Source organism: Apium graveolens, chromosome 2 (assembly GCF_009905375.1).
Source record: "Apium graveolens cultivar Ventura chromosome 2, ASM990537v1, whole genome shotgun sequence".
Lineage (NCBI taxonomy): Eukaryota > Viridiplantae > Streptophyta > Magnoliopsida > Apiales > Apiaceae > Apium > Apium graveolens.
This window is the reverse complement of record NC_133648.1, coordinates 27,075,890-27,147,978: the sequence shown is the minus strand read 5'-3', so window position 1 is coordinate 27,147,978 and position 72,089 is coordinate 27,075,890. Positions and strand designations below refer to the sequence as shown.

Below are 72,089 nucleotides of genomic sequence, written 5' to 3'. Positions count from 1 at the left end.
CCTGTTGTGTTAATATCCTCAAGTAAAGCTTTTAAAAGCCATTATGTGATATCGTTGTTACAGTGATGGAGAACCATTGCATGAGTTTAAACACACCGCACCTTAATAGGCAACGAAAAATTTCTCTTTCAGACAACAGTTGCAAACTTTTGCCTGATTCAATAATCCTTCTAGTGATAACTCTGTAAAATATATAAGTAGCCATCAATAATGTAGAAGGCCATCCCAGGAACCGTGGCTATAGGACCCGTCACGTATGCTACAGTGTCGTGGACATCCAACATGTAAATACTTTTATATCTTTACATCGAGACTCGTATTCACTCATACTATATACAATAACTTAAGTTCAGATTATTTACAGTGATTTAGAGTGCTGATGAACTTGGAGAGTTATCACATTGTTCATTAATATTTTGATGTGCTATGTGAGTAAAAAAGTAATTGTTGGTGAGACTACGTAGCTATATGAATAATTACGTGATAACTCAACACAATAACAACACTAGAACATGACAAGTTTATAATACTACGACTATACAAGAAATCAAAAGGAATGAAGACAAGGCAAATACAAATAATCAAAAGATTAGAAGAAAGCTTGGAGTCTGTTTATAGGTCACTGAAAGAAGTTCATTAATATGTTCATGTCTCAGTGAAGAATAAAGGTTAAAGACTTTCAGGCTTTCAGAAATGATGAAGATTCAGTGTACAAGTGTCACCGAAAGATTTCAGTGTATTGGCATTGATAGAAGATAGACAGTGTTCGAAGCATAGAATCTGAAGAATTGAAAACAGGATAAAAGACAGAGGTTAAAGAAGACAGTTGCAGTCTTGAAGTTATACTCACCAACATAAGTTCACTCTATGTTCAAGCGTCGGTGAAGAACAGTAAATGAAGTATTCAAGATTGTAGTAGAAATAAAGACGTTGTCTACAGTACGAGAAATGATTCTAGTGAAAACACATTTGTTTGTTGACAGTTAGTGTTCGAAGCAATAAAGTTGTTGTAAGCTTAACAATGTAATCAAGGCTATAATACGAAGACCTGAATCGGAGTTAGTCGTCTGTGAACCAGACCAGTTGCACTAGGCGTCAACGTTTCATGAAAGAAATCTGAGTATTATCATTAAGAAGATTGTTAAGTGAGGATGCGTATTCAGGAATATAAGTCATAAAGTTTCTAAGGCAAGAAACTTACCTTGTGGTCGCCAGTCACAAGTCAGAAAAGTTTCTAAGGCAAGAAACTTACCTTGTGGTCGCCAGTCACAAGTCAGAAAAGTTCTAAGGCAAGAAACTTACCTTGTGATCGCCAGTCACATGTTAGAAAAGTTTCTAAGGCAAGAAACTTACCTTATGGTCGTCAGTCACAAGTCATGAAATTTTCTAAGGCAAGTGATTTCCCTAGTGGTCGTCACTCATGATTCAAGAAATATTCTAAGGCAAGTAATTTTCCTAGTGGTCGCCACTCATGATTCAAGAAAGTTTCTAAGACATGGAAATTCACTAGTGGTCACCAGTCATGCAACAGAAAAGTTTCTAAGGCATGGAAGTTCACTAGTGGTCACCAATCATGAACTTAAAATTAATTCTAAGTGCCAAAAGCTCCATGTGGTCGCCTGTCACTCCTCAACAACAATTTATAGTACAATCAATTAATTATGTGATTCATTCTAAGCCACATATTTGAATTGATATAAAGCCTACACTACAGCAACAAATCATTCAACAATTCGGAATTGTATTATTTTGTTCATCTTCTGTCCCAAAGAGCTGAAGAACTGAAGCAAAGAGATACAGAGGATATATACACACAAATCTATATAAGCTATTCTTCTCACCGGAGTAACATTATAATGCCCGATTTAATTCTTGTATATTCATAGGGGCATTATAATCGTTACCCGATAATTAAATCCTTAGACAAACAAAAGCTAGATCATTGTATAGGATTTGATTTGTAAATCTTTGTATAAGCTAGGAATTTTGTTGTTCTTAGATTATAGTCAGTTAATTTATTTACCGGAGTGTAGCAACACCCCTCGAGGATTTATATATGAATATATACTTCCGCGAATATCTTGTGTTCCTCGTTTTATATTCCCAAACACTATTCACCTCAAGAACACAGAACCACTAACCGAGCACTAAATTTCATATCCGCAAAAGATTCGAAAGAATTTTTCAATTTAGTGATTTTCGTATTCAACCCCCCTTCTACGATAATTCGGGACCTAATAATTGGTATCAGAGCTGACTGATTGATACACAAATCAGGATCCTTAAAATAATTTATTTTATTAATTTTTCATTTACATAAATTTATTTTATAAATTTGATTTAAAAAAATTATTTTATAAATTTAATTTAAATAAGTTTATTGTATGAACTTAATTTAAATAAATTTATTTTATAAATTTAACTAAATTAATTTACTACTTAAATTTTAGTAAATAAAAGTTTTTAATTTAAATTTATATTCTTTTCCGATTTATGGCTGCCAGTTTTGATTTGCCGCCATTGTTTTTTTTCCTCGGCTTTGTAGGCTGCCATATTTTTTGTTTACTTGTATTTATTCAGTTGACATAATTGGATGACACGCGAGGAGATTAATCAACAAAAAAAGGAGATTTATAAGTGGTGTACACGCGCGACAACAATTAAACAAAAGAACCATTGCATTGCACGCGCGGGGAAATTAGACAGGCAAAAGTAGTACAACTTATATTCGCATGTCAGTTTTATTTCTCTCTCAAAAACTAAGTGCATACAGGGAGTACTAGTACAGTTAAACCTCGATTAAGTAATATCCGATAAAGTAATAACCTCGCTTAAGTAATAATTTTCATCGGTCCCAACTTGGGCCAATGTTGTAAAGTAATATTCTCGCTAAAAGCATAAGATAATAAAAAATTCGAAAGTCATTAAGGGCCCAAGTAATATGTAAAGTAATAATTCCATAATTATATATATATATATACTGTATAATGTATATGATTACAAAATTTAATTCTTATTAAAATATGAATCTATTGTAGCTTGTTTCTTCTTTCCACCAAAGCCAAAATTAATCTCGTCCTTGACTTTATGTAAAGCAAAAATAACTCCTGGTATGTTTTGCTCGTGTTGTAACAAGTAATTGTTCAAAGTGGTGAGTGCTTGAAATGCTTTCTTTGATGACACGCTTGGGATGACATTGCTATCGTCGGGTTCAGGATCAGTCCCTTCATCAGTGCTCATTACCGACTCAATGATTTCTTCATCCGTAGGTGATTCCATAACCGCATCATTCTCGTTTGGATAGTTTAAGAGATGCTCGACATCCATCACATTCCTATATCGTAAATTAGAGATAACTTCATTTAATCCTTCGACACCTTCATTTATTTCTCCAAGTTCTTGTTCATCATTTTCTTCTGAACGAATCTTGCAATGCCGAAAACAATTTGCAATTGTGGTTGTTTTCACATCAATATTCCAAGCCATGTTAGCAAAACTAATAGCATTCAAGATATTAACTTTTTCAGGATTTGTTGCATTAACTTCAAGACTTTGCAACATGCTAGAATATAGACGACGCCGATAGTGAACTTTAAATGCTCGAATAATTCCAGCATCGCATGGTTGAATCTTAGATGTTGTGTTAGGAGGTAGAAAGAACAACTCTGTATTTCTCAAGCCTTCAACTATTTTTGGATGAGCAGGACAATTGTCAACAATCAAAAGTACCTTCCTGCCATTCATTTTACTATCAAACCAAGTAACAAATTCTTGAAAAAGCAAGCCAGTCATCCAAGCCTTCTTGTTAAAATGATACACACAATTAAGATTGTTTATATTCATATTTTTAAAGCACCTAGGATTGGCGTACTTACCAATGATCCAAAGTGGAACTTTGTCAGACCCATCACCGTTGCAACACACAACTACAGTGATTCTCTCTTTATCTTTTTTGCGGCCCTCTAGCTGTTTGGTAGCTAGTGAATGGTCAGCTTCAAGTCGATAGAATAATCCCGTTTCATCCATGTTATAAATATCTTTCAACTGAAATTGATCCAATTTTGATCGGATGCCTGGCAATGCATTTTCAATGTTCTCCATCATCACTGAACCACTTTCACCAAAACGCCGATAAGATTTGATTCCATATCTTGCCTTGAAACGTTCTAACCATCCACTGGAAAAGCTAAAATCGGAATTACTTTCCCCATACATTTTCTTCATTAGCTCCTTTCCTTTTTCTTGAATGATTTCTCCAGACATATTAACTTTATCTTGCCTTTGAAGAAACCACTCAAACAAAACTTTCTCTAACTCTGGATATTTTGCTGATTTGTGTTTTTTGACATCACTTTGTTTCCTCTCGTCGGACAAGTATTCCGAGGCTCTCTTGAGTGTGTTTGATATAGTTGATTGACTGATATCTAAGTCATATTTTTGATGTACCCATGCTTGTAAATCTTTCTGGCTTACACCTGGATTCTCCTTTTTATATTCACAAATAGCACTCCTTATCTTATCTGTGATTGCTGATTTTTTCACTCCTTTTAGATGATGCGAAGACATTGGTGTATACTGTAAAACAAAGTTGATATTGTATGTGTCTGTAGTGTACCATTCTATCATTTTATATAGTTAATCACAAAGTCTTATCATTAATATTATGGTGTCTCTTCATGTATTTTTATTTAAGAATTACAATAAATATTAGATGGTTGAGTTTCAATACAACGTACACAACACATGTTACCTTTATGTACTGATCTGGTGCAATTTTAATATGCATGCATCTAGTTTTTGGATATAAGTAATCATAATAAAAGTAATTTTAGATCAAATATATTGCATGTGATTAATTCTAGTTTTTATACGTACATTATATATTATACTGTACCACGTAAACATAAAAATTCGGTAAAGTAATAAAATATTACTTTATCGATAAAGTAATAAAATATTATTATATCGATAAAGTAATAAATTCGGTAAAGTAATATTTTTTCCCGGTCCCAAGGGTATTACTTTAAAGAGGTTTAACTGTAGTCGCCAGTCACAAAAAAAAACTAAGGCAGATTCACTCCTCTACTCGGGTCGCATGTTAAGATGTATATAGAGGTCACAAGTCAGAAATTTATCAAGGGTGTAGCTGTAGTCGCCAGTACTACTTAACAAAATCTGTAACCCCAAAAATTATGTATTTCTGATTTATTTATTTTTCCATAAAATTTAAAATTCTTTAATTTAATTTTTTCTTAGATAATAATTTATGTTTTATTTAATTTTTAGGAAAATTCAAAATTCTTGAAAATTAGATTTTACGTAAATATTTATTTTTTAATAATTTATTTTCTAAGAAAATTAAAAATATTGGAAATTTAAGTTTCTCTTAAATATTAAATTAAGGGTACTGAAAGGATTGGTATACTCAAGATTCCTCTGGGCTTTTAAAGTGGATTTTAATATTTCGAAGAAAACGAAGACCATGTGCTATTCAAATGGAAAATTCCCGAACACGGAAATTGAAGATAATGGTTTTCTTATTCCAACAAAACTGATTTCAAGACCTACATAAGAAAATTGTGGAATTTCCTCAAAGGCTTACTCCATAGGATACCACTGGGTTTTCAGATGCAGGAAATGAATGAAATTTCTACGGGTACATTTTTTCTCGAACATTTTAAGACAACTCTAATGATTCCAGATTATACAGTCACACAGTGGTTTGTACCAATGCTACATTTATCCGGGAATCACATAGATCAGAAAGGCAGGAATTGTAGAGGTCAGAGAGAATAGTAGGGACATACAAATATCTCAGTTACAGATATTAAAGTTGGAACCTCATGACAGAATGTAAGAGTTACTGATAGTTCAATTAGAGGTAGCTCAGGTAGAAGCACTTGAGGGACCGGTCGTCAGGGTAGTGTTTCACTTGTCAGTGAAGTTTAGTCACATCAGATTCACAAGGAGTACATAAGCTATATCCAAGGATCAAGCCCATCTTCCGAAACAGAGATTCTTACAGATTCAGTTCAAGGGGTGATTACAAAACTGAGATTGAGACATTAACAAGATTTGATAGCTACAGTTATGACAAGATATATATGTCAAGTAACTATCATGGGTTTTGCTACAATAGAACAAGAAGCTTGACAAATAAGGATGAGTAGGGACTCAGTTGACGAGTTGAGACAAAGATGGAATGTTTTTATAGGAAAACAGCCAATCAAAACTTATAGTGCACGGAAAAGAGTTGGGATGGATCAGATGACGAGAATCATGAATATCTTGCTTTCATAGTAATCTTTGAAGATGGTCCAACTCACATATCTTAGGTTTCAAATTCTTGAACCACTACAATATTTTGTTTTCAATATTCAATGCATGATAAGATCTTAGTGCTTAAATGTTTAACATTCGCACAAGCATGATGGCATCACACATAGATAATGCTGAACTAGTTCACTAGATTATTTTTTTTGGTAACTAGGATTGATGTTTAACTTGTGCATGTTAATTTAGAAGATCTTAAATATGTGTCTGAATATTTGTTGAACATGATTAATTGCTTTAATGAGATCTATGTTTTTCAGCACTTAAGACCTTTACTTATGCTTATCTCCTGTATCCTATAAATTGTTTGTTAAGATGTATTAGTTTATATTTGGATTGAGACAGCTAAATGAGATACATTAACAGGATTGGACTAGATAGAATTAATAATTTATTTGTTAATTCTGTTTGTTCCATATCATGCCTGTCTTGCTTAATTCTTATGCGTAATATTTCTGAATGAATGCCATGTACTCCTATTTCAATGCTTGCTTATTTTTATGACATGAATTCATCTCTTAGTACTTGCATTAATTATAGAAGAAGCTTATTTAGGATTACAATAGGGCAAAGACTGCTAGTCCTCCTTATGTAAGGTTGAAACCATTTTCCCCTAGCCTAGAGACAAATCTGTCGGGGGTATAACATGGAAAAAATGGTCAGTCAAAGATAAGAATTAGCATGATAAGGTTGCAGCTGTTGTTATCTCTGTTTATAATAAAATCTCTAATCCAACTGGACCCAAACTGATAAGTTGGATACCAAGAACTGTTAATCCATTTGTGAGTGCATGACATAAAAGGTTAATTGATTCATATGTATTCTAGGTAATTCATACTCAAGGCATGTGATCAAAGAAAGAGTCTCACAATCAAATGTGATTGGCAAAAGCTATTTCATCAATAATCTTTGGAGATGACAACAAAGGTTTTCATTACAGGACAAAGCTATACAGAAAAAGGGATGTCATCATGGATTCAACAATTGCTATCATTGATAACAACTAATCATTGGAGTCACTGATAATAATTGAAGCATCTTTCTTGCTGAAGAATCAAGGCACAAATCCTCTTTTCAGACAGTTCTGCATCAAAGGACAAAATGTCAATTTAACGAAGAATATGTGTTTCATCTCAAGCAGGAAGGTTGAGAAGCTTGCTCTTTTTAGAGTAAGGAAATAATACACTCGTAGCTAAACTGGAAACTCAGGAAAGGTGAAGTCAATGGTTTTTACTGTAAAGCTTCATCTGACAAAAGTTTAGTTATGGCAATAGAAGCTCTCACCCTTGAACATCAACTCAAGGAACCGTTTTATAAAAAGGGATTAGTGAGAGGACTGCCTCATTTGGAATTCAGAAGGATGATAAACATGAGGCATGTCACAAGGAGCAGTCAAATATAACATCACATCAAAGTAAAGATATACTTTAATGGTGATTGATGACTACTCTTATTAAACAAAGTTGTTGTTCGTTCATTCTCAAGACAAGACATCACAGATGGTGATTGATCACATCAGAAGATCAAGCTGGAAGCAACAGTAAAAGAAATGACCTTGTGGTCAGATAATGAGACTGAATTCCAGAAGCAGTTCTGATTAATATCTATAACACCAAGAATATTTTGAGACATATTCAGCACTGGGAGCTCCGTGTCAAAGTGGAATGGTACAAGGGAAGAACTGAAACTTGATTAAAGCAACAAGGACAATGTCAAGGTAATGAAGACTTTCTAAATACCAAAGGGCTGAATCAGTCAATACAGTTTGCTACAAGTAAGATTAAGCCTTGATCAGGATGTATACATGAAGACCACTAATGAGTTAATGGCCAACAGAAGCAAACACTGAATTACCTGGAAGTGTTTGGAGAGAATGTTATACAGAAGCAAACAATGAAATGTTTTCAGTTGTTTGAAGATCTTGGCATTTGCAACTAAGACTGATTAGGGATATTTTCCATGGATATTCAGTGGAGTCTACAAACTTCAGGACATTTGTGGTTGATCAACAGAAGGTGATAGACAGTCTAAGTGCACATTTCAACAACTCCATGCTCCAAGCTGTTAAAGGAGAAATTAATGGTATTGATGATTCATATTCAAACAGTGGAATGGCAGTGTATAACACAACTCATTATTTCAATGAAGCCAGTCAACAAGGGTAAGGATTTTTAGGAAATCCCAGCAACAGCTTACGGGGAGCAAAAAGAAGGATCAACTAGTCAGACACAACACTTCATTGAAAATCAAGAGGACACTATAAGAACAAATCTGCTGAGACAAAGGGTTTGATGTCAATATTATTCCCAGAGTCTAGTTCCTAAGTGATCCTGATGGTGGAGTAATGATTAGCAGGGCTACTGAGTATAAATGATTATTTCTATAGTTTTCTATCTGAAGAAGAAACTGCGAAAGTTATAGAAGCTCTGATAGATCCGGATTGATTGAGTGATTGCAAAGCAAGATGAACTCAATCAGTCAGCTAGCAGATTGAAGGGAAGCTGGTATTCAAACTAAATGACAATTTTGTAATTGGTACAAGGATAACCAGAAGTCAAAACTGGATAACAATTGTATTGTAACGAGGGACAAGGCCAAACTGGATGCAAGGTTTTTATCAGGAAGCAGAATCTGACAGAAAGCACCAGTGACGAGACTTGAGGATATTACAACATATCAGGCACCTGATGCACATTTTACCTGGAATTGGACTCTGGTAAATGTGTACAAGTGCACTCCTGGTTGGTGAGTCAAAAGAAGAAGTCAATGCACCACAGTTCATAGACTTTGCAGTTGTAGATATATTGAACTATGTATATCTCTTCTTCACAATCTCACTTCAGGTTGGTATGAACTAGTATATTACTCAAGAAATCGTCAAGGACATGGTATGATACTTTAACTGAAGTTACAATTAAATATGAATTAGTAGAGTCGTCATATTAATAACTCTCTTTATCACTAGGCACAAACATATTAAGTTATATGTGCTATGATATAATGATAATGTTATATGTTGGTCTACTAACAAATACTTGTGCAAGATTATTTCCTAAGTAATTGCAGAGTAAGTATGGAGGAGCATGTTGGAAAGGTTGTAATTATTTTTGGAATTACTTCAAGCAAGCCATTATAATAATTCTTTTAGGAGCTCAAGCAAGTCAAAAGAACAATTCTTTCAGGAGCACAAGTAAACCAAAAGAATGATGGCAATACAAGTAAGTTAAGGATCTTTTGAAGATGCACAATTTGGAAGATTCTGAACATGCCAAGACTACTTACCAACAGAAACCACTAAAGCTTGATCAGTACAACTCAGGTAATTTTTACAAGCCAGAGAGGTATGACAAGCTCACTCTTTTACTCAAATGCTAATAGATAACATGTAATGTTCTCAATATGCCAGTATGCAAGGTTCCAAGTGGATCCTAGAGAATCCAATCTTATAGCTATCAACAAGATTTTAGATATCTTACGGGACTACCAACTCTTGGAGTATAGTACCCTAAAGATATAGTGCTTAACATGTTTGGCTATATAGATATAGATTACGCAGGTTGTAAGAAAGACAGGAGAAGCATCTCTGAAGCTGTCAACTAAAGTGACAAGAGACGCATCTCAGGAAGCTGTCAACTTCATGGAAGAAGATTGATTTCTTGTTATTATAAGAAACAACCTCAAATCTAACAACTATGTGGAACACTATATAACAAGGCACCTTCACACTAGGTATCATTTCTTTCGAGAGCATGACTTTTAGTCAAAGGGTCACTTGCAGAAATATTTATTAAATCACTTGATAAAGTTAATTTTTCAATACTGGTTTGAAGTGTGAGATATCATTCATTGCATATTAGATGAAAATCCCATCTGTAAGGAATTCTTTATATAAGTTCACAAGTATTAAATCTTCAATATCTAAAGGACTTGTGAATTTATCAGTAATCCAGTACCTCGTACTTAGTGCTATATCTTGATTATCATGATTACAATGTCATATACATTTATGGTAATTAAGTATTATAGCATTAAGTTTAATATTATTTTAATTGATTTAAAATAATATGCATCACAGTTATTTGTATCATATACGAGTAATTGTGATACTTTTAGTATTAGTGATATTATTTAGAATTTTTATTCTGAGTAATCAATGTTCGTTTCTAAAATCACTAATATTTGAATTTGAAGTATTTTCTAAGTAATGTGTATAAAACTCTCAATATTTTATATGCTTAGAAAGTATTTCTAAAATTACTAATTATCCTGAGAGTGATTGCCATTTATATAAGTCATATATCCTATTGCTGATTATTCGAGGATAATTATAAATATTTAAGTGCTAGTATCTAATTCATAGATATTTAGTATTTATTTATTTACTATTTATTTTAGGAAGTTTAAATTATGAAAATTGAAGCAATTCAATGATTTTATTTGCTCCATAATTCAAACTAACTTAAAATAAATAAGCAGCATGATCGATTATAACTAAATTTATCAACAATTGATATCTAGTATATTGATTGTAACTTATGTGTTATAAGTTAATTATGAGATTTTGGTTTTAGTGAATTTAGCAATGTTTACATCTCAAGAATTCACTGAAATCAGAATCATGATTGTAGCATGATTAGTTGTGTGCTAATTCTTGACTTATATTAGTTAATGATACTTAGTTAAAAGTTTAACTATGAACTAATTGTGAAGTATTTATATTTGTGACATTACTTAGAACTCCTCTAAGTAATTAATGCTTATCTTCAGTCACTTATACTAATATACAAAGTGTGGAAATTTTTCTTAAGTACAACTATGGTTAAAATGTTTGATTGCTTTATTAGAAGTAACCATACGTTGTCAAGTTAGAATAATTTTTATACTTACTTGCAAATTCCTAAATACTTTGATATAAATTCCATCCTCAATGAATCAAAGTATCTGGAACTTAGATATTTTTCTAAGATTGCAAACACAACAATATTGGTTAATGTTGCTTTATTTATCGAACCAGTATTGTTTGAGATATTACAGTTGTTAGGAGTTAATAATTGTATAATATATGAAATTGAGTGCTAATGTCTATTTGCTAGATAATTGGTATTTAATTCATTGATATCTTATTTTAATATATTTGAATTATGATGTTAGACGATTCCATGTCAAATCAGTTTCATGATTTAAATTATGTTAAAATAAGATGCAACATAATTATTAGTATCCAAAGTACTTGACAAGTATCAGTCAATGATATATTGTTAATATTTTGTTGCAGATAATTGTGAGATTTTAAGTTTTTGGTAAATTTATATGAGTTGCTATATTTGACAGATTCACTACAATTTGAAATTAGCAGCATAATCAGTCTTATTAAGGATATTTATCAATAAACAATTTTGTTGATTATAATCTTATAAAATGATTATGGAGCTTTTGACATGAATGAGAATTACTTAGACTTTACCCTAAGTGATCAATGCTTTTACAAAAACTCATTCATATTAAAAGACAAAATCATTCGTTCTCTGCTTGATACTGATAGGTCATGAGTCTGTGTCTTTTTCATCTTAAAAGACATGATTATTTATCTTTTTATGCATAAAAACAGACTTGTGCACTCAAACAATTTTAAGAGAAAAATCAAACTTCTTTCTACATTGGTGATTGCTTATTTCATTAAAATCTTTTTGAAATCACTACTGTACGTCATTTCTCTCAAAAGATTAAATGCATAATTTTCATTCATTATAGATCTTAAGTACATTTCATCTCTATATTGCCATATATTATGTGATGCAGACTCAATCTCCTATGACCTTCTTTCATTGATAGTCATGAGGTTGAAAACCCACAACTTCTATCCCAGAAAGTAAAGACAAACACAGGAACAGAACCAACTAACACTCTCTTACCACTAAAATGAAGTATGAATGAGCGTGAGGGAGAAAGTGCCTTAGTGCACCACATAAGGAAGGTTCTGAAATCAACCCAGCAGCTCTGTCTTCTACAAATTTGAGATATATTAAAACTGAGGCAACTGCTAGCCCCCGTAAATCTTCTCAAAAAGATGTACTGGCTGAAAAGGCACAAAAACAGTTACCATATTCATCCTCTCAACATGGTGCGTCTATTGAAATTCGCCTGTCGGCCAAGGTATCCGATGTAGCGTCACCACCTCAAACATAAACAATTCTTGATGCACAAGGATATGTTACACACACAAAGAAAGATTTGACGAAAACAAGAGTTTCGACCATTTTAAGGTCATATTCGATTGTTCAAGGTTCTTTAATGGACCAATTGCCTTTACATGTGTTAGGAGAGGATACTGATCCAATAGCCATATGTCAGTGGTGAGTGTCTACCTCCCCAGGCTTAAATCCCCTAGATGTATCGGCGGATAGTGGATTTGACATAGGTGCAGATCGGCAACTTGTTGACAATAATTCAGATTTACCTGATGAGACGCAAGGAAATGTCTTCACAGACATTAGAAGGAAACTGTGATCTTTATGCTAAATTCTTTGGATCATAGTTTACCTTCCCAGAGTTCAAATCTGAAACCCTCAAAGGGAAACTAGCAACTTGTAGATTATGACTTAGATTCATCTGACGAGTCTAACAAGGATGGGGATTTGCGAACTCCCATTGCACCACCTGTGACCTCCTTAAGGATGGCTAAGGTGATTTTCCTTGCAGGTACAACTGGATTTTGGAGCAATGAGAGGAGTGATACACTTGTGAGAATGAGTGTAAACACGAGTGGAGAGAAGAGTGAAACACTTGTGAGGTACACATAACAGAATCACACACTCATAATGAGGAAGAAAAATACCACATCCCATTCCTTATCCCTAAACATGATTCTTGACACTTCAGGACCCAACTAGGGATCCAACTTGACACTTCAGGACCTAACAATGGTTGGGGCCTAATAGTTATGATCTAGCAGTTGGGAGGTATAATGATGTTGGGAAGGTTAGTTAATAGGATGATCAACAGTGAAGTCATTCTTGCAGCACTTAAAGGGACATGGTTGATCAAACTATGACTTGTTATTTCTCTTCCAACCAAGTGAAATATGAGAGCTCCTTCAGACAACAACATACATTCCTTCTCTAAGGGGGAGATAAAAGTTTAAGTAACAGTTTGGAGGATTCCTCAACTAAGGGGGAGAATTAGCAGGAAGGTGGAAAAAGGTAAAACATATAACCACATAAGGGGAGAAGTTGTTTTCCAAAAGGGGAGTACCGTTGGTTTTTATCTGCGGATCCTATTGTACGGGAGAGGTGGTAAAAGAAGGTGATCTGCTTTATGCAGTTGATTCTCATAGGGGGAGGAGCAAGAGAGATATGTGCTTCTCAATAGGAAATATGGTTGTACAAAAGAAGCTGCTTATGATTACTTCAAGACTGAGAAGTGTTATCTGGCAGAGATTTGAATAACTAAGGAACTGAAGATGAGACTACTTGAAGAGCAGTTCAGTGCTAGAGGAACAAGTATCTTTATTTCAGTTACTCAAGAAATCTGGAAATGCAGTATTTGATCTAGAAAACCAGTAGCATTATTTACAAGTCCTGGTACTTTACTTTTTCTAGTTGTTAGTTGAGTTATCCTCTCTACTTAATTTGTTTGTTAGGTTTAACAATCAAATAGGGGTGGTGAGACTACATAGCTGTATGAACAGTTACGTGATAACTCAACACAATAACAACACTAGAAGATGACAGGTTTATAATACTACGATTACACAAGAAATCAGAAGGAATGAAGACAAGGAAAATACAAAGAATCAAAAGATTAGAAGAAAGCTTGAAGTCTGTATACAGGTCACTGAAAGAAGTTCATTAATATGTTCATGCCTCAGTGAAGAATAAAGGTTAAAGACTTTCAGGGTTTCAGAAATGATGAAGATTCAGTGTACAAGTGTCATCGGAAGATTTCATTGTGCATAGGAATCTGAAGAATTGAAGACAGGGTAAAAGGCAGAGATTAAAGAAGACAGTTACAGTCTTGAAGTTATACTCACCCGACAAGAGTTCATCTATATGTTCAAGTATCGGTGAAGAACAGTGAATGAAGTATTCAAGATTGTAGTAGCAACGAAGACGTTTTCTATAGTACGAGAAATGATTCCAGTGAAAGTACATTTGTTTGCTGACAGTCAGTGTTCGAAGCGATAAAGTTGTTGCAAGCTTAACAATGTAATCAAGGCTATAATACGAAGACCTGAATCGGAGTTAGTCATCTCTGAACCAGACCAGTTGCACTAGGCGTCAGCGTTTCGTGAAAGGAATCTGAGTATTATCATTAAGAAGATTGTTAAGTGAGGATGAGTATTCAGGAATATAAGTCAGTATAGTTTCTAAGGCAAGAAACTTACCTTGTGGTCTCCATTCACAAGTTAGAAAAGTTTCTAAGGAAAGAAACTTACCTTGGGGTCGCCAGTCACAAGTCAGAAAAGTTTCTAAGGCAAGAAACTTACCTTGTGATCGCCAGTCACAAGTTCGAAAAGTTTCTAAGGCAAGAAACTTACCTTGTGATCGTCAGTCACAAGTTAGGAAAGTTTCCAAGGCAAGTGATTTCCCTAGTGGTCGCCACTTATGATTCAAGAAATATTCTAAGGCAAGTAATTTCCCTAGTGGTTGCCACTCATGATTCAAGAAAGTTTCTAAGGCATGAAAATTCACTAATGGTCACCAATCATGCAACAGGAAAGTTTCTAAGGCATGGAAGTTCACTAGTGGTCACCAGTCATGAACTTAGAATTAATTCTAAGTGCCAAAAGCTCCCTGTGGTCGCCAGTCACTCCTCAGCAACAATTTATTGTACAATCAATTAATTATGTGGTTCATTCTAAGCCACATATTTGAATTGATATAAAGCTTACACTACAGCAACAGATCATTCAACAATTCAGAATTGTATTGTTCTGTTCATCTTCCCTCCCAAAGAGCTGAATAATTGAAGCAAAGAGATACAGAGGAGATACACACACAAATCTATATCGGCTATTCTTCTCACCGAAGTAACGTTATAATGTCCGATTTAATTCTTGTATATTCATAGGGGCATTATAATCGTTACCCGATAATTAAATCCTTAGATAAACAAAAGCTAGATCATTGTATAGGATTTGATTTGTAAATCTTTGTATAAGTTAGGAACTTTGTTGTTCTTAGTTTGTAGCCGGTTAATTTATTTACCGGAATGTAGCAACACCCCTCGAGGATTTATATATGAGTATATACTTTCCCGAATATCTTGTGTTCCTCGTTTTATATTCACAAACACTATTCACCTCAAGAACCCGAAACCACTAACCGAGCACTAAATTTCATATCCGCAATAGATTCGAAAAAATGTTTCAATTTAGTGATAATCGTATTCAACCCCCTTCTACGATAATTCGGGACCTAACAGTAATTATGAGATATTTTTAGGGTTTTTGAGATATACAAAATTTTTTAATATTTCTTACAAAATTATAATTTTAGTTTCAAAAAATACGACTTTTACTTTTTTTTTTGAAAAAAGTAAGTTTTTTGCAACAAAAAGCAGTAGGGTGCAACCAAGTATAACAAAAAAGCAACGAAAATCCACTTCAATTATTTTTCAGAATAAAATTTAAAAAAATTGCAAATATTAGCTCTTGGTTGCAAATTGTATTTTTGTAAAAAAAATTCAGAAAAAAGACTAAAAAAGTAATATTTTTGATAACTTATCTATTTTATGTAACTAAAAAAAAGAAAGTAAAAGTAATATTTGCAAAATTATAAATGTAACGAAAAGAAGGTACCAATATATACTTCAAAAAGTTGTATGCGCGCGCGCACCCCCCACACAGACATATATATATATACCGCGCTTTAATGAAAATTTCTTAAAATTAAAATCGTTAGAACTGCTAATTTCTGTAATTAAAACTGGTAATTTTTTTAAAAATTCAAGATTTCGAATTTGGTAAATTTGTGATTTTGTGCAAATCAAAAATTTTAAATTTTTTAAAATCACCATTTTTAACTACGAAAATCACAATTCTCACAATTCTTATTTGAGTAAAAGCATATATATATATATACCGATTTATTCAACATTTTTTGTTCATATTGATAAAATTTGGCCTAATAATTCAGAATGATTAGGTAAAATATGTCCAAACTAGTAATTTGTGACTTGGAATAAGCTAAAACAATATTGTCCATATTATCATTGTACAATTGACTTTTCTCATTCACACCATCCGATTGTATGATTATTGTTAGGAATTAAACCTGAATCTTGATGATAAGCAATTCACATGACATAATTATGTTAAGTCAAATTGTAGCCTTCAACAGCTAGTCATCCTAAGGGATAAACGTCGACGGTGTAGCGCATCAACTGATGAGATATTTGTAATATTTTTTATGAGGCTCTTATTAAAGATAACAATGCTGTTATTTATTCAGAAATCATGTTGACTCAATGGATAATCTAGAATATGGTGACTAATTGTAAATACTCGATGTCATGTATTTCGGATTAAGTACAGTGAGTTAGCAATTGTTAAGTGAAACTACAACATCAACGATTAACTACATCAACACATCAACGACTAATTCAGTGACTGTCAACGACTAAGGGAACTCACATAATTGGTAATAGCGACTTGACATCGGTCAAGTCCTGAGTTTGACACAACATATGGGCTGATGGGAATTTCAGTAAAGAAAATGGAAACCAAGACAAACTTTGCATGTGATCTTGGATTTCGAAGAAAAAGAAATTTCTATTTCCATGCATGACAACTTAGAGGGATATTCAAAGCATTATATCATAATAAAATTCTAGCCTTATTTGTCAAGGCTCGTGGGAAAATGGAGAAGCAATCTTGCTGAAACTCGAAGACTGTGTTATGTATTGTCTAGAAAACATTGTAACTTGGTGGTATAAGAACCAAGTTGTAGCAGATGTTTCACTTAGAAAATATGTTTACATTTGAGAGCCAAAGAGAGAGAGATCCTCATTTGAGTGAAACACTATAAACTGCAGTCGTGTTACTTTGTAATCGTAACGCATTATTTCTTCAATATAAACCTCGGGCGGAAAGTCAAAAATCAAACCACTTGATAATTTTGAATATCCGTGTTCAATTTTAATTTCCCAATTACGAATTACAGTGAAAATTTTAATTTGTATTTAACCCCATTCTACAAATTAACCAAAGTTGATTGTTAGTGAATAACACTTATATATGAGATGACCTATATATTTATATTTTCACGTATAATACTATTATATTATACTAAGTATAATGTAATAGATCTGGCTGTCAAACGAATAATTCGGATAAAGAACAACTTGTATCCATATTCCAATCCGAAAATTCATTTTCGTTTCCGAATTCGAAAATATCTAAAGGATAAAATTTGAATCCGGATGTGACGGATATTATTTATATTAGGATAATATTCGGATTCGAATCTGATTTCCAGTTAATTTTTTATTTGTATGTTAAAAATTCAAAAAAATTAGAAAATAAATAGTAAAAATTTAAATTAATTTTTAAAAATTGAGTTGAGAGTTAAGATGATCTAAGCCTATTTTAATATTTTTTTAAAATTAATTACTAATAGATTTGATTTGGGATTGGAAAATAAAATTCATGTTTCAAAATTTTCCAAAAAGATACGTGAAATAAATATTCCTTAAAAATATAAATTAAAGTGAAAACGAATGATATATATTAATAATTAAATTTTGGGTATATATTTTAAATATATGTCACTCATTTAATTTCGTTTTATATGATCCAAATGTTTGGTTCATGTATTTTTCTGTAAAAGTTTCAAATGTACAATTTACTTTTTAGTTCGAAATCAATTTTATAACATTGGTATAATGGCATTCTTTGTGAAAAACTATATAGAAAGGATTATTACATATAAACATGGCCGGTCGACAATTGAGGGGTTGGCGCAAAAACTTCTTGTAGGCCCTTTTACTAAAAAATATTAATGGTAATTCACTAGTTTAAACAAGGTTTAATTAAATTATTGTTAAATTAATGAACAAAAATTTCATTTTTAATGAACTTAGTGAATATTAAGAAATTGAGTTAAGAAGAAAGTTTAATAGAATATTAGGTAATTAATATTTTTCTATTAACTAATTCAAAACAATTGAAAAAAATTAAAAAAATGAATTGAGACAGATTCCACCAGCTACGACTCTCTTTTATATTGATTGGCTGCTGTTTGATTAATTGTTACCAGAAAATCTACATTAACTTTAGTTAAAGACAAATTTTTATAATTTTTAAAATTTATCAAATATCCTCGAAAGCAGAAGAATAGCAGAACAATTATGTAAAACCTAATAAGATCCGTAACCATATTAAAGCATCTTTAACCACATGAAACCCTTAGCTAAAAGTCATTAATAAATATTATAAATAAAAATATAGAGATTCCATCTCCAATTATATATTTCCCTTATTTATAAATATAGATAATCTCCTAATGTTCGCTATGTTTGTTGAACAGCGGTAAGAAATCTGTAAAAAACAATTAATCATTTATTACCCTATTGAAGTGATATATTATATTTATAACAACATAAAATTTTAATAACATACTATTTTTGAAATATAACTAACCAATATAGCCAATGTTGAACCATACAGACCTGTAAGAAATCTGTAAAAGAAAAATTAATAATTTATTACCATATTAAAATAATATATTCTATTTATAACAACATAAAATTTTAATAATATACTATTTTTGAAATATAGCTAACCAATATAGCCAATACTAAGGATGACAATCGGGTCGGTCGAAACGGGTTTAGAAAAACCAAACCCGAACCCGATTATTTTTGTCAAACCCAAACCCGAACCCGAACCCGGAAAAACCCAAACCAATAAACCCGAACCCAAACCCCGTTCGGGTTCGGTTCAGATTCGGATTTGTAGATCACTATCAAATTGCATCTTAATTTGCACAAACTCTAATGAAAAATTACTAGAATCTGGTTTGAGCAAAGTGCTCGTAAATATGACGATATTGAAATTTTTGGGATTGAATTAGAGGGTTTTGAGAAGAGAATGGATAATATACCTCTATGAATAAAATTGTTGGTGAAATAATGCAATAATCTTGACCTTTAGTATACTTGTAGTGAAAATGCTACTAAAAACATATTTAAATAACTTTAATACAATAGTTTGTAAAAAGTATAATTTTTTAGTACTAATATTATTAATATATTATATTATATATTATATTATTACTTATAAAATATAAAATTTTATTTATATATTAACACCGGTTTTGGATCGGTTTCGGGTTCGGGTCGGAACAGAATGAGTTTCGGGATTTCGGGCCGGGTTCGAAACGGTATTCCTTAAAATCAAACCCGACCCGAAAATGGTTCGGGTTTAAAAATCAAACCCGAACCCGAATCCAAACCCGAAATATTCGGTTTCGGTAAAACCAGATCGGATCGGTACGGATCGGGTATCCATCATTTCGGTACAAATTGCCATCCCTGACTAATACCATAGAAGTATAATGTATTACAGGTTCAACAAATTTCAATTATAACTAACAACGGAGGTGCTCAGGGAGAGAATTCTGATTTGAGCCCCTGGCTCCCATAGCCCAATGCTCTCGCTATACGGATCAGGATCACCCTTGCTACGCAAATATACAAATAATATGAGTGAGAAAAATAAATTGTAGAATGGAATCACAAAAAATATTCTTCAGCTAAATGTAGTTTTGCAATATAAATTTCCTTATTTAACGTACATCATAAAAATGTTTTTCTAAATAAATAAAAGATAAAATTAGGTCAAAATGTGATAAAATGATTGAGGTCCCTTGTTTTGCATGGAACGGGTTTTATGATGCTTGAATATTGTACCATTATTGTATCGGGTTACACTATTGAAGTTGGACGTCTCGCGAGCTCTCTCGGCTCGAATTTCAGTGGACTCGATTCTGTTTATTTATTTAAATGAGCCTATGGATAGAGACTCCGACTTGTTCAAACGAGTCGGCTCAATGCGAATTGTGAAATTAATTGTGCCAGCACGACTTGAGTCGTGAAATTAATCGAACGCAGTTCGAGTAGAGTTTTAAACTTGATTAAGTGTAAAACTAAACGAGCCGGCTTGCCCGACTCATTAAAATCGGCTCGTTTAGCTAAATAAGCCGACTTGACTCTACTCGTGAAATTAAACAAATCGAATATATGCAGAAATTTAGACTCGATTATTTATAAAAGCTGGCTCGACTCGACTCGATTAAATTTAACTCGAATTATGGTCTACTCGAAACTCGACCCACTCGGGTAACCCCGGGAACATTGTTTTTTTTCCTTACAAGTTGGAGTAAACATAAAAGAGAGCTCTGTGCACTCTCTAGATTATTTGAAAAATACAATTATATGTACTTTCTAAATTATCTGAAAAAAACAAAAAATGATAGAGAAAGAAATTGACAGTACATAAACATAATACGTAATATTATAAGAATCATGATAAACGAGGATGATTGCACATTATTGTGTGTAATTTTAAATAATTCGAAACTATTGATAAATTCTTAATAAACTATTTTTTAATAGTTATATTATGATATATCATCATTTTTTCTTTTTAATTAGGCACAATTGACCCTCTTGATATCCGATTATTAAGATCAAAGTCTGCCGTTTTTGATAATTTTCGAGGATAGTTGGGAATTTGTGTATTATATAATACAAAATAATTTTTGATTATCAATATTAAGAGAAAATCATATTTAAGATATTTTTTGAGATTATTCAAAAAAGCAAGTTCGTGTATCATTCTGATTATACAACAACTATTATATATATATATATATTCATATGTATTAGTGTGTAGGTCATTTTAATTCCGCGATTAATACACGTGCTTGTCCGTAAATAGTATAATATTTTCTAATAAAAATTAAATAATATAAAATCCGCAGGTATAAATTTAATTAAACATATACCAAATTAGATTTTAATAGTAAGTAAGATGTGGATAGGCAATTAGCTTAGGTAGGAAATAGTTGTAAGATCTCGACACATATATAGAATAATATATTTTATGTGTATTTTTAATATTTGTAATAACAACCAGCTTTCCCTCTATGTCATTTACCTTCCATTGCACGCCTCTTCCTCTCTACATATATATAAAGAGACACACAAACAAACACACACATATCTCTAATCTATCTTCTGTCCAGTTTCTTACAAACATGTCTACAGATCTAGAATTCCGGCCAGATTGTGTAGAACTCCGGTTATCTCCGATCAAAGTAAATCCAAACAATTCTTCTTGCTCCGATGATGAGTGCAAGACTCCTACCTCACCGGGAAGTAAAATTCCGGCGGTTCTCAGCTGCCCTCCGGCCCCGAGGAAGCGGAGAACGATGTCGAGAAAGGAGTCGATTAAACGCAAGCTTGAATTTATTGAAATGATTGATTTTGAAGAGATAGAAGCGTTCTTTAATTTAATGGAGTCGCAACGAACGAATGTCAAGCGATCACGGCGTGACATGTAAGTCAACAATTACGCTACAACGGGTCATTTTCGAGATCAATATTTGATCAAGAGTATCGATTTTTTCCACTTTTTATGTATGTAATATACAAATTTATACATCTTTAGTCTTGTTAATTACACAAGGATTAGTGAAATTCAGATGATTTGGATCTGAATTACATACAACAAGCTATTTAGTGTTTGATTACCACTCCTTTTTCTTTTTCAAAATTTAAATAAAGCATTTAAATTTGTAAATTGTATTGATGTTTACGAAGGGTTGTGTAAATTACAGTGGAATGCTAAGATTTGATCTGTTTATGTGTTTGTTTGTATACAAGTATAATTCAATGAGGATAGGTAGAAATGGTTGGAGTTTTGGAAATGACGATAAGGGTATAATGGAGACTAGAGTGATTCACACGGCATTTAGATGATGATGATCAACAACCAGAACTACTACTATACGTTAATGTTGTTTTCCTGCAACAGTAGCCTTCACCAAAATTCAAACTGCTGTACACAGTAAATGTGTATATCTGGTGTCAGGATTCAGCCACCCGTTCTATAATCTCGATCTTCGAAAATTACTTAACTTTCGATTATTCAACAACTTGTTTTAATCCAGCTGAAATTCATATTTATCTTTGATGAAAATCTATATAATGTACTATATTATTTTTCTATTATTTTTTCGAATACTAAATTGAGAGAGTGGTTATTATCGAAAAGAAGACATTTATATGAAGACAGAGTACCACATGGGCATGAAAAACATAAATATTCTGACACTAAGTAATCGAAATTTAACTACTAATTTCATGATTTGATTGATAGCTAAAAATATACAATAATGTTAGAGTTGAGTCATTTCTAAGGGGCTTGAGTGTTACGTATTCTAAGACGAAAGTTGAAGTTGAAGTTGAAAAGTATAAATAATCACAATACACTCATGACAAAAGCCATGAGGAATCATCAAGTAATCTTTGAGCTTAAACAATAAGCTCCTCAATTTAGACGGAATAAAGGGTAGACTTGCTGAGGAATTAAGCATAAAAACATGTATACATGTAGTACTCACACGCATAAAGTCTTCAAACACATACACATAAAGGCGGATTCATAAAAGGACTCACGAATGCCATCCCAAACTTACGAACTTTTGTAAAAGTAAATTTAAACATTTACAAGAAATATTTTATAAGCTTTCGTTTTTAAGAAATCGAAAAACCAATTGACCAATTGAATTGAGTAATGCTAAACATGTTATTGTAAGTCCTGTATTGTATATATTGATGGCTTCTCTCGTCCTCCGGGAATATGCAAGTTTTGTTCAATTTCTGGTTTCTCTGCTAATCAAGAAAAAAGCACTTAAGGAACTAAAAAGGTTCAACTGCAAAAGAAGAGAATGGTACAAAATTCACACCAAATATTATAGTGAGGCTGAGATGGATTATGTGAATCCATAGTCCCTTCAGGTATCTGTCCTGCAAATTTCCATCAATTTCTAACATCGGCACCCTGAATACAACAGCCAGTCGTTTGCTTCAAAAATTATGTCAGAGTTGTATTACCCTTTACCCGTGATGGCAGGAATTCTTCTAACTCTAATCCTGAATGTGCATTCTTAGAATAGTTATATCTCTGCGCATAATCACCAGAAGTCTGACAATGCCATGCTCAAAAAAGGTTCCAATAAAATTTATCTCCACACTCATAAATTGGACACTTTATTTCTTCAAGGCAAGCCATACACATGACAAAACTCTCTGCTATACCATCCGGTGAAACTCCTAGCCGATCATGTTTAGGATTATTCTTTTAATACATCAGGAACTCATTGATCAGTTATGACCATAAATCTCACAAGTACGTCCAATTCTTGGATGTTACTCCAAGAGGTGGTCTTGTTGCCAAAAAGGCCTAAATTGCCCCAAGTCTTTATAACTCTTCGGTCAGGCTTGCTGTTAGCTTTTGCATTCACAAATCTTGCTAGTTTTTAACCTATGATGAAGACTACATCTACTTGTTTTCTATGCCATGAGTTCTGATGTTCACCAAATATTAATGTTAGTACAGAATTGGTGTGATAATGATGAGCACTATGATAAATTACAAAGAGGAGAGAAAAAAGTAATGTTTTATTATAATAAGACTTGTTCTTAATTACAATAAAAGAGGGGCTTATATAGCCAACAATCATACATAATAAGGAAAATATCATAACAAAGAAACTATTATAATAATGAAACTATCGAATAATATAATATCATTATATATTTTAACATCCCCCTCAAACTCACGATGTTGAATCGTGAGTTTACCAATCAAGAGACGGAGCTACGCAACCAAACATATCCAAAACTGCAACACCAGATTGAAGAGCATCCAAACAAATCCAAAAACTTCAGAACGAATCCAAAGACGCAACAACAAAAGAGAACACATCAACAAAAGAGAACGCAGCAACAAAAGAGAAATCATCGAAAGACGCAGCAACCCTAAAGAAAACAAAGCAATCAATAACAAAAGCAACAAATCTGCAACCAAGCTCCATAATTAACTCAATACAAACTCCAAATAACTGAATCCAAGTCAACGAATTGTATCCAATCCTCAACCAAATAAAACTATATCCCAATTCAAATTGTATCCAAATCTAATCAAATCCCGCGAAGACCAGTGTGCCAAGAGCACCAGATAAACTAAACCAATGTGCCTAGAACACCAAATAAACTAAATCAATCCCTCAAAGGGCCCATGTGCCTATCACACCAAATAAACTAAACAATCCCTCGCAGGACCAATGTGCCTAGAGTACCAAATATACTAAACCAATGTGCCTAGAGAACCAAATATACTACACCAATCCCGCGAAGGGCCAATATGCCTAGAATACCAAATAAAATAAAACAAAAAAGCGGAGAAGTATACAGATGTGCCTAGGGCTACCCCCATCATCAATATGAGAAAAATAAAGGAAGATGAGAGCGAAAAAAGAAAAAAACAATATTATCAAGGAGCCAATATTGTCAATGCGAGACCGAGAATGTGTATTAGAGTCCCAACCAAAATCAGCAGAAAAATTGTATGAGAGTTCCAACCAAAATCAGCAGAAAAATTATATGAGAGTCCCAACCAAAAACAGCAGAAAAAAAAACAACCAAAATCAATTTTGTTTACCCATGAGAAATCCAACCAAATCGAAAAAAACAATATTCATGATTAAAACGCAAAATCATCTGAGAAAAAGGAAAAAATAGTTGATTTGAATAAAAAGAATACGAGAAAAAACAATGAGCATATCACATGTTTTAAACCCAACATGTGAAACCCAACCCGATATAACTCAGCATCAACCTATCCCGGACCGAACCACAACTCTGATACCATGATAAATTATAGAGAGAAGAGTAGTATTTTATTATAATAAGACTTGTTCTTGATTACAATAGAAGAGGGGCTTATATAGCCAACAATCATACATAATACGGAAAATATTCTAACAAAAAAAACAATTATAATAATGAAATTATCCAATAATATAATATCATTATATATGTTAACACACTGTACTCAAGACCGAATTTTGTTTGGAATAAGTGTAGCTGCCGAACCCTTTCGAGGTCCAGTTCAACATGAATTACATAAATTTCATAGTTGATGCTACACCCCATAACCAAAGTTGTGGATACAATGCGCATATTCGTATCTACACAGGATAAACTGGGGATACATTATAGCGGGTACCTATATACTTTCTATCACTGAACCCGCTTTCTATTTCTAGTCTTTTCCTGTAGATTATTTGTAAAAAGTGTTTCTTATTGAGTTTTGTTACTTATAAAATCATTAAATTTTACAAGAAAGACTAAGTTTGCTAATAGAGACATAAATATAGAGGCAAAAGCTCTATGTAGACCATTCAAGTGTTAACTGATATAGGTATTAAGAGTTCAGACTTCAGAGAACATTTGATGGTTTTCCTGCTTCTTACTTGATAACTCTATTTCTTCCCTGGTCTTCTCCTCTCTCACGTAAGCTCGAGCCCTGCCCACGTGGCATATGGTGCGCGGTAACCTGCTACGTAGGGGACTCTGTAAAATAGAACCGGGGGGGGGGGCTGTGTCCCCGCGGCAACTCCGGTGTGAGAATAAGAATAGGGTTTCTTGAAGAAGAAGAAGAAGAGGGTAGAAGGAGCTATTGAAAATATGTATAGTGGTGTGTATATAAATGTGTAACAGTCAAATATTTTTTAACCCCTAAAACCCTTTTCTTGGGGCCTTTTATAGGCCTCAAGATTTAGGGTTTTAGGGGTTTGTACCTCTTCATCCTAGCCCTTGATCATTCTTGGTTGGTGAGTGATTGGACGGTTTGGATGGACTGTGGGGCCAAATGTCCTTCTTCCACCAGTGTTGTCTTGGGATCCTTACATCTGGACGGCTGGGATGCAATTGTTCCATTTTGGGTAACATGAGACAATTGACATTTTTGTCCTATTGCACGTGGCTCCGGGCCCACCCCGGTTTGGGCCTGTGGTGTTTTCTATCTAGGCTTTTGCTTCACTTTATTTGGGCTTGATTATTTATGGCCTATCATTTGCCTCCCACTCCCTTATGCGGGTTATCCCGGATGGGGGAGTAGTCTTCTTTTCCGGAGTTTGTGTTATCACCTGCGTGACTTAGAAATTTTTTTGCATGTCCTCTTTGATTTGACCACTACTTCATTCAGACTCGAGAGAATAACCCCCATGACTACTACTTCAGGGATCTATCTGACGCTTATAGGCCCGGGGGCAAAGAACCTTATGATGGGGCATATATGGATGGGTTTTTTTATAATGCTCCCGAGACCGGCTATATTCCAGCTCCCCGTCACCCGACCTTTCCACCTATACCTTTGAGCAGATAGATGACCTAGTGAAAGCAGTTTTTCACTTCGGGGAAGGTATGGAATGAAGGTGGCCCGAGCCTCACGAGAGGGTTTACCACCGTCCTGTGGGTGGATGGGTAACTATTCCTTTAGAACATCTCCATAGTATGAGGATAAACCTTCACCAGTTCACCAAGTCTTTATGCCGTGATGTCTACGGAATACCTTTTACCCAGCTGGCCCCGAACTCTATTAAGTGGGTTTCCTGGTTCCTTTCTTGCTATCACGTGAAGAAATATTTGCCCACCTTTAAGCTTTTTCACTACCTCTTTAAGATTAAAAAGTCCACCCTGCCTCCCCTATTCGAGTTCACATTTAACATAGATGGCTGCAGGTTTCCTGCTAATGCCAAGAGTGCACCTGTTTTTATGTTGAATTCACTCCGGGGCTGGCACCAGGAGTTCATCTTCGTCCATGATGGGGACCTGGAGTTTATGCTTGTGTATAAAAATGCTTTAAAAAATAACAGGTTCCCAATCGAGCGGCTCGGTGGAGCTGCCTTGGCGAAGATGTACGACTTTGTGGTGGCTCTGGGTGCACAGTGGACACGGGATATTTTTTAGATAATCAAACGTTGTATAATGTTGGCTGTAAGTGTTTTACTATGTAGTTTTTCCTTTGTATTTTTTCTTGACATATATCTGTGCTCCAATGTCTCATTCCTAAACTGTTGTTTCCTTGTGCAAGTCTCCCGTTGCTCAATCCTTTCCATCACGCCGTGTCACAGTAATTCAAGGATTTGGAAGGTAGGTTCAAGAAGATCGGTGGTGCTGTACAGCTGGATTCGGGGAAGAAGAAGGCTGGTGTTGGGTGTGGTTCACAGGCACGGAATGCTGGTTCCTCGGGGAACAACGTAAGGCAGAGTGTTCCGAAGGTTACTACGCCTGGTATTCTGGGGCCCGATGAGGTGGAGGTGCTGGAGTTGGAGGAAGAGGAAGTGGGCGCTCTGAACTTCGCAAGAGGAAGGCAGCGGATAATGCGGTTGGTGGCTCCGGGACCCCACAGCGGAGGAGGGTGACTACCTCGGGCCCTACTGAGGAGGAAATCCATAAGTTGGTAGGGGAGGATGCCCTGGAGAATCTCATGGCCCGGATGACTCTTGACGATCGCCGAAATGAGATGTTTGACAACTATACCTCCCCTGCTGACTTCGAGTTCTATTCCAAGGAGGATTTGTATACTTTCCTGGATCATCTCGTTCGGGATGTTTCAGAGGTATGAGTACTCCCTTATCATCTTTTCTCTTGTCCTTTTGTATCAGCACTTAGTATTTTTTATTTCTTTTCAAGCTAACACCCAGATCATCGGCTGCTCTACCATCCTTCACAATTACCGTGTGAGGGAGGCTAATAATAAGGCTGCGGTAAAGGAGTTGGTTGGCGAGAAGGAAAGGTTCACTAAGTACAGGGAGGTGAAGGAGAGGGAATCCCGGGAGCATAAGCAGGCCGTTGCTGAGGCGGTGAAAGCCCGGGAAGTTGCTGAGCAGGTAGTTGGATCCCTACAAGCGGAGGTGAAGAACTTAAAGAAAGAGCTTGCTGCGAGGACCCGTGCAGAGGAGGTCCTTGAAGCCTTCCAGGGTACTCCCGCCTATTATGAGGAGCTCAACAACAAGATCTTTGAGAAGGTTAACATCTGCAGGGACATCGCTTCTGCTTATCTGGCTGAGAATTCGGGAGGTGACATGGACGGGTTCATAGAGCTGTACCTTGCAGAAGAGCTCCGTCGTGAGGAAGCCAAAGCTGCTGGAGAGGGCACCTCCGGGGCGCAGCCACCTCCACCTCCCGAAGAGGTCCGCGATAAACTCCTCCTCCTACCGAGAACTGATAGATGAAGACCCAGGCTTCGTACCTTGTAATTGCTTTCTTAGTTTGTTTACGTTCAAGACCTATCCCTTGTGGCTTTTAAACTTGTTTCTTAAATTTCGTGTGACTTTGGTTTGAATTTGGTCTGGGGCTGGTTGGCCCCGGATAGGCATGTAAATATATTTCCCTTTGGTTTCTACTGCTTTTCGGTAAAAATTTTCTAAGTACACATGGTTGTGTGTTGGTCCTCGGGATGGGGTTAAAGCTTTTAACTGAAATAAAAATTTTCTAAGTACACATGATTTGTGCAACCGTCCTCGGGATGGGGTTAAAACTTTTAACTGAGTAAGAATTTTCTTACGCATGGTTTGTGCAATCGTCCCCGGGATGGGGTTAAAACTTTTAACTGAGTAAAAGTTTTCTTACACGGTTTATGCAATAGTCCCCGTGATGGGGTTAAAACTTTTAACTGAGTAAAAATTTTCTTACACATGGTTTGTGCTATCGTCCCCAGGATGGGGTTAAAACTTTTAACTGAGTAAAAATTTTCTAAGTACACATGGTTTGTGCAATCGTCCCCGGGATGGGGTTAAAACTTTTAACTGAATAAGAATTTTCTTACACATGGTTTGTGCAATCGTCCCCGGGATGGGGTTAAAAACTTTTAACTGAGTAAAAATTTTCTTACACATGGTTTGTGCAATCATCCCCGTGATGGAGTTAAAACTTTGAACAACAAAATTTTTTTTAAGTACACATGGTTTGTGTATCCGAAGACCCCGGGATGGGGTTGATTTCTATCTTACAGAAATTTTTCTAAGTTATATGGTGACAGTAAACAAGCAACATAATAAAATTACCTTAAGCTATGTGCTCAAAGTGAAGTTTTTCATTCAAATCAAAATAAAGCAAAAATTACATTCTGGGCTGAATGAGAAGAGTGTTTACATCAAGTTGTCATAGCATAAAAGTAGAGATGATCCTTGAATGTGCACCTTGCCCTTACTGGTAGAACTTTCTTAGGCGGGCTCCGTGCCAAGTATTTGGGACTTCGGTTCCACTGAGATAGCTTAGCTTGTAGGATTCTGGGCGGAGCACTTCCTTAACTATATAGGGTCCTTCCCAGTTAGGTTGCAGCTTCCCTTGGTTGGTTGGGTCCGAAGCCTCGGTGTGCCGAAGTACTAAATCTCCCATTTCATACTCTCTGATCTTTGCTTTCTTTGCGAAGTAGAGCTTTGTCTTTTCTTAATAGCGTTCCATTTTTTCTACAGCCCCATCTCTTACTTCGTCCAGGAGCTCCAGGTTGGTTTTCGGGCTTCAGTGCTGTAGGCAAGTTTGAAGGGGGTCTCTCCGGTTCCCGTCCTGGGGGTGGTCCTGTAGGACCACAGGACTTTTGGGAGGTCATCTGGCCAAGCTTTCTTGGATTCTTCCAACCTTTTCTCCAGGCCCCGGAGTATGGTTCTGTTAGTTACTTCGACTTGTCCATTTCCTTGAGGGTGTGCTACAGATGCCCTTTTGTGCTTGATTCCGAGTTCTTTCAAATATGCTTTAAAGTCAGACCCAACGAACTGTGGACCATTGTCAGAGACTAAAACCACTGGGATCCCGAATCACATAATGATTGAATCCAAAAATTTGATACAATCTTGTTGATTGATTGTCCTCATAGCTTTAGCTTCTGCCCATTTCGTCATATAGTCAACGACTACCAGAACGTAGCAGAGGTCGCCTTTTTCCCGGGGAAAAGGGCCCATGATGTTTATGCCCCAAACTGCAAATGGGATTGGAGATAACACCGACGCTGACAGGCTCTGGCTTTGCTTGGGAACATTGCTGAATTTCTGGCACTGAGGGCATTTCTTGACATAGGTGATGGAATCGGAGTGCACTGTGGGCCAATAATATCCTTGCCTGATGACTTTGTAGGCCAGAGCTTTGGCTGCCAGGTGATCTCCGCAGATGCCTTCATGAACTTACCGGAGACAATAGTTTGCTTCCTCCAGGTGTACACACTTCAGGGTAGGCGCTCAGAAGGTTCTTCTGTATAACTAACCATTTTCTAGGAAGAAACGGGCAACCTTGTGCTTCAGGTATTTGGCTTTGTTCTGGTCTTCCGGGAGCATTCCGTCTGTTAGGTCACACACACTGTAGAAGGGGATTGAATATAGTGTTTATCACAATCAAATTGAATTAAAGAACACAAGTAACAGAAAACAAGCTTTAATAAACTCTGTTACAATATGGAACTGTCCTCTCTCAGTGATGAACAAATTATCACGAGAGCTGCTAGGGTTACAATAAATAATAACTTCGATTATGATAACACATATAGTGTAAACCCTATGTCTGTGTTTATATACTACACAGTTATAAGATAATCGCTAATTGATATGGAATATAATTCTGCTTCCTAAAATATATCAACTAGTTATCTTTTCTTCCAAGTATTCTATTCTTAATAGAATTCCTTCTTCATGCATATCTCTTCTTGCGTTCGTCTTGATCTTCTTTCCTTTCAATCAGCCGCCTTCCTTATCTGAAAGTCTCCTTAAGTCCTGATATTATCTTCTGATAAACATCTCCTGATAACTTAAGTTCTGACAACTTAAATTCTGACTTCAGTATAAGTGCTGATTTCTAGTTAAGTACTGATTTGTCCTGTTTAAGTAAGATCTGAAAACTAAACACAAATCATATTAGACATGACATTATCAAATATATCTAACAATCTCCCCCAACTTGTAAATTAGCATAATATACAAGTTTAACTGATATTTGATGATGTCAGAAATATTAAGTACAAATGCATGAGAATTTGACTAGATAACTACAACTTACAGTCCTTGTAGCTTTACCATCTTTAACTTCTGATAACAGTTTCAGTCTGTATACACATCAGAATTTGAGCAGTTGTAGATCTTGACTTGGCTTCAATTACTGATCTCTTTGATGTCAGGAGTTGTCCTGAGATAGTTCTTTAATAAACATCTCTCAGCATATTTAAGTTCATCAATCATCCTCCTTTTAGCATTCTTTAATTCAACTGTATCTTCGCCAATTTGAAAGATAGCAGCCCTGAGATCATTTATCTAGCTTTTCTTATGTCCTGATCTAGTATGATCAAATATGCCTTGTCAGACTCAAGATTGAATTCCACAGCCTTATAACCCAGAAAGGTAGTTATAATCTTAGTAGAGTTAGGTTTCATTTCGACAATATCACCCTTGTGATCTCTGTACTTGGGACAATATGTGCTGTCATACTTTACAGAATAAAGCTTCTTCTATCTCTGAATTTGAGTCTTCAAATAATTTACAGCACTATCTGTTAATCTGTTCTTCACTTGAAGTAAGAACAGAACATGTTCTAGTTCCTCATAATACTTCAGTGGTATAACATTCTGTATAATATGGTATACACTTCCATCTGTCATAAAATATAACAAGATGTGTTCTTTCAAGAAGGTATGGTAAACCATCTGTACAGATTCAAGCTGATTCAATCTTTCAGGAGTTGCTCCAACACCTGGTTCACTTAAAGAAGTTGGATCATTGGTTGTGTTCTGTATTCTTCTTTCATCAGCACTACCCAATTCAGATTTATCTCTTGCTTCTTTTCCTATAACCACTCTTGCTTCAAAACCACTTGTTGCAGTCTTCAAAGGTTGAGTCTGTTTAGCTTTGGTGAATCCTGGTAGGAGTAACTTTGAAGGTTTAACATGAGCAATGTCAGAGGTTTCCTTTTCCTTATCTTCTAATATCAAGCCAACTTGAGCTATGCCAGAGGTTGCTTGCTTCAGTGTCATATCAGAACTTACTATATCTTGACTCTGAACAACTTGAGCCATGTCAGAGGTTGTTTGAGAAATCTTCTTTACAATCAGAGTAAGATTAGCATCTTCATCAGATATTTCTTCATCCATAGCAGGCACATAAACCTTTACAGGTTCACCAACTTTTTCTTTGCCCTTGGACCTTGGATCTATCTCCATTTGTGATTTGGCCTTAGTCGCCTCAGGATTTATCCTTTCTTTTATCACAATGCCTTTAGCCTTAGGAATTTTTTTTTCAACAACAGAAGCTTCAGATTTGGAGTTGACTTTTTCTAACTTAAGTCTAGTTTCTTCTTCCTTTAGACTCTCAAAGTCCATTCCTGGATTTTCTTTCAGAAATAACTGTCTTGAAATTTCCTCATCAAGTTCCAGATGTTCATCAGAACTTATCCTTTTACCAGTATCAGAACTTATTCTTCTCCCAGTATCAGAACTTGTTCTTTGACTTGTAGTTCCAGTTCTACTTGATGAAAGACCTTTACCTTGACCATGACCTCCACCCATTCCAGAGTTTCCCCGGTCATCTTTCCCAGCATCATTTCCCTTCAGTGTCTTAATATGTTTGCATTTGGACTTAATTACTTTCTCCCCCTTTTTGGCATCAGCAGGTAAAAGAAGAGAGAGAAGTAATTCCACTGAGGATTGGATCTCATTGAGTTTGATTTTGATGAGAAGCTTGATTCTTCAGAATGTCATCAATCTGAGCCTGTTGCTTCTCCTGAGTTTTCTCAATGTACTCAATTCTGTCAAAGGTAGGTTTGAAAAACCTTTTCTTGTCCAGCTTGGCAACCATATCTTGCTGATTTAAGGATTCTTGAATCTTGTCTACCTTGGCCTGAGTTACAGATTATTGACTTTGAAGGTGTCTTGTACTGAGTGCAGTAACCCTGAGCTGTATCTTGAAATCATCATTGACTAGCATCTTATCAGCCTTTGCCAAGTGCTCAGCAAGTATGTTTGAAGTATGAACGAAATCAACTTTGTTCCATTCCTTGGTCCACTCCATTCCTTTAGGAATTTCACTCCAAGGTACTGGTGCATCTCCTCTAACAAACTTTTTAACAAGATCAGCTTTTGAAGGAGCTTGTGGAGGTGCATGCCCAGATGGACCAGCTGTATCAGCATCTACAGTGGCAACAGCTTCACCAGTAACTTCATCATTAGCAGCATCAGAACTTATAGAATCAGCATCATCAACTTCTTCTGATAAAAGAATAGTATGAGTGGCTATTGAGGCTTCAACATCATCCTCTAAGTGCTGATCTCCAACTAAGTTATGATCAACAGCCAAATCTTGATGCCCACCTAAAACCTGATTTTTATCATCCAGATTCAGAATAGGTGTAGTAGGAATATCTTCATTAAAATCAGCATCCAGAATTGGGGTTGTTGGTGGAGTGATTTGAGCTGGTGGAGCTTCCAAGTATAGAACCTCAGGCACAATCAGGTTGTGAATATCAATCTCAGCACTTGTGCCTGGGTCTTCAGTATGTACTGGTTCATTTACAGGAGACACAGGAGGAGTAGGCAGTCTGTCTTGAGTAGTTTCTGGTTGTGCTGAAGGAAGTAATTTAACAACAATTGATTCTGTTGGGATCAGAGATTCCTGACCCCCTTCCTTAGCTTCTTCTTCCAGAGTTTCATCATCAGAATTTAGCTTTCTAAGCCTTTTTAGGGGCCTAGAACTCCCAATTTCAACATCCTTCTGAGAAGAGACCTTCTCAGCTTCTACAACAACAGGTTCTGATATTGGAACGTATTTCTCACTGTCTGACTCATCCCTCAGAACAATCCTGCTTCTCTTCTGTTGTGTCTGAGGTACAGTCTTTGTCCTCTTAGGTTTGGAAGATAAAGGCCTCACAGGACGTGCTGATGGTGAAGATTAAGATGTCTGTGATGGTTTAAAATATGTCCTGATGGAGGGTTGAGTAGGTTGAGGTTGGGATGTTTGAGGTGTAGGTGTGGTATGTTCTGATGGTTGGTGAGGTGGCTGGGATGTGCTGGTGGGTTGAACATCAGGGTAAACAGATGTGTAGGTTTGGGGATCAACATTTACAAGAATCGTTTTTACAGACTGAGGTATCTGTAAGGGTCTAACCACTTTCTTCTTAATGTCAGCATTTAACAAATCATTAAAAGCCCTTTTTGCAAGCTTAAAAGGTGGAATTGTCTCAGTGGTAGGTTGGGGTTTATCAGCACAACAAAAATTATATATAAGCTAACAGAATCTAGCAAAGTATACTACATTCCTATCCTCTGTCATCCTATCCCCTATGAATCCTAGCACAGCACTTGCAAAATCAAAGTGAGTTTGATGAATAAGAGCATACCCGATTTGCTGACTCATAATTGGAATGACATCAAAGTTGGAGCACTTATTGGCGAATGCCTTAGTGATACAATCAAAGAAAAAGCTCCATTCCTTCCTGATATTTGCCCTTTTCAACTGTCCAAGCTTGCCCAAACTTTTCTCATAGCCCAAACTGGCCATGAGCTGCTGTAGAACAGGGTCCTCCACTGTGGAAAAAATACAGCCTTCTGGTAAGTGGAGAGCTTTACGAACTGCTCCAGGAGTAACCACATGCTCAACATTATTGACTTCAAATACGATGCTTGGAGTACCAGTAGCACTACCATCATAAAAAATCCCAGTCCGCCAAAACGTCAGAACTTGTTGGCTTGAAATAGTTTGAGGTTGGGTCAAAGCATACCCAATCTCACTATTTGCTAAAAAATCTTGCACAAAGTGCAAATCTGATGGAGCTTCAGCCTTGTTCAAGTAAAACAGGAGTTAATGAGCACACGAAACAAGTAAAAATGACAGCCATTGGAAGCTTAAAACAGGAGTTAATGAGCACACGAAACAAGTAAAAATTACTGTGCATATACGAGTACCACTAACCCAAATTATGTTAATTATTTATATCTCACCCAAACATATTCTGATTTTAAATATTACTGTTTCAGATTGAACCACAAATAAGTCAAGTAAAGAATCAAGATTTAATATCAGAACTTAGACTTATATCAGAACTTAACAGTCATCAGAACATGACTCCTTAACTCGAAAAGTGAATGCCTATTTCTGTAATTCTTCACACAAATACTGATTTCGTTTCTTCAGAACTTAATCATCAGAATTTCCATCGTAACTTGTCCTCAGAATTTATGCAACTGACACTTAACCTGTTCATCTAAAATAACATTTATCACCACAGTAATTTTCATTATTTATATGGAGTGTATGTGTGTGCAGTAAGCTAAATATTAGATAAAGATTAAAGTCTGATTCACTTCAGTACATCTTAGAAACAAGGCATAACTAAGAACTTTGCTCAAAATCTGTCATTATTCTGAAGTCTACTATAGAATGAGTTCATGCACGAGTCCACCTTAACTGTTTTGTGCTCATTTTATGCATCTTTTGAAATTCCATTTTACAGTGGCTTCTCAGTGTAAGTGAATCACGACTGCTTATCAGAATTTATGCTATTATCAGAGTATTTCTCCAGTAATCATAGAGTGTGAAAACTCACCAAGAAAATATTTATTTTGCTTTTTTAATGCATATAACTTAATACCAGCAATGCACTTGGGTCTTCCCTTCCATATTTTTACTCTAGATCTCAAAGGAGTACCTGATTTTTATTTCTTTTCTTTTCTTTTTCTTTTGATAAGTAAGGCTTATCAGCATTTAGTACATTCACCAGATTTACTAACATCAGAACTTAACAGATAAGAAGCACTATTCTAGTTTTTGACTTAGTAATAAGATACACAAAGTAAACTTAACTAAGCTCAATATCATACTTTGCTTGTGTTAAAATATTTCCACATAAACAATTACTTCAAACATGGGATTTTTAGAATATTAAAGACTACTAGTTCAGCATCTAGCACAATTATACTCATTGGATTGAATAGTCACAGAGACATGCATATCACTATCAGAGTTTAGAAATTCACATCAGACAACAATCAACACTTAAGCAAATTTCAATTTAAGCACATAATTCACAAAGATAGTAATATTTGTAAATACTGATCATAAAGTCTGATGTATCAGAACATAAACTAAGCAGATTTAGAGAAGGAACCTGAAACCATTCCAAGTTCATTTACCAATCTTGTAAAAGTAACTTTATACAGTGGTTTTGTGAAGATATCTGCTAGTTGTTGATCTGTTGGAACAAAATGCAATTCCACTGTACCTTCATCTACATGTTCCCTTATGAAGTGGTATCTAATGCTGATGTGCTTTGTCATTGAGTGTTGAACTGGATTACCTGTCATAGCAATAGCACTTTGATTATCACAGTAAATAGGAATTTTAGAAAATTCTAACCCATAATCCAGTAACTGATTCTTCATCCAAAGAATCTGTGCACAACAACTTCCTGCAATAATGTATTCTACTTCTGCAGTTGATGTGGAAATTGAATTCTGTTTCTTGCTAAACCAAGAAACTAATATGCCTCCAAGAAATTGGCAGCTTCCACTTGTGCTTTTCCTATCAATTTTGCATCCTGCAAAATCTGCATCTGAGTAACCTATTAGCTTATAGTCTGATTCTCTAGGATACCATAATCCCAGATCAGCTGTACCCTTAAGATACTTGAAAATTCTTTTCACAGCTGTTAAGTGAGGTTCTCTTGGATCTGCTTGAAATCTTGCACAAAGACAGGTAGCATACATGATATCAGGTTTAATAGCAGTTAGATAGAGTAGTGAGCCAATCATACCTCTGTAATCAGTAATATCTACTGATGTACCAGTATCCTTATCCAATTTTGTTACAGTGGCCATGAGAGTGGATGCACTTGAACAATCTTGCATTCCAAATTTCTTCAGCAAATTTCTGGTGTACATGGATTGACAAATAAAAGTGCCTTCTTCATTCTGCTTGACTTGAAGGCCCATAAAATAGCTAAGTTCCCCCATCATACTCATTTGATATCTTGACTGCATCAGTTTGACAAACTTCTTGCAAAGTCTGTCATTTGTAGAACCAAAAACGATATCATCAACATATATATGCACCAAAAGTAAGTCATTTCCATGGTTGAGATAAAACAATGTTTTGTCAATAGTCCCTCTATTAAATCCACTTTCCAGAAGAAACTGAGCTAGTGTCTCATACCATGCTCTTGGAGCTTACTTAAGGCCATAAAGTGCATTGTCTAGTCTGTAGACATGATTAGGAAATTTTGAATCTACAAAACCTGGAGGTTGTTCAACATATACTTTCTCTTCCAATTCTCCATTGAGAAAAGCACTTTTCACATCCATTTAAAAGACTGTAAACTTTTTGTGAGCAGCATAAGCCAAAAATATCCTTATGGCTTCCAATCTAGCAACTGGTGTAAATATTTCATCATAATCAAGTCCCTCCTGTTGAGAATATTCTTTTGCAACCAGCCTTGCTTTATTCCTTGTAATTATGCCATCACTATCAGTTTTGTTTCTGAACACCCACTTTGTACCAACAACAGATCTGTTCCTTGGTCTTGGTACTAGGGTCCAGACTTTTTTTCTTTCAAATTCATTTAACTCTTCCTGCATTGCTTGCACCCAATCAACATCTTGAAGAGCTTCTTCCACTTTCTTCGGTTCAGTCTGAGAGAGAAAATAGTGATAAAGACATTCATTTGATGTAGCTGTTCTAGTTTTGACACATGCATCAGGATTTTCAATAATTAAGTCAGGTGTATGTGCTTTAGTCCACTTCCTTACAGATGGAAGATTTTCTCTAGAACTGGATGCTCCCCCATGATCCATGCTGTCTTCATCAACATTTTCTGATGCTCCCCCTGAAATTATGCTCTCTGAGTTGGATCCTTCAGAATTTGAGTTTCCAGAAATATCAGTACTTGAGTTTCCAGAATTATCAGAACTTGGCCCATCAGAACTTGAAGAGCCTGTGTAGGTTTTGATGCTTCTTGAAATATGGTTGTATCTTCAGTATGCTCCCCCTGCACAGGTGCATCTCTCTTTGATGTAGTCACCACAGTTTCAATAACATCAGAGTTTAATCCATCAGAGTTTGCAGTATCAGGATTTAGACTGTCAGGATTTAGACTGTCAAGATTTACTGTCAGGATTTAGACTGTCAGGATTTACAGTATCAGAATTTAAAACTTCACACTCAAATCTCAGCTGATCATGATCATTGAAATCTTCAAGTCCTGTAATCTTCTTATCATCAAAAGAGACATTGATAGATTCCATGATAACCCTTGTTCTTAAATTATAGACTCTGAAGGCTTTTGTGGAAAGTGGATATCCAACAAAAATTCTTTCATCAGCTTTTAGATCAAATTTGGATAGCTGTTCAGGATGAGTCTTAAGAACAAAACACTTGCATCTAAATACATGAAAATACTTCAGATTTGGCTTCTTTTTCTTCACCATCTCATATGGTGTTTTTCCATGCTTGTTAATGAGTGTTGCATTCTGAGTAAAACAAGCAGTCTGCACAGCTTCAGCCCAAAAGTAGGTTGGCAACTTTTCTTCATCAAGCATAGTTCGTGCAGCTTCAATAAGAGTTCAATTCTTTCTTTCAACAACTCCATTTTGTTGTGGAGTTCCAGGAGCAGAAAATTCCTGCTTTATTCCATGGTCTTTGCAGAACTCTTCCATGATCAAATTCTTGAACTCAGTGCCATTATCACTTCTTATGATCTTCACAGAATCTTTGACCAATTTATCCAGTTGCTTGACATGATCAATCAAAATAGATGCAGTTTTACTTTTTGTGTGCAAGAAATACACCCATGTGTATCTGGTGAACTCATCCACTATGACCATAGCATATTTCTTATTTGCAATAGACATGACATTCACTGGACCAAATAGATCAACATGTAGTAGGTGATAAGGCTCAAGAATTGATGATTTAGTCTTGCTCTTGAAAGAAGATTTTCTTTGTTTTGCCTTCTAACATGAATCACAAAGGCCATCAGGAGCAAATACTGATTTTGGCAGTCCTCTCACAAGATCTTTCTTGACTAGTTCATTTATATTGTTGAAATTTAAATGAGAGAGTTTCTTGTGCCAATTCCAGCTTTCTTCAATTGATGCTCTACTTAACAGACAAATTGCAGAACCATCAGTACTTGTTGAAAGCTTGGCTTCATAAATGTTACCATGCCTGTATCCTTTCAGAACAACTTTGTCTATAGATTTGCTTACAACTTCACAGTGTTCTTCAAAGAAATCCACATGATAACCTCTGTCACAGATTTGACTAACACTCAGCAGATTTTGTTTATGTCCTGAGACCAGAGCTACTTTTTCAATGATGACATTCCCCAGATTGATATTGCCATATCCCAAGGTTTTTCCCATGTTGCCATCTCCATAAGAAACACTTGGGCCAGCTTTCTCCACAAAGTCTGATAGCAGGGCTTTATTTCCAGTCATATGTCCTGAACATCCACTGTCCAGAACTAGGATGTTTTTCCTGATGCCCTGCAATCACAAAGACCACTAGTGATTAGTTTTAAGGACCCAGACTTGCTTGGATCCTTTGGCCTTATTAAGTTTGTTAACATTTGCAGCGGATTTAGCATTAGAGTTTATGTTAACATTTTTCTTATCAACATTTACACTATCAGACTTTGTATCAGAACTTACACTAGAACGAACAATGCTAACTTTCTTTAAAGAAGGTTTTATTTGATAATAATCATAGTACAAACTATGATATTCCTTAAAAGTATAAATGGAATGCCATACACTACCACAATGAAAACAAGGATTTTGTGGCCTATATCTAACAGATTGACTCTTAACTCCTGACTTTGAAGGTAAGGAGTTTATGTTCTTATTTTTCCTGCAAAAAGAAGCCAGATGGTTAAAAATTCTACAGTTATAACATTTCTTTTTAGGAGCATTAGGAACAGGCTTATAATCATTACTTTTATTCACACCTTCCTTTCCATTCCTATTTTTCCTAGGTGGCTTTACCTTGTTTACATTTTTAACATCTTTCAGCTTATGCTTAAGCTGCTTCTTTGTCATTAAGCCTATGTTAACATCAGTTGGCTTATCCTGTTTTGGTTTGTCAGGCGTTAATTTCTCTTTTACTTCTGATTTATCAATATCAGACTTTAAAGCTACAAATTTAACAGGATTTACCTTTGGTTTTTGTTTAACAACTATAGGCTCAACCTCTACAGTTCCCTTATCATTCTTATCATCTCCATAACCTTAGCCTTCTTTCCAGTTTCCACTACTTAACAAATTCTGAATTGTTCTGTCAGAGTTAGTCCAAGTCCTGATAATCTCTTTTTCCTTTTCTAACTCAGCTTTTAGAGATTCATTTATTTTAAGTATTTCATCCCTAACATAAAAGGCATCATCGCTATCTTTCTGAGTTTGATGGAACATGACTAACTTTTTTTCTAAATAATCATTCCTCTTCTTATAAGCAAGATTTTCAGAAGTTAATCTTTCACATGTTAAAGTTTGATCTCTATAAGTAATGAACATGGTTTTAAGATATCTTCTCAACTCATTAATATCATCAGTATGAAAGGCATAAGTAGTTTGAGGTACCTTTAACTCAACAGCATCAGAACAGCTATCAGCATTTGCCATCAAGGCATAATTCACCTCACTTTCAGAATTTGAAGTGTCTGTCCAGCTTTTCTTCTTGGCGACAAGAGCCTTGCCTTTGTCACTCTTCACTTTCTTGCAATCAGGAGATATGTGGCCTTTCTCACCACAGTTGTAGCATTTGAAATTTATGTAATCTCCTCTGTCAAACTTTCCTCCTTTGCCTTCAGATTTTCTGAAATTCTTCTTATCAGAACTTGCACCTTTCCTGGAAAACTTCTTTCCTTTTCTGAATTTCCTGTATGTAATCCTTGTGATTCCTTTCACCATAAGAGCACACAGCTTCATCATCTCTTCATCAGGATCCATCTCAGGCAAGCTTTCAGTTTCAGAGTCATCATCAGTATCAAAACTTGATGATTCAGTATCAGACTTTGTGATGAGAGCTTTTCCCTTGCCTTTCCTTGAGGCAGCTGCTTTGGGGAATTCTTCCTCAGCCTTAAGAGCAACTGTCCTTGACTTTCTTCCTTTTCTCTTGTTTCTTTTTTCCATCTCAAGTTCATGAGTCTTGAGCATCCCATAAATTTCATCAAGAGTTGTTTCTTCAAGATTATAGTTGTCTCTTATAGTGGTGGCCTTCAAATCCCAACTTTCAGGAAGTGCTAACAGGAATTTAAGATTTGAATCCTCAAGTTCATATTCCTTGTCAACTAATGACAAATCATTCAAGAGTTTGAAAAATCAGTCATATAAACCAGTTAATGACTCATCAGACTTTGAGTCAAAGTGTTCATACTCTTGAGTGAGTATAGTCTTCCTGTTCTTCTTAATTGATTCGGTTCCCTGGCATCTTGTCTCCAAAGCATCCCATATCTCCATTGCAGTCGATTACCCTATTTGACATTACATTATCAATAGCACTATGCAGCAAGTGTCGTACCTTAGCATCTTTAGCAATTGATGAGATATCTTCAGCAGTATAATCACTCTTCTCCTTTGGTACAGACTTTGCTGGTTCACCTGCAACTACAACAGAGAGTTTGGTTGGCTTGTGTTGTCCTTCATTGTTTCTGTTAAGGTATTCTGGATCAGTAGCTTCCAGAAACATAGACATCCTCACCTTCCATATGAAATATTCAGATGGTTTCAGAATGGGAACTCTAATAGTCTCATATCGACTATGGATTTGAGTCTTTGGAGGTTCTTCAGTTTTGGTGGGCTTAGTTATAGTTTCTTCTTCTTCAGACATGATAGTTTTCGGATCTTAAACTATTTGTGTGTTAACAGATCTGCTCTGATACCATTTGTTAGGTCACACACACTGTAGAAGGGGGTTGAATACAGTGTTTATCACAATCAAATCGAATTAAAGAACACAAGTAACAGAAAACAAGCTTTATTAAACTCTGTTACAATATGGAACTGTTCTCTCTCAGTGATGAACAAATTATCACGAGAGCTGCTAGGGTTACAATAAATAATAACTTTGATTATGATAACACATATAGTGTAAACCCTATGTCTGTGTTTATATACTACACATTTACAAGATAATTGCTAATTGATATGAAATATAATTCTGCTTCCTAAAATATATCAACTAGTTATCTTTTCTTCCAGGTATTCTATTCTTCATAGAATTCCTTCTTCATGCATATCTCTTCTTGCGTTCGTCTTGATTTTCTTTCCTTTCAATCAACCGCCTTCCTTATCTGAAAGTCTCCTTAAGTCCTGATATTATCTTCTGATAAACATCTCCTGATAACTTAAGTTCTGACAACTTAAATTCTAACTTCAGTGTAAGTGCTGATTTCCAGTTAAGTACTGATTTGTCCTGTTTAAGTAAGATCTGAAAACTAAACACAAATCATATTAGATATGACATTATCAAATATATCTAACACCGTCCCTCAGGTAGGCTATGTAGGGAGTCATCTAGTTGTCCGGGCTGCTGATGCACAAGATCTCGGCCCGCTCTGTGCTAGGTGCCCCGAGCTCTTCAAAATATACCGAATTGCTGAGATCCGAAGTGTTCCGCACGAGCTTGGAGTTTTCTTCTCTGTTTATCTGGAGGATGGTGATATCGGGGATGGTTCCCAGGATATCTCATACCATTGCTTGATATTGTGCCAATTTGGGATCTTTCACAATATACTCTCCACTGGGTTGCTTGACTACAATCTAAGAATCGCTATAGATGATCATCTTCATAATCCTGAGAGATCTTGCTAACCTGAGCCCGGAGAAGAGTGCCTCATATTCAGCTTGATTGTTGTTTTGCTTTGAAGGAAAAGGTTATTGCTTGCTGAATGGTGAAGCCTTCCGGGCTAATTAGAATGAGGCCAACCCCGGACCTTTTGGCCGTTGATGACCCGTCCACATAGAGCTTCCAAGAGTCTGTGCCTGGGTTGGCGTCTTCCTGGGCAATCCCGCTGGGAGCAGGTGGTTGCTGCTTCGGGAAGGTGCATTCCATAACGAACTCTGCCAGGGCCTGGGCTTTTATCGCCGTCCGTGGCACAAATTTGATGTTGAACTGGCTTAACTCGATGGCCCAATTGACTAGCCTTCCGGACGCGTCCGGCTTGTGAATGATTTTTCTGAGCTGTTGATCTGTGACCACTCTGATTTCTGGGCCTTGGAAATATTGCCTTAACTTCCTGCTGGAGTGCACGAGGGCCAAGGCGAATTTTTCCAAGTTTGGGTACCGAGTCTCAGCATCTTTGAGGACTTGGCTAACATAGTAGATGGGGCTCTGGATCCCTCCTTCCTCCCGGATGAGAGCGGAAAAGACATCTTTGGGGCCAACGGAGATGTAAAGAGATAAAGGCTCTCCGGGCTTGGCTTTTGATAGCACCGGGGGGTTCATCAAATGTTGTTTAAATTCTTCAAAAGCCGTGTGGCACTCCGGAGTCCAATCTAACAATTTCTTGTTCCGGGCGCCTTTTAGTAGTTCGAAGAATGGAAGACATCTTTTCGTAAGCTTTGGGATAAACCTGCGTAGGGCCGCCAGGCATCCTACCAACTTCTGAATGTCCTTCTGAGTGCGGGGTATCTTCATTTCCATTATGGCGTTGATTTTTTCCGGGTTTGATTCGATCCCTCTTTCGCTGACTAGGAAGCCAGTCGGGGTACTTGATTTCGCAGATGATATCGGCCTTGAGCAACTTTTTTACTTCTTTGTCTATAGCCAGTTGTCGCTCCGGGGTGAAGTTTCTCCTCTTCTATTTGATCGGTATCTTCCGTGGATCTACATCCAGGATGTGCATCGCCACAGACTGGTCTATCCCGGGCATGTCTTCCGGTGTCCATGTGAACACGTCCGTGTATTCTTTTAGCAACATGATGAGTTCTTGTTGGAAGGGTGTCTCTAAACCTTTTCTAATCTTCAGCTTCCGGGTGGGGTCCCCGGGCTCCAACTCTATCTCTTCAGTCTGTGCAACAGGCTCCACTTTAGTTTTTTCCTTTACCTCCACAAATTTTTGTATCCGGGCATCAGCTTTGGTTACGCCGTATCCCGAATCCTCTATTACATTGACGTTCAACCTTGGCCTTTTGCTGAGATGTTCATGATGTTTCTTGCGGCTTTGACCTTTGGGTAAGGCCATTGCCTTCTTCCTGTTTTCATGTTCAATTTCTGCCATCACTAGAGCCTGCCCATAGCATTTTCCAGACACGTCCCGGTCCCCTTTAAGTTCACCGATGCCTCCCGGGGTAGGAAATTTTAGCTTTAGATATATTATTGAAGGGATGGCCCGGAGCTTGGCGATGGTGGGCCTCCCCAAAATCATGTTGCAGGAGGATGTAACACTTATCACGTAGAATTTCATAACATGAGAGACTTGCTGGGGTGCAGTGCCAAAGACCATGGGGAGATATATTACCCCGCGGATCGGGATCATATTATTCCTGAATCCATAGAGGGGGTTTTCGAGGCATGGGTCCATACGGAGGTCTCCCAATTTTATCCTGTCAAGTGTGTGCTCAAAAATAATGTTAGCCGAGGAGCCGTTATCAATCAAAATTCTTTTTACCTCATTGTCGGCGATGTTGAGAGTCACGACTAGAGCTTGGTTGTGCTCGGGATCCAGGCCCTCATAATCAGCGTTAGAGAAATATATGGGTTTATCTTCAAAGGGCAGACTCATCATGACATCACTGTCCATGTCTGGGCTCCGGGATGGAGAGGAGGTTCCTCCGAAAATCATGTTGACCACGTGCTTGCCGCTGTTAGAGGCCTTATCTTTGTCACTGAGTCTCCTTTGCAGGTACTGGTTCATGTTGCCTTTCTTGATCTAATCTTCAATAAACATTTTGAAAGAGAAGCAGTTTTCCATGGTATGACCATGATCCTCATGATACCCATAATGTTTATCACGCTCCCTATTTTCTGGAGGTGCTAGTAATGGCTTTGGGGGATAGTAGAAAGGTTTCCCTTTGACCTCTCTTAAGATGTCAGCCCGGGGTCGGTTGAGTGGTGTCCATTCGGGCTCTGGCTTGGGCTCTCTCTTGGGCTTGGGTTTCTTTTCAATCCTCTGGGGTCTGGAGTATTTGTCCCAGGGTGGGGTTCCCTGAGATTGCTACACATAATTGGTCTGCCTGTCTGCCTTGTGCCTCTTTTCTTTTCTTAGGAGGAGCGATATTCCGGGGACTCATCATCATCCCTTTAATGTTGAAGCAAAGAAACGACATTTGGTAAGGTCGTTGTAATCGTATATATTTGAGATCTATTCAAAGTATTTTAGATGCTCTTCGGGATCGTCCAGTCCGTCAAAAGAATCAAAATTGAAGTGTTTAAGTCTGGGTTCCCTGGGGGGACTCCAATTTCCTAGTAAAGGGTGTGGCCGCCGCCCCGACTTCCACGTCTCCCTCAACTTTTCTTTTGAGATCCCGGAGAGCCCGGGCCATCTGCTCCTGTTTAGATTCTTTCTCCTACTCGGAGTCTGAGGAGACATGAGCTCTGCATGCCTTCTTCTTTTATTTTTCCTCCTCCTCTCTGATCCTTTTTTCAATATTTGCTTTGGCCTCCTCTTTTTTCCGGCGGCGGTCCCGGAGTGCAGCTCTCTTGATTTCGTCCCAGGCATCTTCAGATGGCCTCTTGGTTTTGCCACTTCGGTCCAAGACTGAACCCCGCGATTCTACAGAATGTTCCTCCTGGTCCCCGGGATGGGTTTCAGGAGTCTTGTGATTCTTTTCCTTACATAGGTCCATAGCTGCTTGGATTTGCTCCGGGGTCATGTCCCCCCAAGGGTTTGTAGAAGTTTCTGCATACTTGTGGGCCGCTTTCTCAATAGTTAATCTCTGGTCTCCGGGATGGAGTTGAGATGAAACACAAGTTATGGGGGGCTCCTCTTCTATATCCTCCATTCGCTATCCCTGGGCGGGACAATAGTGGGCTGAATAGTTCCCGAAACCAACGTTTTACTCTTTCTTGTGGCCATTTTTTCAGAATAGAGTATGGGAAAAAGTAGCACAAGTGTAACAAGGTGTGTGACTGTATTGGAATGAAAGATATGAAAAATGAGTTGTAAAGAGAGTGAAGGTACTGTCCTTACTTGGGATAGGGTTTTCTTGATCTTTAATACTGTATAACGTAACTGGAAACAGAACCACACTGGCGGAGGTTTGCCCCCTCCTTCTAGCACCAATGATTACTCTATTTCTTCCCAGGTCTTCTCCTCTCTCACGTAAGCTCGAGCCCTGTCCACGTGGCTTATGGTGCGCGGTAACCTGCTACGTAGGGGACTCTGCAAAACAGAACCGGAGGGGCGGCTGTATCCCCGCGGCAACTTCGGTGTGAGAATAAGAATGGGGTTTCTTGAAGAAGAAGAAGAGGGAAGAAGGAGCTATTCAAAATATGTATAGTGGTGTGTGTATAGATGTTTAGCAGTCAAATATTTTTCAACCCCTAAAACCCTTTTCTTAGGGCCTTTTATAGGCCTCAAGATTTAGGGTTTAGGGGTTCGTACCTCTTCATCCTAGCCCTTGATCATTCTTGGTTGGTGAGTGATTGGACGGTTAGGATGGGCTGTGGGCCCGGATGTCCTTCTTTAACCAGTATTGCCTTAGGATCCTTACATATGGACGGCTGGGATGCAATTGTTCCATTTTGGGTAACATGAGACAGTTTTCATTTTTTTCATGTGTCACTTGGCCCCGGGCCCACCCCGGTTTGGGCCTGGGGTGTTTTCTATCTGGGCTTTTGCTTCACTTTATATGGGATTGATTATTTATGGCCTATCATTATTTCTTGTTCATGTCTGGTGCAATGTTTATCTCTCTAAATATACAAAGACAACTACTTCTCTCACAAGTATAGTCACAGGGAAAATATTCCTGATTATCTTCTATCATTGCATTATTTCACTTATATAAAAATTTCCCAACATTGATTCCGTACGTATCCATGAAAATTATTCCTAGAATACTATTACAACAATGAATGGAGGTTACCGGAAGTAGCTAATGCAAGAATGAGTGAGCAGTAGAAGTAGAAGCAAGGAATAATTTAATAAAAGGATTGTTTGTCTTGGTGTTTACTTAATTATCATATTTGTAGCCTTTGTTAAAACTTGCTCCCTCTGCTTTGTAGCTTGTATTGGCATGAATCAATGTAATATGTGTATGCCAGGGCTTATTTCCATTTGTAAATATAAAATATTAGTTAAATATTTTGTGTACATAAATAATAATCCGGTAATAAAAGAAATCATTAGAACAGAAACATATTCTACCGATCGTATTTAATTAAATACAACTGCGAGCGGTCAAATTTAGCTACATATGATCGGTTTTGGGACCAGTATACATATGGGAGTGATTTTTAGTAAGTTATTTGAATTTAACACTAAACTCAAGCGATCTATTCGGTTGTATTTTTTTGCTGAAAATTCCTAAATCCCGCCGAAAATTTCAAAAAATTTGGAAATCCTATATACCAAATTCTACCGTAATCGGTTGTTTGTATAAAATTAAATAGATTCTAACTTTAATCTATTTTATATAAATTTTTAATTTAAAATTATTTAATTTTCAAAAATTTGTTTAAGAATTTTTGATTTTATTTATAATATTATTTAATGAAGAATTGGTCACCGGAATAAGGCCAGGTTTCCCGCCAAAACTCCGACCTTTTTTAAAAATTTTCGACATGCTCATGTTGTCCTAAAACAATTCCAAACATCATGTAATGTGTCTCATATTATTTATATCCAATTGTTCACTAATAATACCATAACAATCGAGTCTAAACAACAATAAATCGACGATCCTATCAAAACTCGAATAAAAATCCGGGGAGAATTTTTTTTGGAAATCATAGACTTTCCAAGAAAAATTTATAAAAAATATATGGAGTATAACATCACCAAATATGTGCATATATAAAAACTACATAGGAAAATGACTAATCTAATCATAATTTCCACGAGTCGAAAATTTTCCGGCAAACAAGGTATTACAATAAAATTCGTAAAAATCATGTATACTAGCCTATATACATCCCATCTTCACATTTGCATACACGTAAATTTCAAAACTAATTTAATCACCCGTAACTAAAAAATTGAAAAATCAAATTTAATTACATACATGTGTGTAAATATATTTAATTCAAAATTTCTAATTGATTAACTACATACTATTTAAACTCATATTTTCGAATAGTGAAATGATATGTATGAATATAGTAGATTTATAATATGATTGATCTATTTTTTAGATGTAGCTTCCCATTGGTTAAGATTGAATAGAAAATTTGTGATCGGTTAACTCAATGATATGGTTAACTCAGCTATTATAAAGAAGGATAACCCCTAGATTACATATGTAAACAAAGTAAAGTTCTATATGGAGACTTCTTATTATCGGAAATCTTGGAGACCACCTATATTATACAATCAAAATATTATAAAATATATTATTTTGTGAAGTATGTTCTACGAATATCACTAATTCATTAAAATTATTGAAGATCCTTTAAGTAAGTCAATTTTTTTGGCAAGGCTAAATTCGACCGTACAAATATACCGGTCGAATTTAGTAAGTCAAATTCAATCAAAATCGGTTGAATTCAAGAATGCCAAATAAATTTATTGAATTGAAAATACCCTCTATTTTTTGGCAAAGCTAAATTCGACAGGACAAATATACTAGTTGAATATATTAAGTCAAATTCAATCGTACAAAAAAATTGGTTGAAGACCGCTGGAGGTTGTATTTAGCCGTCTCCAGTCAAATATTCAGGTTGATCGTAAATTCAACCGAATTCGATCGAATTTAGACCGTTTGAATTTATTCGGTTATATTTAGCCTTGTTTTCTTGTAGTGGACCATATAATCGAAGACCATGCATTAAACGTATGGATTATATAATCTATGAATTTTATATCGGTAGATTTAGTTATGACCTTACTTAAAATACAATATGAACATGTAAGATTATCCAATTCAGATGGTCAAATGTAAACAAAATACCAAAACTGATGTTCTTAGCAATAAATAGATTTAGAATTCACTATAAGTTCAACTAAATCAAAGGCTGTATAAGACCATATATTTGAAAATTGGGGGCTATGAAAAAATAATGATTATATAATTTATGGCTTTCATATTAGTTGTTTTAATCTTAACCTTGTAAACAAATAAAATGTGGACATGTAAGATCATCCAACTCAATTGACCTATTTCAACAAAATATCAAATTTGATGTTTTGAGCAACTATTAAATCTAAAATACACTATAAGTAAATTGAATGGGGATATATTCGTAAATCATTGACAATATAAGAGTATATATTCGAAAACTAGCGGTGAGGCAAATCTATGGATTATTTAATATACGAATTTCTTATTATTTGTTTTAATCTTGACCTTACAAACAAATAAAAAATGAACGAACAAGATCTTTCAGTTTTTTTGGTAAGCTATATAAAAATAGGGACGATGCACAAATGTTATATATAACACAGTTGCAGGGAGAATTTCATACAAAAGTATTTTGGAGGTTATTGGCCGGAATAAGATCAAGGGTGATATTTGAAGGCGGAGGGAGGTTGTGTATGGTGGTGGCTGAACATGTATGATGAGTTCTCAAGATAGAATAGGGTTTTCTTTATTCTTCGTCAAGTGTCGACTCATATCTCATACAAGTGCCTACTTACCCTATTTATAGGGACCAAGTCTCAGGTAGTTCTTGGGGAACAAGTCACCTAGGCCAGAGTTAGGGTTTTTCGATCCGTGCTGCCCAAGCTCATTTCTAAATCAAGCCTTCATCCAATTTAGTCACGTAAATATTGACGGGCCCCACACGCTTCCTAAATCTTGCGGCATCTCCGTATTTCTTTCCGTGATCGTAGGATTGTCCCGTGTCGGCCCCGAATTTTATGAACAACTAAATCATCTATGAGTCATTTTCTATATTTCATGTATGGGGACCTGTTTAAGGCACATGCCCAAAAGTGGGCATAACAACAACCCCCCAAAATTCCTGGTTGCATTTTTGAGGCTATGAATTTTTCAATATTCGCTTAACTATTCCTACGAGTATGAGTCCATGAGGCCGTATATATATTTGGCCGTCTCGCACTCCTTCAATAGTTGTGTCTTTTGGGTGGCTGACAGCTGTAAGATAGCTGGCATGGGGATCTGTGTCATCCATCAGTAATCAAACTCTTGCCATTTTGCCAAAGGATCTACCACGACCAAAACTATCATCACCACCAGGACTGTTTACCGACTGCGCTACTCTCCGGTGACAGATTCTTCAGGATTTTCATTTGAATCATCTACATGTATCCTTTTGATCCATAAGTATACATATTCATTGTAATTTATTCATACGAATTATGCGAGCACACACCACATGTTCGATGCGAGCCCGCTTCAATATACACACATTCATAAATCGCAATGTGAGCCCCCGGGCTCGCGTAGACTCTTAGGTATGACCCCATTGTTGATGCGAGGACACTATCTAGCTCATTTTTATTTTCATTTTATCGGGCCACACACTATCACTAGCTCTTTTACATTCCGGGACGAAATCCTTGTTATAGGGGAAAACTATAATAACTCGAATTTTTGAGACCTTGTAAAACGTTTAATGAATAGTAACCCTGACAGACGGGAAAAACTTTTGAGCCCACACTATGTAGTGCATGAGAAAATGAGTTTCGGAGTTGATATTACGACTATACGTACCAAATGAGTGTATGTAAACGCTATTAGTTTTCAAAGAAAACGAACTTTGAAAAACGACCGTATTTACGACTTATCGAGGATTACGAGAATCATAATATAATTACGAGATTAAAATCCTATGGATTTATATTCAAGTAGGATAAATAAAAATATAAGGAATAAATACGAAAGGAATTACATCGCGAACCATTTACGAGTAAGTATTACGGAGAACGTTTAAGTAACCGAGCAAATGCGTAAACGATTAAATAAACGTAACGCACTAACTAAACCATGGTAAGGAAGTAACCATGGTTACTTTATCAAATAGTGAGCTAACCATAGGATGACCAAGCTAGCTAGCAAAATAGTGTGCTAAGGAAGCTAACCTTGTAGTTAGCTTGTAAGCTAGCAAGCTACAAAGATATGTCCATGGATTTGGCAACAAGGAATAAACCTAGAATGCTATACTAGGAAGAATAAAATCAAGTTGCAAGATATCAACTCACCTTCCAAGAAGCAACCTATCCAAAGCATCCAAGAGAAGCAACCAAGGTAGTATAAATACCCCTCACAAGCTTCCATTCGGCCCTAATGCAAAAAGGGAGGAATTCAAATTCCAAACTCCAAGTTCAAGCTCTTGTAAAATTACCAAATTAATTCCCAAGCCTCCTAGAAACTAATATAAGGTAAGAAAATTCTTTCATCTCTTTTTATCAAGGTTTGATGGGTGGAATAAATTCAAGAAACTCACTAGTGAATAGTGTGAATAGTAACCTCTCTTTGGTTTCTTGATTTCAATGGTGGTTTTAGGTTCTAAAAATCATACCAAGCACTTCCAAGCCTCCACCATCCTCAAGAACATATCTCAATCTTTTAAGAAAGGTAAAAATCTTTGGCCCAACTTTATTTAAGGTTCATTTTTAGGATCCATTTAGTATGTGGTAGTAAACCTAGCTTACTAAGTAGTATTGATGAAATCTTGGTGTTTAAGTTAAGTAGATTAAAGTTGGTTGTTGTTGCCTCAAGAAGATGATGTTATTGAGAGGAGTTTGTGTGTTGATGATGATTTTTGGTGGTTGTGTTAAGAGTTAGGGCGTAAACGAAACCCCGATCGTAAACGAAACTTCGTTAAAACCAACAAATCATAACTTTAAGTTTCTGCATAAAGTCCCGAAGTTGTAAACTGTAGATTCTTGAAAATTAACCTTTGTTTAGGATAGACAATGTTATAAAGATCGTTTAGGCACTTGAATCACTTGATTCCGATTTACGATCAAAAGTTATGGCCGTTTTAGTAAAAGTGATTTACGCGACAAAAACTGCTACGAATTACAAATTTAGAAAATATAAAAGACAGACTTAAAAGTGTTCATAAATCATGAAATTTTTACAGAGAGTAAAATATTGAGTTTTCTAACTGTCATAAAAATTTCAAGTAAAAATAATGATTTCTCAATTTCATAAAAATGTCGGAGCCGAGACCGCGCGAGTAGGAACCGTAAGAATCCTTAAGTAGAGCCGACGACGATAATGAGAATGAACCCAAGATACTTAGGAAAATGAAGTGACCATAATGTGAATATGACTTAAAGGAATGTTAAGGGTAGTATGAGTTGAGAGGGTGTATAATAAGTAGCGCATGAGTGCGAGTTGCCGTAAATTAGAACGGAACCTAACAAAATGAAATGTGTTTATGGTTATAGATTTCCGAGTGAAACCTAGAGCATCCTCCACCTCGAGATACCCAGGCAAGTTTACAAACCCAACTCTATTTTTTCTGTTGTGTTGTGAAAGGATTATTTTACTAGCATCGCATAAATACCATGTTTGCCATGATATATAGTTGTTGAATTTTCGCATAATGTAGCGATGTTGTACGATAAGTATATATCGTGAAATGTTATTTCGCTTTAAGGCGTGACATATTATATAAGACCGAGAGTCGGTCGGGATTTAAGATAAAACCCGGGAATCATTCTGGAGATATTATGGGACAGTTATAAGTCCATAGTAGTATGTTTTAAAAGGGACTCATCGTCCACTTACGAAACATTAAAACACCTCAAACTTTTATTAAAACGATTTCCCAATGATCGTATTCCCTCAACTATATTTTATTGTTCGAATAATAAATGTTATATACTTGTTCCTTTATTATGGGAGTAGTATACTCCAACGTTGATTTATTTCAAACCCGATTAATCTTTATAGATTATTAATTATGTAGACACAAACTAGTTGAGGAATAAAAAGGTGTGTATCACCAAGGAAAACTATTTTCGAATAAAACATAAATATCATATATGATGTTATCATACAGTCATTTTCATACTGTACATTATTATGCTGAGTATTATAGCTCACACTTGTTTTCTTAAATTGACACAACACAACAGTGAATCAAGATGCCTGCCATGAGAACCACAGCCAGGAAACGGGTAGGAAATGGCTAGCTGTTCCGTAGATTATTTGGTGCTGTACCACATGTAGTCAGAATAAGCTTGATTAGTTTTCAGTTGTTTATAGTTTGACTTATTATAAGTATGACTTATGTAAGGTAAGAAACAAGAAACGTATATTTGGCCGGCGGACTAGCCTTACCTAAAGGTCACTCCCCGGTAAGATTAATTACTTTTGGGTTGTAATAAATATCACTTGATGGTTAACAATTACTCTAGTTATGATGGTTCATTTCCAAGACAATAACCTGTAAGTGTGTGTGTGATAAGTGTGGGGTCGTGAAGTGTGAGTATTTTTATATTATAGTGTGAGTTGTGTCAGTTTAGATGGCGTGGCTTCCGAGACTCCTGACCCCGGGTTTTTTGGGCACCACAGAAATGGTATCAGAGCCTTAGGTTATCAAATCTTGGAAACGATAGGATATAAAATACGTAGACATAAGAATAATAAAATAATCAATTAGAGCTCAAGTCGAGTTCATCGTCGGGCTATACGGGTAGTCTTGACCATTTTACCCTCAAGGGAATTCCAACTCTAAGTTAGTAACACCTTGCCTATTGTGTCATGTACCAGTGGAGCCTAGGAGGGAGGTTGATCATGTTGATGATGTCATGATTCCTGAGCGTGACCCTATTCCCGATCCAGAGAGCCCACCCATTGATGATTCAGAGGATGACCCTACTGAGGATGCCCACCCATTGGAATCTCATTTTATATAGTAATACTTTTACAATGGTTTCCTTGAAACACCATTGTGTAAAGATAAACTAAGACGATGCTTTTTTTTTTAAATTATAAAACCATTGTGTAAGCATATCAGCTTTTTTTAATCTAACGGCTAATATCTAATCTCATTTCAATCAAGATCTGTCATTTCGACACTTCAGCAATCCGAGTAAAATGTTTATAACCTATCATGGGGTGCCACCTCATCAGGTGTTGCCCATTATAATTATAAAATAACTATTTCAGACAACTGTTTTATTCCATTGTATGAAGGTTTCTAAGACAACCTTTCTAAAAATTGTTGTGTGAATTACACAACATATTATCTAAAAGCTTGCTTGAGACCAACTATGACAACATTTTTGTTTTAACATAAAACCATTGTATAAGATTATCAGCTATTTTTCGATCTAACGGCCGATATCAAATCTCATTTCAATGAAGGGCACTCATTTCGCCACCTCAGCAATCCTTGTGAATGATTTACCACCTATCACGTGTTGCCACCTCAATACGTAGTACCCATTGAAATTCCTCAGACAACTATTTTCATTCGGTTGTTTGATGGTTTAAAGGACAACCTTTCTAAAAAACCGTTGTCTGAATTACACAATGTAATGTCAAAACCGTTGTCTTATATCCCTATATGTTAACATAGTAACAACAGTTTGTAATCGTTGTGTTAAAGATCTGTAACAACACTATATTTAAAACACCGTTATCTAACTCGATGAGAGGATACAACTTGTACAACAGTTTAAAAAAGATGGATACCCGTTGTTTGTTCTAGAGCTCACACAACTATTTTTTCTGCAAAATCAATTCACTGTTGTATGATTTTTTAGGATGACGGTTTTTTTAACCGTTGTCTGTCAACCGTTGTCTGATTGCAAATTTTTTGTAGTGATATGTCACTTCTCTACAGAACAAAAGGAGACCTCGACAACCTATCTCATAACTCATAATACAGACAAGGTCAAGATTCAAGATTATTAGTCAATAAACAATTCATTCACTGAATTGGAAAGACTACAAAAGCAGCTTGAAAAATACAAGATCAAGGGCCAAGATTCACTGGACAAAGAATGGTCACAGACCTACAAGATTCTGAACAAATTTACTAACACCGGAAAAGGGAATAGATAAGATAGCTTTAGAAACTGTTTTAGTATATTTTAGTGCAAGTTTTGTAGTCCTGTGTTGTTGGTCTATAAAATATGCACGGGTCCTTAGTTTAAAAAAAGAGAATAGATCAAGAAAATCTTCATCGGACCCTTCTCCGACTTTGTAACTTCTCAAAAATCGCTTTCTCTTTCTTCTCGTGGGCAAAAACTTAGTCTGATTGCTTTGTGGATGCTATGGCTTATACCATTATAATTGATAGTTTGGGTAAAGTTAGCCAATCTCATGTCTTATGGCAATTGGTTGTGGAAATGGATCAATTATGGGTAAAGCCCGATAATTCGACATTTTGGGTTTTGATTAGGAGGTTGATTGCTGGAGGGTTTACTAGACAGGCTATTAGAGCTTTTGAGAATATGGGGTGTTTTGTTGAGGACAATGTAGGTTATTTTGATTTTGTTCTTTTGCTCGATATGCTTTATAAAGAAGGGTATGTGAAAGTGGCGACTGAGGTTTTTAATAAGAAGAAGTTTGAGTTTGAGGTTAATAAGAAAGTGTACACTATTTTGATTGATGGTTGGTGGAAGATTAATAATGGAAGATGGCGGAGAGGTTTTTTAGGGAGATGGTCTAGGTTGGGATTGAGCCGAATGTTGTGACGTATAATATGGTTTTAAATGGCTTGTGTAGGAGGAGGAGTTTGCATCCTGAGGTGAGGTTTGAGAGGATGGTGCAAGATGCAAAGAGAGTGTTTGATAAAATGCGTGAGAGAGGAGTTGAGCCCGATGTCACTAGTTATTCGATTTTGCTTCATGTGTATAGTAGGGCGCATAAGCCGGATTTGTCATTGGATATGTTGAAGATGATGAAGAATAAGGGGATTTGTCCTAGTGTGGCGAGTTATACTAGTGTTGTGAAATGTCTTTGTTCGTGTATGAGGGTTAAGGATACGGAATAATTCGTTAAGGAGATAGGGCATAATGGAGTAACCCCATCGGCTGTGACTTATAATTGTTTTTTAAGGAGTATAGGGGGAGGAAAGATGTGGATAGTGCTTTGGATTTGTATAGGAAAATGAAGGGGATTTTTTAAGTTTTCCTAGTATGCATACTTATAATATATTATTTGGAATGTTCGTGAAGTTGAATAGGATGGAAATAGTAAATGAGATTTGGGATGATATGAAAGTAAGTGGGGTAGGACCGGATTGTTGGGCTTGCTGAGCAGGCCTAACTCCATATTAGTATGATATTGTCCGCTCTGGGCCGAGCCTGCACGGATTTCTTTTTGGGCACCTCCCAAAAGGCCTCACACTAATTGGAGTTGTCTGGCTGCTTATATTCTAGCAAACTTCCCCTCCCACAAACGATGTGGGACAACTCCTAACAATCTCCCCCTTCACACATCGGGCCCGACACCTGTCGATTCTGCCTCCTTCAGTGTGACCAGGCTCCCCCTCGACCCATACTGAAATTCCATCTGGCTATCTGCTCCCCCTAGGCCCAAATTGGAAGATCCACCTGCCTTTTACTTGAGCCCATTCTGGGGCAAGCCCATCTGCCTCTTCCTAGGTCCATTCTGGAGCCCACGTGAGATTGTTATAGACCGTTTTATAACCTGAAGCTCTGATACCACTTGTTGGGTTTGCTGAGCAGGCCTAACTCCATATTAGTATGATATTGTCCGCTCTGGGCCGAACCCGCACGGATTTCTTTTTGGGCACCTCCCAAAAGGCCTCACACTAATTGTAGTTGTCTGGCTGCTTATATTCTAGCAAACTGCCCCTCCCACAAATGATGTGGGACAACTCCTAACACAGATTTAGATTCCTATAAGTTGTTGATGCATGCATTATGTCAGAAAGAAAAGTGGAAATAAGCATGCTAATATTTATAGAGATGATAGAGAAGGGCATTCTCCCACAGAAGGTTACATTTGAGATGCTTTACAAAGGATTAATACAATTCGATATGTTGAGAAGGTGGAGAAGACAAATTAGTAGTTCGCATTATTGTATAGGAGATATGTACTAAGTGGAATGTCAATATTCTACTCATTTGTATATTTGGGTGCAATTCTAGCAGCTCACTTCAATAGAGTGCTAATGCAACTTTTGTGTTCATTCTTTATATATAGTCATCATATGAGATTTATGTTTGAAATAATAGAGTACCACTACATCTGCAAATATATATTTCAAAGTAGAAATAATTAAACTCTTGTTAACAAATATCAACAGATTGAGCAATTCGAACTGTGAGCCATCTGCGCATCGTAGTAACTTTAATATGGTACCCTGCTGTGTACGTCCTTCCTAAGTGTAATTGATATTTTTGTTGCTTGAACCTACATCCTACCTCGAATCTACTGTTGTTTTTTCACGCAGCATGTCCCAAACATATCTTATTCTTAGATGCTCAATGAAACCAAACAAAACCTATACCTGGACTTGAGTATGGGAATTGGATGCAAGTACAGATCAAGTATCCAATTCAATGTTTGGTAAATGTGTTAGAAAATGGAAAGTTTGAGGCATGTTTTAGACAAGTTCTTGATGTAATTTTTTAAAACTAATTGTTGGAGGTTGTTCCTTGGAATGAGGACTTAAACTTTCAAATGTTGATCTAAGTCATTTTATTAGTGTAATCCATATAGAAATTAGGGTGAAGTAAGTAGCTTAAAATGGGTTTGTGGGTTTTGTCCCACATTGATTAAATAAAGAAGGTTGTAGTGCTATATAGTACCATGTGCAAGAGTAGTATACCAACTACTAGGGAATGTGGGTATGCATGGTGTGTTGTGTATATGTTGTGTACTTGATGATTTCATGAAAAAAATACCTTGGTAGATTTTACTTAGTAAAAATGTAGCACTCGACGGATAAGGAATATAGTCCCGACGGATAACTCATTTTAGTCCCGACGGATGATGACTTATTATCCATCGAGTGAGTAGCTTGTGTAACAATAAGTCTGTAGCACATTTCTGCATACATATTGTTTAGAATCTGTAGTAGTATTTAAGTCATGTTGACTTTAACTAGATATGCAAAATAGGTTGATTAATTGTACATAGATGATGTCTTGTAATTCTGCATAAATGAAATGGAGTCAAGTGCCTGATTGCTATCCGGCGGATAAACAACAATGAATTCGACGGATGATCAACAACCCGACGGATGATCAATAACTCGACGGATGGTCATAAACCCGACGGATAAAGAATTCAAATATCTATTGACAGTGATAACATAGTCACATGCGTCGAGTGTATGCAAATGGAATGTGGTAGCCTATTCAACTGGGGTTTCGAGAACAAAGAAGCATTGCCATTTCCATGCTATTATGAAGATATTCAAAGATGCTGGAATAAAGTAATGAAGTAGCATTGTATTAGACTTGATAGTTTTTGTTTTATTATCCTGTCTTATTACTTTGTAATCTTGGTGATATATAAACCAAGAAGCAGCAATAGAATAAAAACCAAGAAACCAAGCAACCAAGAGAGAAACATTTGTAAGTTGTATTCTTAGCATTTCTCTCGTTCTTAGTTGTTATCATTTTGTAAGCAGCTGTGAGCTTTTTGCACACAGAGTTCTCTCGATATATATTATATATCTCTGGTGGAATCATTCAAATCCACCAGAAAGTTTTTAAAGACTCTTGTTTTTAATTACTTGTGTTTTGATTCATTTCAAGTAACTATTCCGTATTCTGCTAATCAATTCACACTTATATATATATTTGAGTTAAAACATTTTTATTAAAGAAGAAGTTTCAAGAATTCCATTCAACCCCCTTCTGTAATTCTTGTTACATTGTAAAGGGACTAACAATTGGTATCAGAGCAAGCTCTTGAAGAACAAAGAGTTTAAAGATCAAAATAACATAGCAAGATGAACAAGAATGATGTTGGAGTCAAGATTCCTTTTCTGGATAAAGATAATTACCATCATTGGAAGGTCAAGATGCATCTTCATTTTCTTTCTCAAGATGAGGCCTATGTGGACTACATAGAAAGTGGCCCTCATGTTCCAATGAGAGCTGCAACTAGAAATGAGCCATCTGTCCCCAAGCCATGGCATGAATGGTCTGATCCTAATATTGAAAAAGTCAGGAAGGATAAGAAGGCCATGAATATCCTGTTTAATGGAGTTGATGGTGATATGTTTGACAACATTATCAACTCACTACAAGAAAAAAGTCCATAGACATTGCTTTTTGACCGATGTCTATGATGTTTCACAACCGATGTTGATGTCGGTGATGTCTATTCTAGACATCGGTGGATAACCGATGTCTATACTCGATTAGACATCGATTTTAGTTAAAAAAAAGATGTCTATATGTTGATTATTTACATAAAATGCTATAAATAAATTATTTAATAACTAAATTACACCTAATTAAACATGTTAAACACATCATGAGCTATGGTTTTGTCATAAAAACATCGATTTTAGTGAAAAATACTGATGTCTATGTGATGATTTTTTCAAAAAATGCTATAACAAAATTATTTAATAACTAAATTACACCTATTAAAACATATTAAACATATATTGAGCTATGTTTTTTGTCACAAAAACATCGATAATTTTGACAGAGGTGATGTAAAATGGCATATTAAACATCTGTTTCTTTAATGAAAGGTGATGTCTAATTTAGCGTATAGACATCAATTTTTTCTAGAATGAAGTGATGTCTATGTATCATTTAGACTCGAACATGTTAGTCTTTCACATCAGTTATTTGTCTTAAACTGACGTACTTTATGTTTTTTGACATCAGTTTTGTTTACGATAAAACTGATGTCTATGTATCATTTAGACTCGAACATGTTAGTCTTTCACATCAGTTATTTGTCTGAAACTGATGTACATTGCGTTTTTTGACATCAGTTTTGTTTGGTTAAAAGTGATGTTTATAACGTCACTTGACATCAGTTTTATCTTAAACAAAGTGATTTCTATGTTTCATTTAGACTTGAACCTGGATTTCTTTGACATCAATTTTTTACCTTAAAGTGATGTACATTATCTTTTTTGACATCAGCTTTTCTTAATTGAAAGTGATGTGTAAGAAATTTATAGACCAAATTGTGTAAATTTTTACATCACTAATTTTCTAAAAAAGCGATGTACTCGTTACTAATAGACATTTGTTATAAATAAAACTGATGTCCTTTACTATATAACCAAAACTAAAATATTGGAATAACAAGCATCCATACAAATCCAACCTGTCAATCATTCATACATTTAACCATTCAATCATTCGAAAACCACCAACACCAACCCCATCATCTGCATCAATCATCCAAAAATCACCAACACCAACCCCATCATCTGCATCAATCATTCAAAAACTACAGAATCTACATTACCAAATGTATAGCCCCCAACATTTGCAAACCTATACACCAACCCCAACATTCATACACTTACATTCTTACTACACAGAACCGTCTAAATTACCAAATGTACGACTACGCAAAAGAAAAGACCTTGAGTACAAGAATTGATCAGATATGCTCTTGGATGAACTGCAGAGCCTCAATGCGAACTTCATCTAGCTGTTCAATGTTGTAACACGATCGAGTCTTGGCCAACCACTACAAATTCCAAACAAACAAAATTCAATAGATGAATAAAAAGTAACCATATCGAAAAGTAACCATATCTCAGTATATAGAAAACTGGAAGCGTCAAAGTAATACCTTTTTAGCAAAATTCAACTTGTTATCATCGATAATTTCTTTCATGTATTGCATTATTACATACGCACATTCAATCCCACCGGGTTGTTTGGGAGATCCCTATTTTATTAATTAAAAGACAAATCAGGCATGTCAAATAAATCATATATATTAAGCACAAATATTAGGTTCTCGATCTATTGTACTTACACTAAGAAACTTTGCCTTGGCCATCTTGTTGCCCCTGCCGGTTTCAGAGATGTAACTTTTCAAAGCCCTGCATAAAAAAATATAAAATCTCATACAATATACAGAAATGAACATGCAATTATACCAAACTGTTACGATCATAAAAATTTACCTTGATAACGCCTTTTCTAGTTCTGAAAATTATGTCGGGTGAGGTAGTGGATTCGGAATATATATTTCCCCTTCCCAGATAACGACCAAAATCCAATGCATACTATTTTCACAAAAAAAACAAAGACAGATAAGACACATCACATAGAAGTTTGTACTGTACTATCCATGTTTTTAATTTTCAGTATTACAATAAATACTTAATTCTGATTATGCGGAAGAAAGAATAGGCGATCCGGGTTACACTCTCTCAACCGGTTTAAAATGTATGCTTCAAAATCAGCATTCACGTGATATGTGGATCCGGGGTCAATAAAAGTAAATGTCTCCGCCAGTTCTGGTATTTCATTAATCTCAGAATGCAAGTGCCTATCGAAAGAGTGCTGATATTAAAATGCAAGTTCTGGAAAATTACGAACATTAAAAAGAAATGATCATTAAAAAGAAAAAAAGGTAACTTACGCCATGTAACTTGCAACTACTGCTTGGCCCAACATTTCAAACTCCAATAAAGACACAACATTCTCGTGCAACAAATAAATTGTTTTTTCATGTCCAAACACATTCGGCTCACATTGAACCTGGATACTGACCCCGGTAGTTTTCATCCAAGTTGTTGCATGTTTATACAACAACTTAAAGCCCTTTGGCACTTTCGCACCTGGCTTTGCTTGAAAAAATTGTGCCTTCAAATCCTGCAACCCGTCATTCTTTTTTATTTTTTCAGCACTTGTTCGGGGCCTTTCTTTTTTCTGCACCTGATGATAATATAAAACCAAAATAAAATGTACATACCACTTAATTTTTAATATCTTGAAATAAACAATTTAATTTCAAAATTCAGACAATATTATACATATATATATTATTCATCATACCGCAACATTTGTGTAGATAATTAATTCCTCAGGCCATGCCAAAAAAGATCCTAGAGCATCGCGGACAGTCATCATATCATCACCACGTGTCTCAACTGGAAGCAAGGCATCTGGTTTTATGAGGCCATCAACAGAGACACATTGATGTCCAATTGGTATATCAACTCCATGTACCAAATCAGTTAAATTATCCTCGCGAGGATATACCCTACCAAATGCAACCTTATTCTCTAGTCTCTCGACAGGTAGCTCACAAGATCGTTAGGCCTATAATATTTAAATAAACAAAATTAAAAAATTAAGGTAACAATGATTTACCTTAGTAAGATAAATCACAAGGTTGCTCACAAAATTAAAATAACTTACGTGACTTCCAGGAGGTGAAGGACTAGTTGGGCCATCTATAAAAACACAGTCATCATCTTCATATACCAACATAACTCCTCTTGTAGGTGGTGGATTTGACTTCATTTCTTTATCCTTTTCCGGATCGAAACTTGCCTTTTCAGACGACATTGGAGAGGGAAAAGTACCTCCACTTTCGATCACTGACTTCAAGCGATCAATCTCTGCCTCGAGAGCTTGCATTTTTTTTCAAGCAGTTCATCCCTTTGTCGATCACGGGCCATCAACTCTGCCTTTGTGATTCGAAGCTTTGGCTCTCTCGGCAAATTAAAGTATTGCTTTGGAGTGATGTACCCTCCAACAGCCCGAACCCTCCCAGAATGCTCACGACTCTCCAAAGCCGTTGTCAGAACATCTTCAGCACCAGAAAACTGAATCTCACCCTTCTTTTTTTTTTCCAACAATGCGTTCTGTTAACAAGAAAATAAATTAAAAGAAAATAAATTAACCAAAATGGAGTTAACTAGTTTTCAGTAAAAGATAAATTATAATTATTTCGCATAATTGTAATCAGTGGCCATGTAATGCGTCCTAAATTGTAAAAAGTATGATTAAAGACCAACTAACTATACCTATTTAAATTACACAAGCTTGCTAAATCAAACATGAAAATAACAATACAAAACATTGACAGGGGTCCTATTTATACTGATTCGCCTACTTTACTGATTTATGTCGTCCTAATTTTACTGATTCGTCTACTTTAATGTAATTTAACCAAAATTAAAACTTACAATTTTATTGCATACAACAGCCAAATCTTCATCGACCTCTTCGACCTCTTGTCCATTTTTCCGCTTACGAGCCTTTTGCCAAAAAATCACTCTATCCGGTTCTTCTCCCGGATTCAACCTTCCTTTTTTTATCTGTTACAAATAAAATTAAATACAGTATTACAAATAACTCCGGGGCAAAAAAATGTAGGACTCTAATTTATTATGGACTGAACGAATCTTATGATACTAACCCTAACATTTTTCGGAAGCACTGAACGAATGCAAACAGGTAGTAGTTGTTGGAGAAGGATACGGCAGTCATGGGACTTTAAACCATACAACTTCATATCAATCATCGATACACAATTTCTTATATTTGAAGCATGTCTGTATGGAAGTTTCATGCCGTACAATGATGCCAATATTGTTTGTTTTTCTTTCCGGGAGAGAGTATAAGGGGCAGGAGGTAGGTATGTTCTTTTCTCACCTACTTCTGGAGCTAAATCAGGCCGTATTCCCATGTCAACCAAATCAAGACGCGAGGCAAGGCTGTCTTTACTCTTGAATTTCATGTGCAGAAGTGTCCTAATTATATTATCACACACGTTCTTTTCGACGTGCATGACATCTAAACAATGTCGAACATGGTGAAACTTCCAATACTCTAACTCAAAAAAAAACTGACTGTTTTTTCCACGGAGACTCCACCTTTTTTGGCTTCCCCCCTTCCCAAAACTGAACCTAAGTTCCTGTTATTGCCCCAATACTTCCTCTCCGCTAAGTGGTTCAGGTGCACAACCAAATTCTTGTTCTCCATTAAAAGCTGTCCTTTGTCTCCTATACGAATGATAAAGATCTAAATACCGACGATGTCCTTGGTAGCTCATTTTTCTACTACGACTTAGATATTTAGCCACAGTCTGATCACCGTATACTGGAAAGGCCATATAACCCTTATTAATGCACCCCGACAAATTTCCATATCCCGGGAAGTCATTTATTGTCCACATCAAGATTACCATTAGAGTGAAAAAGGATTTGGTATGGGCATCGTACACGTTTGGTTCACCTTCCTCCCATAATTTTTTTAAATCGTCGATCAGTGGCTGGAGATATACGTCAATATCATTACCAGGCTCTTGTGGGCCTGAAATTAATGTGTTAACATCATAAACTTCCTCTTCATGCATAACCATGGAGGAAGATTATACGTTACTAACATAACTGGCCAGCAGCTGTACCGATTATTTAATCCATTGTTGTGTGGATTTATACTATCGGCCGCTAATCCTATACATATATTTCTTGCCTCGCTACCAAACTCAGGACACCTACAATCTACATTTCTCAAAGAAGGAGAATCAGAGGGGTGACGCATCTTTCCATCTTTGGATCGATTATTTGCATGCCAACTCATTAATTCAGCAGTAGATGAAGATTTAAACATTCTTTTAAATCTGGGGATTATCGGAAAATACCACATAACCTTAGTTGGCACATTTACCCTAACTTGACCATCTTTCCCAACTTTCCAGCGAGAGAGATGGCATTTGGGACACTCGGAAGAAGACTCGAGAACTGGACCCCTGTATAATACGCAGTCATTTGGACAAGCGTGGAATTTAATATACTCGAGGCCTAAATCAGTCAAGGTTTTATTGGCTTCATACATATTAGACGGAAGTAGATTATCTTTAGGAAGAATTGATCCAATTGATTGAAGCAGATCAGTAAAAGCTTTATCAGAAACTCCAAATCTAGCCTTCCAATTATGTAATTTTAAGACCGACTCTAGTTTAGTACACTCACTTCCCTCAAACAGAGGTTGTTCTGCATCGGCAACAAACCTCTTAAAGTTATCTGACTCTTTATCGCAATCTTCCCTACTATAGGCTGCTTCACACACGTTAAATGTTTCTGAAATTGGTATGGGCTTCGAGGGAGGATAAGTACTACCAACAGATGACCTAGTACTATTATCATGGTTTTCTCCATGCCAAATCCAATCAGAATATCCTAAACTAATCCCTGATTCATAAAGATGACCTCTGATTATATTCGCAGAAAACTTTTTGAAGTTAGAGCAGTGTGCACAAGGACAAGGAATTTTCTTGAGGTTTTTAGCATTTTCCTCGGCAAATATCAAGAAGTTTTTAAGACCAATTTCATACTGTAGAGAATCCCTATCGGCTTTTATCCAAGACTTATCCATTTAAAACCACCTGGTATGTCACTAAAAAATCAGTATATGGCTTATATTTATTTTATAAGTCTAATATTTATTTTAGAAGTCTAACTTGATTTTAAGTATGACAACCACACATAGGGCAGACTATAAACGACATAAGAAAACTGAGAATTCATATTATACATAATGCATATTATACATTTTAATGTTATAAATTTTATTATAATATGATATGAATCGATTTGTAATGCATTATGTAATTCATATTATACATTTAATTATAGTACTAGTACTATATATTAACTAGTCATTCAATACTTAATGTATAATCACTATATAATTAACTATAATTAATCATAGTATAATAGTCAGATCACGGATGCAGATTATCAGATTATAAATGTACTATTTTCAACTAAATACTTGCATACATAATGACAAAATTAACCACACACTTGCATACAAAATTCAGAACACGACTACATTTAAATATAACATACTAATACCAAAATGAATTCTCCTGCACATAATTGCAAACAAAACAAAACTGAGATTTCATATAATACATAATGCATATTATACACAACACATAGATCAACATAAGAACCAACTACATAGCACATAGACACAAAAAACACTATCAAAATTAACAAAACAAATCAAATGTATAAGCGTACAAAACAGAGTTGGAAAAGAAAACTCACCGAAGATCGAAAAATTAAACAGCACTAATGTCCTACAAAAACAAATCACAACATTACAAACAAATGAAAACCTAATTTATAAAAATAAAAAAAATAAACAAAAATACAAATGTACAACCAAAAACACCCAAAGTACCTAAAGCTTTAAATCTTTTTCTCAGATTAGGTCCTGTATACAACCAGAAGAAAAGTATTAGCAACAAGTTTAGACATTAAATTAATAAAAAAATAAGGGTTTTGAATTAGATAAAACCCCAATTTACAAAATTAGGCCTTTGAATTCAAAAATCCTCAAAGAAGACCAGTTCGATTCAAGTAGATACAACACTTACCGAAGTAGAGAGATTAACTGAAAGATGCTTAATGGAGAGATTGTGAGCGGAGAGACAGAGAGAGAGAGAGAGGGGTTCCAGAGACAGGTTCGAGAGAGAGAGAAAGGTGAGAGAGAGGTTCGAGAGACTGTGATGGTGAGATGATGGCCGGAGTTCAGAGAGATTGTGAGGGGAGAGAGGTTCGATCGGGAGAGAGAGGTTCGAGAGAGAGGGGGGTTCGAGAGAGAGAGATAGTTTCTGTTGTTAGTTTTTAGTTTTTTGTTTTGATTTTGTCGTGTCTGAAGATTGATTTTGGGGGAACCAAAATTTGGTTAAGGGGGGAGAATTTTGGGATTGGGGGGAATGTAGAACTAAAAATTGAATGAAAATTTCACTAAGGGGGGAAAGAAAAGGCGGGCGCGATTTTTTTTTGTGATGAATTTTAGACATCGGTTTAATTATAACCGATGTCTACAAAGAACGAAGACATCAACAAAATGCGGGATGATGTCAATACTGTTTTTAACATCAGTGGCAAAGTTAACCGATGTTTAATGTGTGATGTCTATTGACATTATTCTTGTAGTGACTGCAAAACTACCAAGGATATTTGGGATACAATACAGATCATCTGTGATGGCACTGAGCAAGTTAGAGAAAACAAGATGCAGCTACTGATTCAGCAATATGAGCATTTTCATAATGAAGAAAGTGAGTCTCTCACTGACATTTTTAGTAGGTTTCAAAAACTGCTAAATGCTCTAAAGTTGCATGGAAGGGTCTATCAGACAAAAGACTCCAATATGAAATTTCTTAGATCTCTTCCAAAGGAATGGAAACTAATGACAGTCTCATTAAGAAACTCACAAGATTATAAGGAGTTTACTTTGGAGAGACTGTATGGCATCCTGAAAACTTATGAGCTTGAAATAGAGCAAGTTGAGAGGATGGAGAGAGGAAAGAAGAAAGGAGGGTCCATTGCACTAGTTGCTGAGTTAGAGAAAGAGAAGGAGATGAAGATGGAAGCTGTTGAGTCAACTTCAAGGGTCTGTGAAAGAAAGGGCAAGGGGATTGATGTAGAAAGTGAAGATCCTTTGAGCCAAGATGACATGAAAGACATTGATGAACATTTAGCATTTCTTTCCAGAAGATTTGCCAAGCTCAAGTTCAAAAAGAACTTTGGAGCAACCAAGCCAAATAGAAACATGGTGGATAAATCAAAATTCAAATGTTTCAAATGTGGCTTGGCAGGGCACTTTGCCAGTGAGTGTACAAAGTCAGATTCCATTAAGAAAAAGTTTGAGCCTGTGGATTATAAGCAAAAATACTTTGAGCTGCTCAAACAAAAGGAAAGGGATTTTATTACACAAGAAAATGACGGGGCAGCAGATGGTCTGTATGAAGATGAAGATGTCAGCTATGCCAATCTAGCCCTAATGGCCAAGTTTGATGAAACAGAAACAAGTTCTTCAAGTAATCAGGTAATTACTACAAACCTTGCACATTTATCTAAAGCTGAGTGTAATGATGCTATAAATGACATGTCTACAGATTTATATCATTTGCGTGTTACACTTAAGTCTCTTACTAAAGAAAATGCTATCAAAGAAAACAATTTGTTTTTAAGTGAGAGAAATAATGTGCTAGAGTCTCAGTTCATTGATTTTGAAAAATTAAGAATTGAGTGTAAGATTGCCAAGGAGGAATTAACTGAGTCCTTGAAGAAAGAAGAAACTTTGAAGAAGCAGCTCGAGCGTGAACAAGAGGTGATTAAGGCATGGAAAACATCTAGAAATGTCCATGCTCAAATCACCAAAGTTCAAGGAATCGAGTCCTTCTGTGATGCAGCTTGAAAAAGAATAAGGAGAAACTAGAACCAAATTTGGTGGATGGAGTGCTAACAAATGTAGACTCGATGGATGATGAGGATCATCCGTCGGATAACAAAAAGGGTTATCCGTCGACTGATGAAAATCCACATCCGTCGGCTGTAAGCAAGCCAATCAGTAAAGCCAAACTTGTTAAGCTGAATGAAAAGTATGGATCTGTTTCCAAGAACTTTGTTTCAGGATAATCGAGTGAAGTTAAGAAAAGGAAAAAGGATGATGTTGGTCACATGACTTTCAAACAGTTAAGTGACAGACTTGAAAATATTGAGGTGAAAATAGAGGTTAAAAAGAAAAATAATAGAAATGGTAAGTAGGGATTAACAAACACAATAACTACACACCTGATAAATATGCTCGTAGAAAAATCTGTGTCAAGTGTGGTAGTGTAAATCATTTGTCTGTTAATTGCAAATCTGCCATGCCTACTCCCATGTTCGTGCCACCTTACTTTCCTAACATGAATGCCATGCCTCCCATGCCTATAAATGCTATATTTACATAGAATATGAATGCACAGTTTGCTAATATGCCATTTGCACCTAATCCCTATTATGCTGCATTTAGTATACCACAAATGCCATTTAGCATGCCTTACTGGAATAACATGTTCACTAATAGCATGCAATTCCCTGTTGATTATAATATGCATGATAATTCTATTACAATGAATGGTTTCAAAGGCCCAACTCTAATGACCAAGGATGAATCTGATATCCCCAAGTCAAATGAGATAAAGCCTAAGAAACAGAAAAAGAAAGCTAACAAGGCAGGACCCAAGGAAACTTGGGTACCAAAATCAACTTGATTTGATTTTGATGTGTGCAGGGAAACAGAAAGAATCTTTGGTACTTGGATAGTGGTTGTTCAAGACACATGGCTGGTGATTCTACCCTGCTCACAGAGTTCATGGAGAGAGCTGGCCCAAGTATCACTTTTGGAGATGACAACAAGGGTTATACTGTGGTATATGGCTTGATTTCAAAGGACAATGTCATCATTGAGGAAGTTGCCTTAGTGGATGGTCTCAAACACAACTTGTTGAGTATCAGCCAGCTTTGTGATAAAGGCAACTCAGTAACCTTCAACTCAGAAGCCTGTGTTGTGACTAACAAAAGAAACAACAAAGTGGTTCTCACTGCTGTGAGAAAAGGAAATGTGTACCTAGCTGATTTCAACTCATCTAATGCAGAATCTGTTACTTGTCTTTTCAGTAAAGCAAGTCAGGATGAAAGTTGGCTATGGCACAAGAAGCTATCCCATTTAAACTTCAAGACCATGAATGAGCTAGTAAAGAAAGAACTGGTTAGAGGCATTCCTCTAGTGGAGTTTTCTATGGATGGACTGTGTGATGCCTGTCATAAAAGGAAGGCAGATTAAAGCATCATTCAGGAAGAAACTTGATTCAACAATTGAAGAACCTTTGTAACTGCTACACATGGATTTGTTTGGACCAGTCAATGTGTTGTCCATCTCAAGGAAAAGATTTTGCCTAATAATTGTAGATGATTTCTCAAAGTTCTCTTGGACATATTTCCTAAAGTCTAAAGATGAGGCTAATGAAATCATCATCAATCATATAAGGCAAGTCAATAATCATCCTGATTTCAAGGTTAGAAGAATCAGGAGTGACAATGGAACTGAGTTCAAAAATTCAGTCATGAGAGCATTCTGTGAGGAAAATGGGATTCTGCATGAGTTTTTAGGAGCAAGAACTCCACAACAGAATGGAGTAGTGGAAAGGAAGAATAGATCACTTATTGAAGCTGCAAGGACAATGCTTGAAAATTCTAAACTGCCAACATATTTCTGGGCTGAAGCTGTAAATATTGCATGCTACACTCAGAATATTTCCCTGGTTAATCAAGCAAGATGCATGACTCCCTATCAATTGTTCAAGATCAAGAAGCCAACTCTAAATTTTCTTCATGTCTTTGGTTGTAAATGTTATATTCTGAGAAATCAAACTGATCAAAATGGGAAGTTTGATGCTAAAGCAGATGAAGGAATTTTTGTTGGATATGCTGTTGGTAAAGTATATAGAGTCTACAATCTAAGAATCAACATTGTTGTGGAATCAATACATGTTGTGTTTGATGATAAAAAGATTGAAGGACTTCAAGATGGAGATTACCATGAGAGCCTCAAATTTGACAATGTGGAGATGGTTAGTGATGACAGTGATGATGAAAGTGATCAAGAAACAGTATCAAAGGATAATGCAGAAAAATCTACTACCAATGAAGCACAAAACTCAACATCATTCGAGTTGTATAATGCTTCATCCATCGGGAGGCAATCTGCGTTATCCATCGGGAGACAACCAGCTTCATCCGTCGGTACTCAAAATTCACCATCCGTCGGGTTATCAAAAGGAGTAGGAAGTCTGAATAAATCACCTATAGAAAGTTCCCTTTTCTCAAATCAAAGATCCACAAACTTAGGGGGAGTTTCTAACAATCAAAACTCAATCACACATCAAGACAACAATGAGGCCTCTTCATCTAGAGCTAATATACCTCAACAAAGAAAATGGACAAAAGATCACCCCTTAGGGCTCATAATTGGTGATCTTTCTTCTAGAGTTCAAACCAGGAGAGCAACTCAAGAAGAATGTCTATACAACAGCTTTATTTCCAAGGAAGAACCAAAGAAGGTAGAAGAAGCTTTGTTGGATCCTGATTGGATTTTAGCTATGCAGGAGGAGCTAAACCAATTTGAAAGGAATAATGTATGGAAGCTGGTGCCCAAGCCTAAAGGAAAGAATCCAATAGACACCAAATGGGTATTCAGAAACAAGATGGATGAAAATGACATAGTAGTTAGGAACAAAGCTAGATTGGTTGCTAAGGGCTATTGTCAACAAGAAGGAATAAATTTTAATGAAACATTTTCTCCTGTTGCAAGACTTGAAGCCATCAAAATCTTCTTAGCCTATGCAGCCCATGCCAATTTCAAGGTCTATCAAATGGATGTCAAAAGTTCCTTTCTGAATGGAGATTTGGAGGAGGAAGTCTATGTCAGTCAACCTCCAGATTTTGAAGATCTAAATTTTCCAGAACATGTCTATTATCTTTTGAAAGCATTTTATGGATTGAAGCAAGCACCTAGAGCCTGGTCTGACACTTTATCAAAGTTCCTTTTGGAAAATCATTTCACAAGAGGTACTGTAGATAAAACTTTATTCTTTAGAAATGTTAATGGCTCTAGTATACTTGTTCAAATTTATGTAGATGATATTATTTTTGGCTCTACAGATGAGAAACTTTGCAAAAAGTTTGCCAAATTGATGCAAAGTAAGTATGAAATGAGTATGATTGGAGAACTAACTTACTTTCTTGGTTTGCAAGTTAAGCAAGTTAGTGATGGAATATTCATTAGTCAAACTAAATACATTTTTGATCTTTTAAAGAAGTTTGATCTAATGGATTGCACATCTGCAAAAACTCCCA

General features: G+C 36.0%; 1 protein-coding gene and 1 pseudogene across 1 annotated transcript; one reads left to right on the top strand and one right to left on the bottom strand.

Moving 5' to 3' along the window:
• Window positions 1-2,834: 2,834 nt before the first annotated feature.
• Window positions 2,835-4,817, bottom strand: LOC141705875 (CENP-B homolog protein 2-like). The gene has a single exon (XM_074508743.1). The coding sequence runs from the start codon at window positions 4,624-4,626 to the stop codon at window positions 3,007-3,009; it is 1,620 nt and encodes a 539-aa protein (XP_074364844.1). The 5' UTR covers window positions 4,627-4,817; the 3' UTR covers window positions 2,835-3,006.
• Window positions 4,818-46,459: 41,642 nt separating this feature from the next.
• Window positions 46,460-57,525, top strand: LOC141687163 (pentatricopeptide repeat-containing protein At2g13420, mitochondrial-like; annotated as a pseudogene).
• Window positions 57,526-72,089: the final 14,564 nt, after the last annotated feature.

Coding starts and splice junctions, on each gene's coding strand:
- LOC141705875 (XM_074508743.1), bottom strand. CDS start 4,626: ATGATAGAATGGTACACTACAGACACATACAATATCAACTTTGTTTTA.